This window comes from Haliotis rubra, unplaced genomic scaffold, assembly GCF_003918875.1.
Source record: "Haliotis rubra isolate DU_JTF1 unplaced genomic scaffold, ASM391887v1 Scf254, whole genome shotgun sequence".
Lineage (NCBI taxonomy): Eukaryota > Metazoa > Mollusca > Gastropoda > Lepetellida > Haliotidae > Haliotis > Haliotis rubra.
In genome coordinates this window covers 909,330-981,418 of record NW_025766603.1, presented here as the reverse complement: position 1 = coordinate 981,418, position 72,089 = coordinate 909,330, and the positions used below count along the sequence as shown (strand labels likewise).

At 41.2% G+C, this 72,089-nt stretch overlaps 1 protein-coding gene across 1 annotated transcript; it reads left to right on the top strand.

Annotated features, from left to right (window-relative positions):
* The first annotated feature begins 39,928 nt into the window (after positions 1–39,928).
* On the top strand, positions 39,929–70,669 carry LOC124279641. The gene is made up of 3 exons (XM_046715478.1): positions 39,929–40,142; positions 61,756–61,912; positions 70,234–70,669. The coding sequence occupies exons 1-3, from the start codon at positions 40,014–40,016 to the stop codon at positions 70,308–70,310; spliced, it is 363 nt and encodes a 120-aa protein (XP_046571434.1). The 5' UTR covers positions 39,929–40,013; the 3' UTR covers positions 70,311–70,669.
* Positions 70,670–72,089: the final 1,420 nt, after the last annotated feature.

Genomic DNA, 72,089 nt, shown 5'->3' with positions numbered 1-72,089 from the left:
ACGCTGTGATTGACAGATGGTTGTGATTGAGTGATGAATGGGATTGAGTGATGGTTGTGCATGACAGATGGTTGTGAATGACGGATGGTTGTGATTGACAGATTGGCAGATGAACATGCCAGTTTTAGTAAACAGGTAAACTCAAATTTTCGAGTGTATTCTTTCTTTCGCCCAGAGCATGAACCAGAGCAGGAAACAGGAAGTGATGCTCATTGTCTACCTGTCTATCGATGCACACACAAAACACCGTCTTCCATATCGTGGAATCTCAGTCTCCCGGTTCAAATGTGTAAGTGGCGAAAAACGTCTGCATAGGACCAGTGAAACGCTCCTTGTAGCAACAGTGTCACAACTGAGACAAGGCCCTATTCCAAAAGACTTAATGAATGGTGAATTTGAGACATTCCCTGTCATTTGGAAGACTATCATGCCTATCTTCTTCATGGGTATATTTTAAGCGAGAAGTGAATTGTGTCATAATGGTTTTGGAGCTAGCAATATACTGTATACATGTATATTGAACTTCCTCAAAATAATCAGAGGTGTGATCTAACTGATATGTCATGTTTTAGGGTGTGTTATAGCGTGAATGTCATATACTGCCCCAGCTGTGATCAAACCGATATATATATATATATCATGCTTTAGAGTGTTTTATAGAGTGTGTGCCATATTACCGCCGAGATGTGATCAAACCGATATATGTGTCGCGTTTAGTGTGTGTTGTAGCGTGTATGCCACATACTGCGTCATATACTTCCGTGTTTAGTGAGTGTTAAAGCGTGTATATCATGTATACTTCCGTGTTTAGCGTGTGTTAAAGCGTGTATATCATGTATACTTCCGTGTTTAGTGAGTGTTAAAGCGTGTATATCATGTATACTTCCGTGTTTAGCGTGTGTTAAAGCGTGAACAGAACGTGTGTTCTATACTGTTCTATGGCTATCGCGTATCACGCTACTCTGCATCAGCTGTGCAGATCTACACACAGGCATGTTTAATTGTCTGGTTTAGCTATCGTTCTATCATTCCCAAGGGATGCTGTCGCTGTAAACGACGTCATCGACGGCGCTATCATCACAGTAGTGCACACGGTATGGTTTCGCAGAGGCAGATGCAACTACGATAGAAGACGTTCCCGAAGTAGAGAAGTTGTAGTAGTGGTTGTAAATCTTCACCCGGGCTCAGACGTGGCCTACTTCTTACAACAACAACACCGACTACGACAGCCACGATGTAATCGCGACATTCACAGTCGTGTTTCGCTCGTCTTATTATTATTATATGATATTCATATAGCGCACATATCCAGGCAACTAGTGCTTGCTCAAGGCGCTGGTATTTATGGGGTTCCAATTGTAAGAGGAGGATTTTATCACCTCACTATGATTTAGATAATTTTCATGAATTTAGATTTTAAATATCTTTCATGATAAATTTCGTAACATTGTTGTTTATTAAAGAAGGTATTTGGATGCTAGTGGTTTAATGGAAAGCTAGAAAAGTTTGGCAATTTGTTTGTGTTCGGCTGAAGTAAATTGTGTTTCCATTTACAAAAAGTTACGTAAATATTGTAACATTTTCCTCAATATTTGACTCTAATTATTTGAAAAATAGAATGAAACTAAAACAAACTATTTTAAAGAAAATGGGCTTGGACATTTTAAATCCTAAACATGAAGATAGTAATTATTATGGAATACAATAATGGAAACTTAAAATACAATATATGATGAAACATATAATATTACAGGCTGTCAGTTGTTGTGGTCCAAGGTCCACAAAGCGTTCCTACCATTACGACCTGTCGTACCTCTGTAGTTTACCATATACTTACGAATGTCGTAGCGCTACGAACGCTTTGTGGATCTGGAGCCCGATCCACAAAACGTTCTTAGCACTATGCCATTCGTAAGCCTATGACAAGATATATAGTTACGACTTGTCGTAACTTTACGAACGCTTTGTGGATCGGCACCCAGGACCCCGATTTCCCGATGTTCCGTTACTGGCGATAATGAACGTCTTTTATGTAAAGGCACGTGCCACAATAGAGGGGCCGAATCAATTGTCTGTCAGATACCATTTACCTTACAACGAGTAATTTCAAAACATATGTAACGAGCGACCTCGAGTTGTTTCCAAAATTTTCTAACGAGCGAAAACGCGTTATATACATTTCGAAACAACGAGTTGCCAGATAAATGGTATGTGACCTACACGAGTGCAATAATCTGTTTCTTACACGCCCATAAATTGCACTGTTTTAGTATCCAGTCGACATGTATTTTTGTCTATTCTCATGATCACAATGGCGTATTAATACACAACACAACGGTCATTTGTGACGTCATCCGGTCTACTGCTTACTGCATGTAGTTCTCGCTACATGTTTTAGTAATACCTGTGGGTTATCAAGGGGGGATGATGATGACAACCAACCACCACATACGAACATTTAATACCGTTCTAAAACATAACGTTCGACACATAAGTGAGTTTTCTGCTTTACGAGCAAACGCTTTAACCAACATTCTTCCCCAACGTCCCCAGCGCTATATAGATGGCTCCAGCGCTATACATCGGGAAGATGTACTGGCGCTATGTAGGGAGCCCCCGAGGTAGCGTATAGTTCTACTGGCACTACATAGGGTCTAGACAATTACTTCAACTACTATCGTATCTACGTTCACAACTACCAAATTCACTACTACTACTACAACGTACTACTACTACTACTACAACGTACTACTACTACAACTTACTACTACTACAACGTACTACTACTGCTACTACCACCACTACGACTACTACTACCATTACTACCACTACTACTATTACGACTACTACTACGACTACTACCACTACTACTACCACAACCACTACTACTACCACTACTACTACCACTACTACACCAACTACTACCGCTACTACATCTATTACTACCACTACTACATCTACTACTACCACTACTACTACCACTACTACTACTACCAGTACTACTACCACTACTACTACCACCACCACTACTACTACTACTACTACACCAACTACCACCACTACTACATCTACTACTAATGCTACTACTACCACTACTACACCAACTACTACCACTACTTCTACTACTACCACTACTACTACTACTACTACTACAACTACTACTGAAACTACTACTACCACTACTACTACTACTACCACTACTCCTACCACTACTACAACTACTACTACTACTACTACTACTACTACTACTGACCACTACTACCACTACTACTACCACCACCACTACCACCACTACTACACCACTACTACCACTACTACACCACTACCACCACTACTACTACCACTACTACTACTACCACTACTACTACTACCACCACTACCACCACTACTACACTACCACTACTACAACCTACTACTACCACTACTACTACCACTACTACTACCACCTACTACTACCAACTACTCACTACCACTACTACAACTACTACTACTACTACTACCACTACTACTACCACTACTACTACTACCACTACCACCACTACTACTACTACCACTACCACTACTACTACCACCACTACCACCACCACTACTACCACTACTACTACTACCACCACCACTACTACTACACCACTACTACTACTACTACCACTACTACTACTACTACTACTACTACTACTACTACCACCACTACTACTACCACTACTACTACTACCACTACTACTACAACTACTACTACTACTACTACTACCACTACCACTACTACTACCACTACTACTACTACTACTACCACCACTACTACTACCACTACTACTACCACTACTACTACATCTACTACTACTACCACTACCACTACTACTACTACCACTACTACTACAACTACTACTACTACCACTACTACCACTACTTCTACTGCTGCTGCTGATACTATTCATCTACAATTATTTCAACTACACATACTGCTATGACTCCTGACCTTTAAGAAAGAAAACTCGGTGGAATGCTGATTGAACTCGACAAACAAAATATCAAATTTCATTTGAATATCAACATGCGAAATTGATGCAAAAGCTTAAAAAAGTTAGATCAAAGTATTTTCCAAGTAGAGTTGATATTGCGTGGATTATTTGTTGACAATGTTTTATAAACTAATGGCAGGGTGTTGCAATGGCAGTTTCGTATCTCACAGCATCAGAAACTCGGTTGAATGCAGCGGCGGAAGCTGAAACACGACTGGGTCCGGGGTCAGTAACAGCAAGGAGGTACATACCAAATACCAAACCCAAGGGGTACACGACAAATACCAGACCCAAGGGATTACACGACAAATACCAGACCCAAGGGATTAAACGACAAATACCAGACCCAAGGGATTACACAACACATACCACATTCAAGGGATTACACCACAAATACAAGACTCAAGGGGTACACACCAAATACCAGACCCAAGGGGGTACATGACAAATACCAGACCCAAGGGGTACACGACAAATACTAGACACAAGGGATTACATGAAAAATACCAGACTCAAGGGATTACACGACAAATACCAGACTCAAGGGATTACACGACAAATACCAGACCCAAGGGGTACACACCAAATACCAGACCCAAGGGATTACACGACAAATACCAGACCTAAGGGATTAAACGACAAATACCAGACTCAAGGGGTACACGACAAATACCAGACTCAAGGGATTACACGACAAATACCAGACTCAAAGGATTACACGACAAATACCAGACTCAAGGGATTACACGACAAATACCAGAATCAAGGGATTACACGACAAATACCAGAATCAAGGGATTACACGACAAATACCAGACCCAAGGGATTACACGACAAATACCAGACCTAAGGGATTAAACGACAAATACCAGACTCAAGGGATTACACGACAAATACCAGACTCAAGGGGTACACGACAAATACCAGACTCAAGGGATTACACGACAAATACCAGACCCAAGGGGTACACACCAAATAACTGACCCAAGGTGTACACGACAAATACCAGACCCAAGGGATTACAGGACAAATACCAGAGCCAAGGGGTACATGACGAATACCAGACTCAAGGGGTACACGTCAAATACCAGACTCAAGGGGTACACGACAAATACCAGACACAAGGGGTACACGGCAAATACCAGACTCAATGGGGTACACGACAAATACCAGACTCAAGGGATTACACGACAAATACCCCGCTCACTCACTCAGCCACTCACTCATGGGGGTCACTTGTCGACGAAAGTCAATTTCATTTGTTCGTGACTGATGGCCGCTCTCTTGTCTGGCGCCAGAAAACTTGTTATAAGGTTAGAAATGCATCTTCTAAACAAGAAATGTATACCAAACCCATTACTGAGAATTGCGGTTATTTCGTGATATAATGGATTCTATCACTGCTTGGTAATTAATCAAGGGGTATAGAACATAATAATTGGAGTAGCAGTATCCACAAGACTCTTAAGCGGCGGTCACATCTTACGGACACGCACGTAGTTGACCGTAGTAGGGAATGAACGTAGTAGACCGTAGCAGACCGAATTTGACCTTAGTTAAAGGTAGTTGGACGTATTTAAACGTAGTTGGACGTATTTCAACGTAGTTGGACGTATTTCAACGTAGTTGGACGTATTTAAGCGTAGTTGGACGTATTTAAACGCGTAATTGGACGTTAAACGTTGTTGGACGTATTTCAACGTTGTTGGACGTATTTCAACGTAGTTGGACGTATTTAAACGCGTAATTGGACGTATTTAAACGTTGTTGGACGTATATCAACGTAGTTGGACGTATTTAAACGTTGTTGGACGTATTTAAACGTAGTTGGACGTATTTAAACGTAGTTGGACGTATTTAAACATAGTTGGACGTATTTAAACGTAGTTGGACGTATGTAAACGTAGTTGGACGTATTTAAACGTTGTTTGACATATTTAAACGTAGTTGGGCGTATTTAAACGTAGTTGGACGTATTTAAACGTAGTTGGACATATTTAAACGTTGTTCAACGTAGATCTCCGTAGTTATGACCGTAGTTTGAACTTCAACAAATCCATGAAGTGGCCGTGGTTATGCTAGGGTTACACTATGTTCCCGGCGGCCACGGACACAAGAGGATGGACGTGACACAAAGTGGGGGGACTGAATGAGCAAACGTGACAGTCCGTGATTGCCGTGGATGCCGTGCCAAATTTGTAAACTGTTCAAACATTTGCCACGGCAGTCACGGTACTAATGAGAAACCTAGTATGCCGTAGTAAACTGGGGAAAACGCAACAAAACGTAATAGCATATAATAGGCAGTAATAAAACTTGTAGACGGTTCGTAGTGGGTCCGTTTGTTTGGCGTTTTGTCACGGTTGTTTCACCCTTGCTGCCCGTTATGTCCCGGTTCTCACGGCAAGCTAGGTTGTATGGTAGCCGATTCGTCCCGTTCCATCACGACGCATCCAGGCGTGTGACGGTTTACAGGGCCGGCGAGATACGGCACGTTGCGTTCTCTGGCATTCCTTCTCTACAGCTGATGCTGGCCTTCTTGCTGACGCAAGGACTCGATGTATGTCCCCAGCAAACATACAAACACACAATCTTCTTCATCTTGGGGGTTCATGCTGCTCAGGATACCATGGCTGTTGTTGCTTGGGAGGCCTTAGTTTTATACCGTGGGCACAAAGGTGGTCCAAAGCTGGCCGGCGTTCACGTTTCATCCGTATAAAGTCTTGACAGAACGCGCAAAACGTGTCAAAACCTCAATAAAACGTGATGGAACCCATCTGAACGCGACAGGCCGGGAGGAAACGTTATGGCATCCGTAGTGGACAGCGGGCCGAACCGTAATGTGCCTTTGAGCTTCCGGGACTCAGCAGCCCGTTTTTCCCAACGGCCCATCACGGATACCGTGATAGACCGTGAGAAAACTTAGCAGGACCTAACAAAACTTGAACTTTGGAGGAAAAAATATGGCCAAAATCCCGCGTTGCGCAACGTTTCGGAGAAACGGGGCTGCCGTGGCCGCCGGGAACATAGTGTAACTCTAGCATTAGACCAAAAACTGTTCAAATATCTAAACGGTTAGCTTAAAAGCCAAGACCCTATTGTTACTGTTTTCTGAACGTGGTTGACCCGAGTTCTCCGTAGTAGACCGAAATTTGGGCTACTGCACCGTTGTGTTGACCTTAGTACTCCGTGGTAACATGGCATTACGGTAAAACTACGGATCCTTGATGGGAATTTAGAAGTTACGGTTAACTGCTTCCAACCTACTTCATCCCACTTCATCTAGTTCACCGAAGTGGCTGTACGAGTGAGTGAGTGAGTTTAGTTTTAAGCCGCATTCAGCAATACTCCAGCTACATGGCGGCGGTCTGTAAATAATCGAGTCTGGACCAGACAATCCAGTGATCAACAGCATGAGCAACGATCTACGCAATTGGGAACCGATGATATGTGTCAACCAAGTCAGCGAGCCTGACCAACCGATCCCGTTAGTCGCCTCTTACGACAAGCATGGGTTGCTGAAGGTGCATTCTAACCCGGATCTTCACGGGTGGGATACGATGAACTACGTTCAAATGTGTTACGGTCATCAACGTAAGATGTGACATCGCCTTTAAAGTGTTAGTCAATGGTGAATCACAGATGGGTCGTTTACAGTAATTCTCCCATCACGAGGTACGACATGAGACCATGGAATGATGTAACATTGATATAAGGGCGGAGCAGGCTCGAACACTTTAAAAAGACACCGTCAACACTAGCAAAGAAGTGCGGGTTTCAAAGTCAGCAAGCGTCTCATCGCGATCGTTGCAGTTCCACGTTTGGTAAAGAGCTTACCCTGGCCTGCCCAGTCCGAGTCACCTTGTAATGAAGAGAGGGATTGAGTAAACCTATGTGAGTAGAGAGTGGTGTTGAGTTAATCATTGTACGAAGGTGCGCCAGTACATGAATGTAATATTGTTAGTTAGGAGTCCCGGTCGTCCGGCCCCTCATTCCTTGACCAGAACTCCCTGACGGACCAAGCGAGTGCAGAGCTTGAGCTTACATCTCCCCTGACAATGTGGAACGGTCACATCAACAGGTAAATGTTGTAGGGTCTACTGACGCCCAATCGGCAGTAAAGACACACTGCACATGCACAATGGAATATCTTGGGGCATTTGCCGTATGGCGGGGTTCTTTGGTGGTGATGATTCCCCACATGGGTACAATGTATGAAGCCTATTTCTGGCGCCCCCCGCTGTGATATTGCTCGTAAAACCAAACTCACTCACTCACTCTTTGATGGTGTATGGGTGCCTCTCACTTGACTGTGTGGACAACGTCACCGATATCCTAGACAGGGTGGTTGTACCACATTTCGATGAGCATCCTCTGAACACAAGGCTTCAGGGACGACACTGTTAGGCCGCATCGTGGACCTACCGTTGGTGATTTCTTACGTCAAGAGGCGGTAGCAACTCTACCTTGGCCCACCAGATGTTTGGGACATTATTATGGTGGCTGATTAGGGCCATCGCTTTCTCGCTTCTCGTCTCGTGCTATGGTTTTCTCGTCTCACGTTATCGCTTTCTCGTCACGTGCTATCGCTTTCCCGCGGCCGAATTTTAAGGCGAGAACGCGATGGCCTAATCAGCCACCATACATTATGGGTCGCAGAGTACACCAGAGAGATCCTCCAGTACAAAAGCATGATGCATTGGAAGAAACCCTCTATCATGAATGGAACACGATACCTCTACTTCAAATTTAGTGTCCGATTCGGTTAATGAGGAGAGCCAGGGATGTTATTGTAGTTGGCGGAGGTTACACCAGACATTGGAAGACCTCGGGGGGAACATAATCATAACCCACATTTTGTGATTTTCTGAGATATCTAGTTTTAGTAGGTTGCCAGAGCCTGTGGAATCATCTGAAATCTAGTTACCTCCCCTATCTCTACCAGTTTGTCCATTGTATCATCTCCCTCAGTATCACAATCCACATTCCCAGAGACCAATTTCAGAAAGTAATAACCCACAAAAACATGGCGGAGCACATGTTCACGGATCAGGAGGTTTTAGATCAATTGTGGTCAAACACAGAGGATGACGACAGCACTGCAGATCCAACATTTGTAGAATCTGATAGAGAACATGATGTCAGCACTTCTGATTTGGTGAGTTTTAATTTCTTTGTGATTGTGACATTTTTTTATGTCTTTTGTGGGTTATCATGTTGTTTCCCAAACACCTATTACACAAGCCCTCACAACCCTCATGTTGTATAGCGTGGAAACAGTCTAATACTGACAGACTATTTTAATGAGAAATGTAATTGGTCTAAATAATAATCCATATTTTAAGTGTATGGTTTGTTTTCCAAAAGAGTAGGCCATAGAAAAAGATATCAATAGGGTTATCACATTCTTTGTGAAATAAAAAATAAAGGCATGCTGTGGGTTACGATGCATCGGAATATCAATGGAAATTTTAAATTAAAGGTACTGAATGAGGTTTTTAATGTTGACATTTGTTTCCCTTTTATAGATAACCCTGATAAATCTGCCTGAAGAAATAATAGTCTGGATCTTGGAATATGTTGAACTGGAGGACTTAATAACATCATCACCCTTGTCTGCAAAACACTTTACAATATTGTTCATGGAAACAGTATTCTCTGGAGCAAGATAGAAGAATTTTCCGTCGATTTTTTCCATTTCAAAATGGACCACCTACAAAACATTATGAGTCATTCAGCATGTTTTAGATACTTTGAGGTACCATATGCTGAGTATCTGTTTTCATCCACCTATGCAAGTGATTTGTTGTGTGAACAACTGTTAACATCAACTAGACTTCACACATTAAACCTTACTCATGCACCGTCACGGTCTTTAGAATTTCCGACTCACATGAAAAAATTGAAAATTCTGAACATCAGTGAATGTAGTGATTTACCAGGGACTGACATTGAGTACCTAAGTCACTGTCCAGACCTTGATTTTCTGTATGTGAGTTTCACAAATGTCAAGGCGGATCAACTTTGTTCTGTACTTCCCGCAGGTTTACTCTATCTAGATGCAGCAGGTGTCGAGTTCTCATCAGCACAAGTAATGCAAGTTATTTCAATATCGTATGCATCTCCAATGTCAATGTTGTTGTCACTTGCTCCAAACTGTCCACATGAAGAAATCAGGATGATAGAGAGAGTTTATTTCGACTTTGAAATAAATATATACTCGTAATTTCAGGAGATCACTGAGGCTGAAAAACTAAAGACATCTAGAAAACGCAAGAGAAACAAATCAAAAAGGGCTATGAACAAGGAACAAAAGAACAGAGGAGATTCTTATGTGTCATCTAGAGGGAAGAGAGTTTATGCAGCTTCTATTGGGCCTGCATGCTCCTGCTCTAGACAGTGTATAGAAAAAAATGGATGAAGACAGAGTGAAACTTATTTTTGATGGGTTTTGGAAATTATCAGACAGACAGAATTCATACCTATTTGGATGTCTTGAAGTTACGTCAGTGAAGAGACGATACAGTGATCAGCCAGCCAATATACGCAATGTCTCTGTGGTGTACTCTTTGCAAAGTAATGCCTCCTTGTCCATTCATATGGCCTACAGAACCACATGGGTCGAGTAAACAACGTGGTGAAGTTAATCAGAGTTGGGTATTCATCACCCCCGTTGGATAGGCGTGGAAAACACTCTAGTCGACCTCATGCTTACACCAAAACACGTGTTGACACAGTAAGAGATCACATTCGCGGCCTCCCTGCCTATACAAGTCATTACAGCAGGAAGAAGAATGCGAACAGATCTTACATGAGTTTTGAATATTCCATTCCTTCTGTTTCAAGAATTACAAGGATGTATTTTGTGCTGAACATAACTATGATCCTGTCTCACATGATAAGTATCGTCGAGTGTTTGTGGAAGATTTTAATATCAGTTTTAAGTCCCCAAAGAGTGACACTTGCAAAGTGTGTGATAAATGTCAGATTGACCTCCAGCAAGCTAAACTGCAAAATGATGAAACCCGGATCTCAGAGATCGTACATGAGCAAGAACTACACCAAATAAAGGCAGAGGCTGGCCAGGAAAACATCCAACTGAAGTCGGAGCTTTCCAAATCTCCAGAAGACCCCTATCACGTTGTCACATTTGATTTGCAACAAGCGTTGCCAACACCTAAATTGTCAACAGGCCCTGCTTTCTATAAAAGGAAACTCTGTACATACAATCTGAATGTCCACGATTGTCGTGACGAGAAAGGCTATTGCTACGTATGGGATGAATCAGTTGCAAGTCGTGGGTCAGAGGAAATTGGTAGTTGCACCAAGAAGTATATTGAAGATCGTGACATCAAAGGTGGTACTCTGGTTGCTATATCAGACATCTGTGCAGGGCTGAATAAGAACCATCCTCGATAATCTCCAGGGTATACGTTACGATCACTCTCCACTATACCCTGGATGCATCCACGGCTTGGCCCGATGATTATATTACCTCCCTTTGCTGGCTCCGCATTCTCACAGTAGCCAATCAGCTAAGCCGCCGTTACATCCGAGCTTGCCAGTGTCAACAAAGATAGCGGTCGCAGTCGCGAAGGTTTGTTCGCAGTGCCACTCAGATTGTTGAGGAAATAATACAGCCAAATTGACAGATTTGAAGCTTCAAAAAATATATAAAAGAACTCCTTCTACCTCTTTCAGAGTACCTCTGCATAAATTGTCTTGCCAAGTTTAAATGGTTAGATAATTTAAGAAGCGAAAGTGAGTTGTAATTGGTTCGCTCAACTTCCCAGCGTAGACACCTGATTGGATAAAAGCCAGCCAAGGGAGGTAATATAATTATGGGTCCAAGCCGTGGATGCATCCAGGGTATAGTGGAGAGTGATCGTAACGTATACCCTGGAGATTATCGAGGATGAATAAGAACTGGACCATACAGTTTTTGTGGCAATACTTCCTAGCAAGTGGACGATTCCAGAAGATCAAACATCACTTCCCTCTCAGCGGTCACAGCATGTTGCCATTAGACAGGGACTTTGCATTAATTGAAAACCATGCCCGTCATCATGTCGAGTTTGTTTACTCTCCTGAACACTGGAGAGAAGTCATCAGACAGTCATCCCCAAAGCTTCAGGTGAATTAGATGTCATCAAAAGAGTTCTACAGACTGAGTGACCTCAGAGAAATATTCACTGTGAGAACAAAAGCAGCAGACGGGTCCCATTTGAGGTTCAAGGATGTAGTTCGGTTCCAAATGGAGTGTGGTGAGAACGTCGGTATGATTCAGACCAGCACCTCCTTCAACTCTGATGTGTGGACTGCCATATCCGTCAAAAAAACGTGGAGCACAAAAGGACATCAGTGCATTTCAATTCAAAAACAAATATTTGGCTCCAAGGAAACTTGACAAAGCAAAACATGCTGATGTGATGTCCTTGCTGCCCTACATACCCCCAGTCCAGCACCTGTTCTACATGTCTCTGAAGGAAGCCTCAAAGGATCAAGACACTGAGGACGTTCTCTATGCATAGAATGAAGAGTTCATCTATTCTTACAATCATGGGTTATTTTGAAATGGGGGGATTTAATTAAGTATGCCACCCCTGTCTGTGAAAGACTTTACAGTATTGTTCATGTTGCTGAGTTTGAAGAGTTTCAACTTCAAATGAAAGAGTTTCAACTATAAATCAAAGATTGATTTTCACAATGCTAAGTACAAGTTTACTGGGTTTGGAATGTTGAAGTGTTGAAAATTGTTGACTTTTAATCTTGAAGGTTTGATTCTCTAGCAAAATTGACAGTAAAGGATTATTTTTTTGGGCAGTAAACTGATTCCACTGTGCATATGGTATGTGTGAGATGAAACTGAATCACAAACACTTCAAGGTATGAGCTTGGATAGTCTGGCATTTCTATACATCATTTCGTTGAAGGGAAAATTGTTTGAATTTATTTGTTCTATGAATTTTGAACAAATATAAATATATTTTTAATTCTGTCAACCGTGTTTTCTTGTTTCTAGTAGGCATGTGATCAAGTAAATATGATTATGACAATGACAATGACAATGACAATGACAACACTATTTCAGAAAAAACGTAATAATCCACACAGTGGTCAGAGGTGGTGTAATTTCAAATGTCTACAAAACAACTTACTGTGGTTACATATGGCCAAATATTTGTCATTTGGAAAGAACATGGATAAACTACCAAGTAAATACCAATTTGTGCGATAATAATAACTTAGGGATTTGTCAACTGAATTAAAAAAATCAAATGCGTTTTTCTCAAAATAACAGTAGTGTGGGTTATGATTATGTTTTCCCGGGGTCTTCACTGATATTTATGTGATTGCTTGGGAATTTATGCCAGAATCTTGAAAATGGAGGCACTCGCTAACAATCGCAGTTATCAACATTACAAAATGAATAAACTACAGTCTTACCGTTTAGATCTGTCATTTAATTATCCCGTGAGGGTCATTTTATCTACATGGTAAGTAAAATTGAGGTTTGGATAAGATCTCTTGCTATGGTTAATGGTAACGTATTGAAACTATGGGTGTTGCGATATTTTTTCCCATGTGTATATGTATTATGTTTTGCGGCTGTACACAGTTTACACACGAAGCACATACACCGTTTAGTTATAATCCCTCTCTGTTTGAAGCTGATCGTCACAAAAAGTGTGACTTGGTCGTACGAGACATATAGCAGCAAATGGACAAATGAAAAAAATGAAGTTGCAAAACGAAACGAAATACGACAGTGTCTATTTCTCAAACAACCGCCCTGTTCATACTCACTATTTGAAAATAGTTGAAATGGTATACTGACTTTGACCTCTTATCAACGCGTTTCCTGAATATCTTGATCAACCTTCATATAAATGTATTCCCCCCCTGAACCCAAGGGGAACTACTGACCAGTGGACCAGTGGAGAATTCCACAAGGTAGTGCTGACCAGGTGCCGGTGGGCTCTCTGCCACCTGCGTGATCGCTAATTGGCTGCGGACATAGCAGTAAACAAGCCCACAACGCGCCAGTTGGATCGTACGTCACATATTACCACACCTGATGACCGGCTATTTACAAGGGGGATTGATAAATTCTGAGCCCCACAAAGAACAACACTTGATCTAAAGGCACTAAAACGCTATCTAATTAATCACGAACTTGTCCCACATCGATGTCCTTTTACCAGCAATGTCAGAGATATTTCATCCAAATTTTGCTGGAGTCGTTTTCTTGGCTGTCCAAAATGGTTTCCATAACTGTTATGAGCTGTTCAAGTCGAAATGGATACCGGGTACAGCTTTCTTCATGCTTGAGAACAAATGGAAATATGACAGGGACAGATGGGGAGAGTGAGGGTGTTGAAGGAGTTAATGGATGCTTCAATGACAATGATGGTGGAACACACCTTTTCATACCTCCCCACACTTTTTAATTTCAACCAGCAGTTGTCTCAAAAGTGTAGCATAGTGTACCCTCTTTATTTCCGCCTATTTTGGAGTCCACGATTATAGCTACCTCGGCCTTTCAGAAGATGTCTTCCACAGTCTTTCCAGCTGATCCAGACTCTGTCATCTTTAGTTGTGGTAATTGCTGTTGAGACTCGCCCGGAAGTGGTGAACACAGGCTCCATCCAGTGTCTCCAACCGTGTCTAAAAGAATCTTTCTGGTTCAGCTTCAAACAGAGAAGGAAACATGTAGTGTGTGCCTGGTGCGTTTTAATTAGATGTCAGAAGCTTTAAAACCGTGACGAATGTGTGAAAGGTCGCCGACCTCTTTCTTTTGTGCTGACTTGTTACCAGTGTGTGAGTCTATACCGGTTTCAAATCGTGTAGTAGTAAAGTCAGTAAGCAATTCTTCTATGTCAATATCAGAACTCATTGAAAACTCGTAATTATTTCTATTGCTGCTACTATTACTACTACTACTACTATTACTACTACTACTACTATCGCTCTTGCTACTACTTGTACTTCCATTTCCATTACTGTTGCTGTTAGTACTACAACTTCTACTACTTCTACTACTACTGCTACTACTACTGCTGACGACTTCTACCAGAACTATCGCCGCTTATGTCTGTTTTATCTGCTGTAGTCGTGATATGTTGACTGCAATAAAAACTGCATGTGACGCAATAGCCTCAACAGCCATGACAGTCATATTCTAAACATTCAGCCGAACAATATTTCTCTTTTTGCATGTAGCAGATGAGACGTGAACCGATTACTGAAAAGATACCGTGGAAATAAGGCATATTGTTGACGTTGAAAACAAACGCATTTGGCAAACAGAGAAACTGTTTCTGCAAGCTTTAACAATAAAACACAATATACGACCGAAGAAAGTGTTCAGTGTTTTACTTCTGGTTTTTGTGTATTTACTCGCGTGTTGCTGCAGTTGTTTAGCTGTCAACACAACATCTGTTTATGGGTCATTTACCACATTGGGCAAACAAAGGGAAGTACAGAACTAGGCTGGACAACAGAACGTTATCAGCTCAGTGAGAGGATGTCAGGCGGGAATCGACTTCAAAGCGCAACAGGACAAATTAAAGTAATAAATCAACGTTTATTCCAACCTTATGATCAGCTCACTGTTTGGAAAATAGCATAATAATAAAGGATTAACCGTCTCGTGTGTGTCGTTGGTTATATTCAGACGATAAAACCCAGAGTATCTATTCTTTAAGGCGTCGACCCCTACCGAGGGTTAACAGGGCCAATGCTCGATGTTAAGGGGCCAAATACTTCCTATTGGCATGCTACATAGGCTATGTTGAATTTATAACATCCTGACGAGGACAACAACCCCATTTTAACATCGACAGCAGCACGCACCTACACCATCCTAACATGCGACATCAACAACACACATCTACACCATCCTAACATGCGACAGCAACAACGCACGTCTACACCATCCTAACATGCGACAGCAACAACGCACGTCTACACCATCCTAACATGCGACAGCAACAACACACGTCTACACCATCCTAACATGCGACATCAACAACACACGTCTACACCATCCTAACATGCGACAGCAACAACACACATCTACACCATCCTAACATGCGACATCAACAACACACGTCTACACCATCCTAACATGCGACAGCAACAACGCACGTCTACACCATCCTAACATGCGACATCAACAACGCACGTCTACACCATCCTAACATGCGACATCAACAACACACGTCTACACCATCCTAACATGCGACATCAACAACACACGTCTACACCATCCTAACATGCGACAGCAACAACACACATCTACACCATCCTAACATGCGACATAAACAACGCACGTCTACACCATCCTAACATGCGACATCAACAACACATATCTACAGCATCCTTACATGCGACATCAACAACACACATCTCCACCATCCTAACATGCGACATCAACAACGCACATCTCCACCATCCTAACATGCGACATCGACAACACACATCCAAACATGCTACATCAACAACAGCACACATCTCCAGCATCCTAACAAGCGACATCAACAAGAAGTCATTTATCTCCACCATCCTAACATACGACATCGACAACACTACACCAGCGACGTGAGCGTCAATGACAGATGAATATATTTCAGTTCTCGGGGGGCGAGGTTTCACATTCTGGGAAATACGAGGATATAATTACTGCTTGTGGGCTCAGGCATTCCAGATGCAACGTTAGATAATAGGACAGAAAACTACTTGTAAGATCTTGATCTCTTAGATTAGCTTCTTACGTTGATTAGTCACCGTAGAAACAACATAGTCAATGTATCCGCCAAAGTCTAAATACAGGCGAAGAAGAGATGAAAAGACCTTTTCTGAATATTCAGGCAATACAAATGAAAAATAATTAGCATCATCCAATGCTTACATACAGTAAAATAGCCCCTACATACAGTGACTGAGGTCCTACATACAGTGACGGAGTTCCTACATACAGTGATAGAGCTCCTAGATGGAGCAACTACATACAGTGATGGAGCTACTAGATGGAGCCACTACATATAGTGGTGGAGCTCCTACATACAGTGATGGAGCGCCTACATACAGTGATGGAGGTCCTACATACAGTGATTGAGGTCCTACATACAGTGACGGAGTTCCTACATACAGTGATGGAGCTCCTAAATACAGTGATGGAGCTACTACATACAGTGATGGAGCATCTACAGACAGTGATGGAGCCCCTACAGACAGTGATGGATCTCCTTCATACAGTGATGGAGCTCCTACATACAGTGATGGAGCATCTACAGACAGTGATGGAGCCCCTACAGACAGTGATGGATCTCCTTCATACAGTGATGGAGCTCCTACATACAGTGATGGAGCTTCTACAGACAGTGATGGAGCACCTACAGACAGCGATGGAGCACCTACAGACAGTGATGGAGCTCCTACATACAGTGATGGAGCTCCTTCATACAGTGATGGAGCTCCTACATACAGTGATGGAGCTTCTACAGACAGTGATGGAGCTCCTACATACAGTGATGGAGCTCCTACAGACAGTGATGGAGCATCTACAGACAGTGATGGAGCTCCTACATACAGTGATGGAGCTTCTACAGACAGTGATGGAGCTCCTACATACAGTGATGGAGCTCCTACAGACAGTGATGGAGCACCTACAGACAGTGATGGAGCTCCTACATACAGTGATGGAGCTCCTTCATACAGTGATGGAGCTCCTACATACAGTGATGGAGCTTCTACAGACAGTGATGGAGCTCCTACATACAGTGATGGAGCTCCTACATACAGTGATGGAGCATCTACAGACAGTGATGGAGCTCCTACAGATAGTGATGGAGCTCCTACAGACAGCGATGGAGCTCCTATATAGAGCCACTACATACAGTGATGGAGCACCTACAGACAGTGATGGAGCACCTACAGACAGTGATGAAGCACCTACATACAGTGATAGAGCTCCTACATACAGTGATGGAGCTCCTACATAACGTGATGGAGCTCCTATATAGAGCCACTACATACAGTGATAGAGCTCCTACAGATAGTGATGGAGCTCCTAGAAGGAATTTCTACATACAGTGATTGAGCTCCTACGTACAGTGACGGAGGTCCTTCATACAGTGACGGAGCTCCTAGAAGGAGCTCCTACATATGGTGATGGAGTTCCTACATACAGTGATGTAGCTCCGAGATGGAGCCCCTACATACAGTGACGGCGTCCCAATATTCAGTCAGGAATCATCACGTGTAGGGAACTGTACCACGGACGCCCCTGGAATTCCCTCACCAAAGTTTGCTCCATCTGTGCTCAAAGTTCCACCTCAAGACAGGATATGAGAATTGTCTCCTTGTTCAATTAACACCAGACATTCACCTACAGACATATTTCAGTGACGTCTGCCTTGGTTGTATCACGGTTTTATCTGTGCTCTCTTCCGGCGGGAAACTGCTTCAATGGCAGTCTACCATGGCACCGATGGTGTTTGAATGGCGACATTGTAGTGGCGGTCGTTACCGTTCTGCAACACAAGTGACCTGACCACTTGATCCCACCCTAAGTGGACACCGCTCCGGCCACTTCAGCTGTGGTGTGACTCAATGTTCCAGGATACAGTTCATCATTATTCATTCCAGACGTCAGAACAAATATGATTTTCAGATATAATAAAAGTGCATTTCTATGACGTATTTCCAAACATAGGGATCGCACAATAAACATGATGGACATTATTACCCCAGATAACCCAAGTTGGCCGTGAAGCGCTTGAAGGTCAATAGTCAGGTTATCCCACCGGGTACCCATTTTCTACTGGGTGAACAGAGGCAATTTTAAACAAACAAACTCACTTGCCTAAGGTGTGACTACATGTGTGCTTCGTTGTGGGGCAGGACAGAAGTCCTAGGAACTTTATAGAAAGTGGGATATTGATGTCGGCGTTAACCCAAATCTGTCAATCACTCGCTTAACTGTTTTTCACTTAAATATCCGCTAACAGCTGCAAAATTTCTGATGCGGCGTTAAGCAATATTCACCCCCATACAAACTTAAAAAGCAAAACTTACATAGCAATTATGTAATACATCACTAAAGGTTAAAAACCTACACCTCCCATGGTGTCTGATATATGTTTTTGCCAGTTGCTTAACATGTTTTCTTTTTGCGTTTGCTCATTTTCAGCAACACTAAAGTTCACCCAGAACTCATTAAAAACCTGACAGTGATAAAATTCCATTGAAAGTGACTGACAAGATAAAGAACATTTCGTATTTAGCACAACCAACAACGTGGATCTCGGCTACTTGACTGCCTTTGAAACAGATCGACATGAGTTACGATTGCTCTCGGTAAAGTGATAATTCTGGTCTATTAAAAACCTTATTGGAGAGTGTTATGAAATTGATAAAGAGTCTGTTTTGAAGGTTAAATAGTTCCATTAATATATGATGCGAATCACAGATGCTATAGTTTCAAAGCAGCTCTCTGTTGACAGGCGCGATTATCATTTTGATTATCACCATTGCCCTCGTTGACGTCGGCTGGAACTAACAGTTACAAGATGGCGTCCAGTGCCAGCCATGTTTTATTTCCAAGGCGACGTTGCCGATGTATGTTGCTACGTATAGCCTGGTACATGGATTCTTACTAAACACTAAACAGTCGATAAAAGGACTTGGGTCGTATCCACCAGATAGTGAATGAATGAGTGAGTGAGTGAGTAAGTAAGTACAGTTTTACGCCGCTTTTAACAATATTCCTGCAATATCACGGCGGGGGACACCTGAAATGGACTTCACACATTGTATACATATGGGGAATCGAGCCCGGGTCTCTGAAGGCGACGAGCGAACGCTTGAACCACTAGGCTATCCCACCGCCCCTCCACCAGATAGGAACATCTTACATGTACATGTAATCATACGGTAATTATGAATGTTCTGTTTGACACACTTCCTATATTACATGATGACAATTCAGGTTCGTCAAATATTTTTATAGACATGTACATGAACCAGACAAGTAAGTTTCATTCTCTGATAATTAAACTCTAATGGACTCTGGTCTGCAGCCATAAGGCTTGCCGGAAACATCCGGGAATGGACGAGGTTTACTGGATGTTATCAAGCTGCTTCTCGCCGTGCTTGGGAATCTCGGGTCTATTTCTGATTCTTACATTCCCAACTTTTACGTTTCGGAAGGGAATGAGATTTTCAAAGAAATCGATTTAAAATCGTAACTTGAAGTTTAACCTGTTCTCTTAGTTTAAACATGTAGGGATTTGTAATTTGATCGGACAAGAACCTGGCCTTTTTCAGATTCGTCAAATATTTTTATCTAAGAAGAATAACTTGATTATTTTCGGACCGCTTTACAATGGGCGGTCGCAGATCTCGTATCCTGCAGTGTACGGATTGTGTAGTGTGTGGTGGTGAGAGTATAGTGTGTCCTGCAGTGTACGGATTGTGTAGTGTGTGGTGGTGATAGTATAGTATGTCCTGCAGTGTACGGATTGTGTAGTGTGTGGTGGTGATAGTATAGTATGTCCTGCAGTGTATGGTATGTGTGGTGGTGATGGTATAGTATGTCCTGCAGTGTACGTGTGGTGGTGATTGTGTAGTGTGTTGTGGTGTGTGGTGATGGTATAGTATGTCCTGCAGTGTACGGATTGTGTAGTGTGTGGTGGTGATAGTATAGTATGTCCTGCAGTGTACGGATTGTGTAGTGTGTGGTGGTGATGGTATAGTATGTCCTGCAGTGTACGGATTGTGTAGTGTGTGGTGGTGATGGTATAGTATGTCCTGCAGTGTACGGATTGTGTAGTGTGTGGTGGTGATGGTATAGTATGTCCTGCAGTGTACGTGTAGTGTGGTGGTGATGGTGTGTGGTGGTGATGGTATAGCAGTGTACGGATTGTGTAGTGTGTGGTGGTGATGGTATAGTGTGTCCTGCAGTGTACGGATTGTGTAGTGTGTGGTGTGATAGTATAGGTGGTGATAGTGTGTGGTGGTGATAGTGTGTCCTGCAGTGTACGGATTGTGTAGTGTGTGTGGTGGTGATAGTATAGTATGTCCTGCAGTGTACGGATTGTGTAGTGTGTGGTGGTGATAGTATAGTATGTCCTGCAGTGTACGGATTGTGTAGTGTGTGGTGGTGATAGTATAGTGTGTCCTGCAGTGTACGGATTGTGTAGTGTGTGGTGGTGATAGTATAGTGTGTCCTGCAGTGCAGTTGTGTACGTATAGATTGTGTAGTGTGTGTGTGGTGATAGTATAGTAGTGTCCTGCAGTGTACGGATTGTGTAGTGTGTGGTGTGTGATAGTATAGTGTGTCCTGCAGTGTACGTGGTGGTGATGGTATAGTATGTCCTGCAGAGTACGTTGTGTAGTGTGTGTGTGATAGTATAGTGTGTCCTGCAGTGTACGGATTGTGTAGTGTGTGGTGGTGATAGTATAGTGTGTCCTGCAGTGTACGGATTGTGTAGTGTGTGGTGGTGATAGTATAGTGTGTCCTGCAGTGTACGGATTGTGTAGATTGGTGTGATAGTGTGTGTCCTACAGTGTACGGATTGTGTAGTGTGATGTATGTCCCGCATAGTGTGTGGTCAGTCCTGCAGTGTACGGATTGTGTAGTGTGTGGTGGTGATGGTATAGTATGTCCTGCAGTGTACAGTGTGTGTAGTGTTGGTGTGGTGGTGATAGTATAGTGTGTCCTGCAGTGTGAGGATTGTGTAGTGTGTGGTGGTGATGGTATAGTGTGTCCTACAGTGTACGGATTGTGTAGTGTGTGGTGGTGATGGTATAGTATGTCCTGCAGTGTACGAATTGTGTAGTGTGTGGTGGTGATGGTATAGTGTGTCCTGCAGTGTACGGATTGTGTAGTGTGTGGTCGTGATAGTATAGTGTGTCCTACAGTGTACGGATTGTGTAGTGTGTGGTGGTGATAGTATAGTATGTCCTGCAGTGTACGGATTGTGTAGTGTGTGGAGGTGATGGTGTAGTGTCTCCTGCAGTGTACGGATTGTGTAGTGTGTGGTGGTGATGGTATAGTATGTCCTGCAGTGTACGGATTGTGTAGTGTGTGGTGGTGATGGTATAGTATGTCCTGCAGTGTACGGATTGTGTAGTGTGTGGTGGTGACAGTATAGTGTGTGCTGCAGTGTACGGATTGTGTAGTGTGTGGTGGTGACAGTATAGTGTGTCCTGCAGTGTAAGGATTGTGTAGTGTGTGGTGGTGATGGTATAGTATGTCCTGCAGTGTACGGATTGTGTAGTGTGTGGTGGTGATGGTATAGTGTGTCCTGCAGTGTACGGATTGTGTAGTGTGTGGTGGTCATGGTATAGTGTGTCCTGCAGTGTACGGATTGTGTAGTGTGTGGTGGTGATAGTATAGTGTGTCCTGCAGTGTACGGATTGTGTAGTGTGTGGTGGTGATGGTATAGTATGTCCTGCAGTGTACGGATTGTGTAGTGTGTGGTGGTGATGGTATAGTATGTCCTGCAGTGTACGGATTGTGTAGTGTGTGGTGGTGATAGTATAGTGTGTCCTGCAGTGTACGGATTGTGTAGTGTGTGGTGGTGATAGTATAGTGTGTCCTACAGTGTACGGATTGTGTAGTGTGTGGTGGTGACAGTATAGTGTGTCCTGCAGTGTAAGGATTGTGTAGTGTGTGGTCGTGATAGTATAGTGTGGTATATCAAGAAGTTGGTATGGCGTGAGGAATTGAGGGAGGTATAAAACTTGTCGATGTAGTGTCAGATGGCGTATACTGGTACAGTGCTATATAGATAGTTTTGTGAATATGGTAGTGTGACTGAGTGAGTTTAGGTTTACGCCGCTTATAGCATTATTCCAGCAATATCACGACGGAGGACCCCAGAAATGTTCTTCACACATTGTACCCGGGAATTAAACCCGGGTCTTCGGGGAGACGAGCGAACCCTTTAACCACTAGGCTACTCTACCGCCCCTGTTACTGTGTAGGGTGGTAAGGCGGACTAACGTCTAATCTCTGAAATGAACAGATTTTACAGAAAAAAACACCAAAACAGTTCCTGAATTATAATGATAAATTAATATAATGAAGAGGAGTCCAGAGACTTTCTTCATTTTGTTGAAACTGTGGAAATCTAGATTTGCCACATATTCAAGACCTCAATAAATTTATTTTAGGGTCTGTGTGATAGACTAGGGGGTAAGGCTCAGTGTTGATATAGTGTTTGAGGGTATATCTTGGAACCGATGGAACTATAGCTTGGGTTCGGTATAGCGTGGGGTGGTATTACATGCAGTCGGTACGACATTCGGTGATACAACTCGAGGTCGATATAACGTGTGGGAGGTTTTACGGAGTATTGTAGCGTGGCCCGGCCTCACACAATAGTGCTCTTGGGTCCCGCTGGCCCGCGGACGGGGGACGACTATGTTTAGTCCAATATATGAATGCGTGATGGATACGTACCGGAACACCATTCCCAGCGTCTAACTCAATCATACCAATATGTCATCATTCAGCATATGGCCAGCCAGCCATGACGGCAAATCGCGGACATTTCCGACTCTGCATTCGGCAACCCGGGCAGAGTATAGCTCCACCGGGGGAATATCCAATTAGTTATCTTCCATCAACCCGACAAGAACCACCGCAGTTGCCTCCCCTGTGACACAACGTCACGCGGCTAATGCTACATCCGGAAAAGCCTACTTCCTGCGTGGCGAAGGCGAGCGCAGAGCGTGCATATTTACATCGACATCACATCTGCCAACACAGAGAGAGTTCAAGTCATAATTTGTTTAGTGCCAGTAAAACAGAGACCTATTCTTTTTAATTTCCCTGCTCACATGTCGGTAGTGGAGACCTTTGATCCGCGAGTTAGTGCAAGTCATCAATTGACTCCAAACTATTAATCTCTCCCGCGTCAAGTGGCGACAGGATTTATTTCTTAAGATTCCGAACATAGAATTGCAGTGTTTGGCATTCTGGCTCACTGACATCTTTGCATATTTGATTTGGACTACAATAAATATTTAATTCAACTTACAAGGTTGTGTTGTAATATTTGCAGAGCAATAATTGGCAGTTAGATCAATTTGCCATTAGCACGTCGGGCTTGAGTCGGTAGAGTGGTAATGTTATACCCGGTGCAGTATCCTCGCTATTCATCAGTATGTGTGAGGTATGGGGTTTTAAATCGCTTTGAAGATTGCAACACTTATAAAAGACGCATGTTCAGGCGCCTTTCGTCGGTGTGCCCTTGCTACTAACACGGCTCTTGGACGTGGGTCTGCTGTCACACAAGCTGTTTTATTGAAGTTATTAAAATGGGGACTGAATCAGATGTATTAGAGAGTGCTGTCCAGTGTTGAAAGTGTTATTGTTTTTATGAAACTGTTATAATGAAAATGTTTTTATGAAGTTTATTGTTATCTGAAACTGTTATTGTAAGTATGAAATTGTTATTGTTACCATGAAATTGTTATTATGAAATTATTGTTATTATGAAACTGTCCAGTGTTGAAAGTGTTATTGTTATTATGAAACTGTTACTGTTATCATGAAACTGTCCAGTGTTGAAACTGTTATCATTGTGAAACTATTATTGTTATTATGAAACCTTTAAAATAAAACTCATTTGGACCTTGGGCTTAAAATGTTTGTGAATGCAGACTTGATCTCGTCACTATATGGCTGGAATAATGCCGATGTGACGTAAAGCCCAACTCAACTCAACTCAAATATTATGAACATGGTATTGTGAAACTGTTACTGTTATCATTGTTCACGTGTGTAAAATGACGTCTCGAGATGCAGAGTCGCAGTGGTTGCTGGCACATCCAAACCGCGTAGACCAACGTCAGCCATTAACCCCGACAAGTACCGTTACACGTCCAAAGACCCCAACGTTAGATCACGCTTTCCCCCAACGACCCTAACATGAGCGAATGGATGGTAAAAGACATAATTATTCTGTTCGGGCGAGCTCTGTGAGTAGAGCGCATAAACTTAAATCCCTTGAGTATGATTCTCTTTTGAATAGACATGACAAGATGTGTGAGTGACATCAAATTACTTCACCAATATACTTCATCGCAAGACCCTTGATGCATATATGCTGTCGTTTTCAGAATCGTCACCTATTCTAAATTGAAGAAACACAAATTAGTCGTGATTATCTTTTGTTTGTTGTTTAACGCCAAGCTTTGTATGACACCAATTTTCCGAGTCGCCGAACCCGGCCATCAGGTCATTCTATGCGTGTTTAACGACCAGCAGAGGTTGCCTGGGAACTATTCTGACCCGAATCCACACAGGTTCATGGTTATCCAGATAAACATTTAGTAGACTGTTTATTGATAAATGAGGTCTTTGAATGGCATTTAGAAGTGATACACATAAGGAAGAGAGTTTTATGGATGTCGACTTCTATATTAAGAGGAACACAATAATTATATATTTCGGAGTATGGCCTTACGCTTTCATTTGCCCTATGCCAATCACTCATGAACGCCAGTTAACTGTTGGCTTACGTTGTTTAACATGCATCTGTGTTGTCTAAGTTGTCTTATTACTATTACTCCTGCTGAAGGAGTAAGGATATACTCCAAAACGTGTTCCTCATAATAAAGAAGTTGACATCCATAAACACGTCCTTGTGTTTATTGATAATTGTAGTAAGGAACAGAGATGAATCATCTGTCCTTGACAGACTCGCGCATTCGATGATATCTCAGTTCAAAATGGGAAGCTAACCTAGACCTCTTTTTCTATTGTTTCCGTGTTTTCGCTAGCTACGACAAATATTGCTAGACAAGATGCCAGTTGATGTCGATGGCTACGACAAATATTGCTAGACAAGATACCAGTTGATGTCGATGGCCAGTGTGAAGGAAACGTCCCTGAAACTATACCGTTGTTTTACGCTGTGCCATAGTGGATGTCATCGGGGATCTGAAGAGCGCGTTTTGCAACTGGCCAAACAGCCAGAACTAAAAGTTGTTATTGTTATTTTTCACAAAGAAAATTAAGAAAAAATACATAGCACATTAACCTCTCTTCAACTGATACACTGTTTATATCCCTTGTGATATATGTGTGAAGCTATTTTCCACACAACTTGACTCCACAGAACAGTAAAATATCACGATTATTGATTAAAGAAGATATCTGATTGGTTTAAATACAAGTAAAAATCGGACTCTGAAAATTGCAACGTTTGCTTTTCAAGAAACATCTATTTTTGTAGCGATGAGACATCGCCGCTGAGTTTTGATCACAAAAATAGTTGTCATCAGGGAAAATGTTTGAATCAATAACACGAAAAACAAAAACAACAACACAAAAACCATAACCGAACAAAAAAAACCAAGGAAAACCTGGTCTGATGTTTAAAGCGTTACTGAAATAATACTGGGAAATGCGATATGTGTGTTGGCTGGACATTTCTGAGCCTAACGATGAAAGATGTAGCCCGCCCCTAACAGTTTCCATGTGTTTAACACAATACTGTCCATGAATCCGCTGTCCAGAAACACATGGTCCAATTGGGAGATTATACTGAAAAGGTGTGACAAACCAACCCCACCAACGCAGTCGATCATAGTTAGGCTCAGAACTTTTCAGTCACCCCCCAAAATCTGTTCTGTGGCAGGGTCCCGAACTTCTAAACACAAATACACTTTCATGTCGCGATTGTGTCATTACAGTTATTGTCTTGACGTATCATTGTGATGTGGGGATTGCTCGTTACGCTGTGGAGCTTTTGCCTGGTAATATCTTCCCAAAAGAGATTCAAAAGAGTATACCTGAAATTGATCTATCTGAAATTGATATTGAAGGCAAATTATTATCAACATGACGTATGTCTGGGCATCAGCTATTGCAAATCAGATACATTTTACAAAATGATTATTTAACTAAATATATCCCATCGGTATAAAGATATGTATTATGTATGAAACTCATTTTTATGACATAAATAGGCAATCCAGGCAGTAACACCAAGTGATATCATAAAAAAAACTTTTAAAGTAAAAGAAGAAGAGCACATCAATAATTGATAGAAAATCTCCAAACCCGAGACGTTTTGTACTACCATGGTCGGATCCAGGAATTTTGAAAGGAGGGGGTTCAGGGGGTTGGAACCCCCTGAACCACCCATTGGCTCCACCATCGCAAAAAAAATCTTCAATGTGATCTTAAGTCATTTTCAAAAGGGGGCCGGGGGGGTCAAACCCCCTGAAACCCCCTCTGGATCCGCCACTGACTACGAGTGTTGAGACATCAGAATATCACCCTCGGTTGTCCAGGGTAAAATATCTCAATGAGTGAGTGAGTTAGTTTTACGTCGCGCTCAGCAATATTCCAGGTATATGGCGGTGGTGTGTAAATTATCGAGTCTGTACCAGACAGTCTCTGACAATGATCTTTAAGTTCCATTTGCTACCGCAGATTTGTGTAGAAAGCGACGTCATCACTTGAACAACTTCTTCGGATTTGTTACGTTTTGTCGGAATCATAGTTTGAATCTAACATATAACGAATATTTTGTAATGAGTTATAACTGTACAACCACTACTGACTTCCCCCAGATCCTCCTAGCAAACTGCTACTGGTCAATAACTTTAGGTGAACCATTGCTTGCTTACACCTTCAGGTCAACCACTTCAGGTCACTCACTGACCAGCAACTTCATGGCAACAACTTCAGGTCAACCACTTCAAGTCAACCACTAGCAGCTCAACCAGTACTGACTAACAATTTCAGGTCACAACTACAGGCCATTGCAGCCAATCACTTTAGGGCAACCACTTCCGGTCAGACATTAATGGTTTACCATTTCAGTCGACCACGACAGGCCAAAGACGACAACAAGCCAAGCGCTTCTGGCCAACCATTTCTGGTGAACCAGTACATAGCGACCACAACAGGTCAACCACTGCAGGCCAACAGGCAAAGGTGAGCACAAGCAACGTTGGTCACGGAGAGTCATTGGATGGGTGATCGTGTTTGGCAGCTTGATTAGAGTTTTTAGGACTTCTGTCCTTCCCCACAACGAAACATATGTGACACATATGGTCCTACCTTAAGCAAGTGTGTTTGTTAACAAATGCCTGTTCACCAAGCAGAAAATGGGTACCCTGTGGGATAAGTCATATGACTATTAGCCTTCTAGTGCCTAACAGGCAGCTTGGGTCATCCGGGGTAATAATGACCATCATGTTGCATGCGCTTAGAGCATGCCCGTTCGGCAGTTCAGTACTGCATAAGTGGCCTTATTATTTTAACAGGCTACAGTAGCGAGATGGAGACAGATATGGGGATCTGGGAATGAAACATCACTGGGAAGCATGGAATTGACCAGGTTTTCCGCTTTCTTCCTCTACCGACCTTGCAACAGAATCCCCGAATACCGTTTCAGAAAGTTAACACAGGCCCATACAGCTTAAAGATGTATCCAGGTAGAATTGCGTTGAATTTCATTTGTCCAAATCGTGGACACAGTGCCATCATGTTGTTCTTATTCACGACGGTAATTGCTTTGATGTTTTTATACCATTACAGGTATTGGCCCAGTTCTGTTTTTGGAATAAACAGTGCTATTTGGTAACGTTTCCTTGGCTGATCGTTGTGATTATTGTAATATACTATTTACGCTTATATATATACTAGTTAAACATCGTTTGTCGAAGTCGAAGGGACCTGCTGTATATTACCGTAGGGCGTGGGGTAGCCTAGTGGTTAAAGCGTTGGCTCGTCATGCGGAAGACCCGGGTTCGAATCCCCTCATGGGCACATTGTGTGAAGCCCATTTCTGGTGTACCCCGCCGTGATATTGCTGGAATATTGCTAAAAGCGGCGTAAAACCATACTCACTCACTATATTACCGTAGATAAGCTGATCTCATAGTTAGCCGAGGTGCTAACTTTACCCTTAAAATCAGTATCAAAATGGTAAGTCCCGTACATAAGCCGAACCACAACCTCCGTACGTGAATACTTCGAGTTACCCGAGGTTCGACACAAACGAAGGAACACGAAGGTTTTACTTCGGGAAGTTCGACACATCACAATTCGACACAACTGTATGTTTATAATATATTTGTCCAAGTTGGGATGAATTATGCTGAATGGGTACTTTACATCACAGTCAACAGTTGGTTTCTTATCGTCATTTAAATGATTTAGCAATAGCACTACACGATAAAGCCATAGCACTAAACGATAACGCGATAGCACTAGACGATAAAGCGATAGACTGCGTACCGAGAAATCGATGGAGCAAGAGATCGATATGACAAGACGAGAAAGCGATAGCACGGGACGATACAGCAAAAGTACGGGACGATAAAGCGATAGTACTGGATGATAAAGCGATAGCAGTAGACGATACAGCGATAGTACGGGACGATAAAGCGATAGTACTGGACGATAAAGCGATAATACGGGACGATACAACGATAGCACGAGACGATAAAGCGATAGTACGGGACGATAAAACGATAGCACGGGACGATAAACGATAGCACTAGACGATAAAGCGATAGCACTAGACGAGGAAGCGATAATACGGGACGATAAAGCGATAGTATGGGACGATAAAGCGATAGCACGGGACGATAAAGCGATAATACGGGTCGATAAAACAAGAGCGCGAGACCATAAAACGATAGCACGAGACGATAAAGCGATGGTACGGGACGATAAAACGATAGCACGAGACGATAAAACGACAGACTGCGAACCGACTCGTGCCAATAATATTCGTACGATTCAACATGGTTGCCGTTTGTTTACATTTCCACCCGATTTATAAAAGTGCTAACTATCAATGATTTGTAAGATGCCCGTTTATAACCAGAACTTTACCTAACTATGACAACAGATTCTCGATTACGATCAAATCAGGAAACAGTGCTGCACTTTGTTCGTATCAGCAAGTAATTGTTTGGAGATACTGGCTCTGTGAACTGGCGCATTGTTATCTTGAAAGACATATTGATTGTCTGAAATGTCTGGCTAAAACAGGCAACAAATTATTGTCAATGATATCTATATATTGTTAAGCAGTATTATCACCATCAACACGAACAAAAGTACCAACCAATGGAAATTGATGTCACCCTGGACCACCACACTAAACTTCCGGGTTTGAGGACACACGCATTCGGGTCTTTGTCTTTGTTCTTCTTGCGCAATATGAACACTATTGCCAATTACCAACATACTCTCATCATTAAATATCACTTTTTCCAGAAAGTATTTACAGTTCTTTTCCTCATTTGCGACTCGACTACGCCTTAATTTCTGTTCACCATTCTTTTTCTTGTCCTCGTAATGGGCCAATGAAATCCATCGCGGTGTAAATCCATTTGAATTGTCGCCTCTGAGACAGACTGGTCCCTCCAAGAATTGAATTCATAAAGTGTATCTTTCAGAGGCTTTTTTCAGTAGGCCCTACTATCCTGGTCTGTGGACGATTTTCGTCTGACATGTCTCGGGACGCTTTCGAGCAAACACAAAATTTATTGAAAATGTTACTTTTGACTTTTATTTAGTAACTTTCCCCTTCTCCTTGTAATTCCTCCAGTTTATCTGTCACATTATTCCTGAGTTGGTTAGATTTCCTTCCGATGATGCAATACGCTGTCGTTTGATATCAATGGACGAGCAGACGACCATTTCGATGACATCACGTGACATTCACGTGACGTTATGTAAAATACGAAACGGTGACATGCCATATTTCCACTGGGCGTGAAATATTACACTTACATTGACTGTTGAGAATATAATTAGCACGACTCTGTAACGAGGCGAGACCGGATAAAGCGATAAAGCGACAGAGCGACAAAACCAAAGCGACCTACCAAGAAAGACGACAGAGGTGAAATTTCCCATATGGTCGTACATTAAAGGAGCTTTTGCTGAGTTTCAGTGATCAATTCCTGTTATATTCACTGCTACTTTGCCATTTATACTGATACATTTTTAACATTTTGTAACAGGAACATTTCTTAAAATTTCTTATTTTTACTGATGCAGAAATCCATCACGTTTGCTTTTTTGTTGTGTCGTAAATTGGCAAGATCCACATGCACTTCTACACAAAGCCCTTTTACTATCGTTCATGTAAAACTCCACAGAAAGTCTGATGATTACTTGTGTTTTTTGCGAAACTAAGCTGACCCATTTTTGTTATTTACTAGTTTAATGGTCTCGGGCGTCAGGAAGATTTATCCCTTCATGTTTAAACATGGTTTTGGATGCCTGTGAAGATTTATGCCCTATTTATGTTTACAGCACTATCCCATTCTTGCTTGAATCTTAAAACTGAAACTTTAAGAGATAGAGTGAACAGGATCAAATAATCATGAGATATTCATGATCCATTCACAAGGAATTATCGTTCTTACCAGCCACTGTTTGTATTGTTCGCAGTGCCAGTTATCATTCAGATTTGGACTTGAAAGCGAACATGTGCTTGTCACATTTACGAATGTCACTTATGATGATGACGATGATGATGATGAATGTATATTTTGCAGACAAATATTACACATATTAACTTAAATATTTCAGATTAGATGTATGCCGTCACCTTAAAGTCACATCAGACTTCTAAGAGCTTCGTTAATTCTTGGACAATAGGAGTGGAATGCTTTGCAAAATATCATTAAAAACTAATTTGTTGTAACTCTTTTCGATCGAACTGTCTTTAGAAATGAAAATCAATGCTAACATGCTTGTAAAATAGAGTTAATCTGACCTCAAGTCAGTTGAGGCAAGACATAAGTTGGACGGGTCATAATATAGGGTCTTTGTTCAGGCAGGAATGTACCGTTATGTAGTAATTCTGTGTCGGTTATACTGTCCTGTTGTTATAGATTCTGCGCTCTCATGTGGGATATGTAAATACCTACCCAGGATATAGACAGACACTAAGACATATACACATACACACACACGCACACACACACGCACGTACACACTACTGACATCCACACTCACTCATTTACACAGATATGATTACGTTACACACATACACAGTAATGCATTTCCGGGTTAGAACTGGTCTTCAGCAGCCCATGTTTGTCGTATTACTCGACTAACGGGATCGGGTGGTCAGGCTCGCTGACTTAGCTGACACATGTCATCGTATCCCAACTGCGTAGATCGATGCTAATGATGTCTTCACTGGATTGTCTGGTCCAGAATCGATTATTTACAGACCGCCGTCACATAGCTGGAATATTAAGGCGTTCAGTAACAAAACACATTCAAATTGTTTTGAGTAGAATATATTTCGATGTGAAGCTGGTTAGTTTACAGAGCGTAGCCTGGCCCGTCCCGAGCTAACGTCTTGATTGTATCACGAACATACGTACCATGCCAAGAAAAACAATCATTTAGTTTTCGCTGAAATCCTTGGAATATTACCCGCATTTAAACAGTAAAATGTTAAAGTGAATAGTAAAAAAATGAAAAAGTTCCACAACAGACACAATTTGAAATATGATTGGAAAACATCCCGGCTCTCTCTTTAAAGGAGACAACCACCCACCATGACAACCACCAACCATGACAACCACCCACCATGATAACCACCAACCTTGACAACCACCCACCATCCCTATATCCCCAGCCTATTATCCAGCACAAACCACATATTAAATGGTCCGCCCCTGAATTATGGTGTGGTTGAACAGTACAAGTCATTACCGTTGTGTTACGTAATATGAATAGTGGAATGAATACCCCATAGTGGCCGGGAGGGGGTTAGCAAGCGAGATAAAGAGATAAAAAGAGACGAGAACGCGATGACGCGAGACGAGAAACCGATATCCCATATCGCTTTCTCGCCTGAAACTACTTAGCTAAACACGAGACGAGCTAGCATCTAGCATCGGGCTAGAAAGCGATATTGTATATCGGTTTGTCGTCTCGCGTAATCGCGTTCTAGTCTGGTGTTATCGCTTTTGTGCGGCCGTGATTGAAGGGAATAAAACAATGCCAACCCCCCCCCCCCCCTCTCTGACACCAGAGAAGGCGGCTGACGTCACATGGTCAGTCACCTTCAGATTCAAACATTAATTCCTTGAAAACACGAAGAGGGTAAAAAAAGTCGTTTTTGGAAGTAAACCCGAAGAAATGTAACCTGTTGATCTAGTACGAGCGAAAAACTGACAGGCGAGCGAGCCCACAGTGTACTGTTTCAATCCATCTTGGCCTTCGGCTCCGACAATCGATACGTTATGGTAGAACCAGTCTGCTGATGTGGGCGTGGCTGAATTTTATTTCATTTGGAAATGGATGCAATAATGCATAACCAATTCAGCTTTTCAGAATGCAGGAACAACACCGGACAGAACGAAATATGATTATTGAATGTTTACTAGAAATGCATTAATGTCCGCTAGCTGAAAATACTTTGCTGTGAATTAGGTATGTACATATTACTCCGGGTTTACTTTTACAGTTTACTTGAGGTTAACTTGACATACCTTTCTGCACGTTAACTTGATATGCTCCGTTCTACGTTAGCTTGACAGACGGCGCGTTAACTAGTCATCCTTTACTTGGGTTTACCAGACAGGTTTACACTGAACATACATTTGACATACTAGGTTTACATAAACTACATATCATCAGATAACTAGATTGACTTGACCGAAGTTAGACATAAGTTACGGCAAGTTAACTTGACATACTTTACTGAACATTAACTAAACATACTTTACTGAACGTTAACTAAACATACTTTACTGAACGTTAACTAAACATACTTTACTGAACGTTAACTAAACATACTTTACTGAACGTTAACTAAACATACTTTACTGCACGTTAACTAAACATAAACATACTTTACTGAACGTTAACTAAAACATACTTTACTGAACTTACTTTACTTAACTAAACATACTTTGCTGAACGTTAACTAAACATACTTTACTGAACGTTAATTAGACATACTTTACTGACATACATTTACTGAACGTTAACTAAACATACTTTACTAAACGTTAACTAGACATACTTTACTGAACGTTAACTAAACATACTTTGCTGAACGTTAACTAAACATACTTTACTGCACGTTAACGTTAAACATACTTTGACTGCACGTTAACTAAACATACTTTTGCTGAACGTTAACATGACATACTTTACTGAACGTTAACTAAACATACTTTTACTGAACGTTAACTAAACATACTTTTACTGAACGTTAACTAAACATACTTTTGCTGACATAAACTTTACTGACGCTTAACTTTTACTCAACGTTAACTAAACATACTTTTACTCAACGTTAACTAAACATACTTTACTGCAACGTTAACTAGACACGTTAACTAAACATACTTTACTGAACGTTAACTAGACATAACTTTTACTGAACGTTAACTTAAAAACATACTTTTACTGAACGTTAACTAGACACGTTAACTAAACATACTTTACTGAACGTTAACTAAACATACTTTACTGAACGTTAACTAGACATACTTTACTGAACGTTAACTAAACATACTTTACTGAACGTTAACTAAACATACTTTACTGAACGTTAACTAAACATACTTTACTGAACGTTAACTAAACATACTTTACTGAACGTTAACTAAACGTTAACTAAACATACTTTACTGAACGTTAACTAGACATACTTTACTGAACGTTAACTAAACATACTTTACTGAACGTTAACTAAACATACTTTGCTGAACGTTAACTAAACATACTTTACTGAACGTTAACTAAACATACTTTACTGAACGTTAACTAGACATACTTTACTGAACGTTAACTAAACACATACTTTTTACTGAACGTTAACTACAACTTTACTGAATAACTTTTACTGAACGTTAACTAAACATACTTTACTTTACTGAACGTTAACTAAACATACTTTACTGAACGTTAACTAAACATACTTTACTGAACGTTAACTAAACATACTTTACTGAACGTTAACTAGACATACTTTACTGAACGTTAACTAAACATACTTTACTGAACGTTAACTAAACATACTTTACTGAACGTTAACTAAACATACTTTACTTAAAACATACTTTACTGACGTTAACTAAACATGCTTTGCTTTAACTAAACATACTTTGCTGAACGTTAACTAAACATACTTTACTGAACGTTAACTAAACATACTTTACTGAACGTTAACTAGACATACTTTACTGAACGTTAACTAAACATACTTTACTCAACGTTAACTAAACATACTTTGCTGAACGTTAACTAGACATACTTTACTGAACGTTAACTAAACATACTTTACTGAACATTAACTAAACATACTTTACTGAACGTTAACTAAACATACTTTACTGAACGTTAACTAGACATACTTTACTCAACGTTAACTAAACATACTTTACTGAACGTTAACTAAACATACTTTACTGAACGTTAACTAAACATACTTTGCTGAACGTTAACTAAACATACTTTACTGAACATTAACTAAACATACTTTGCTGAACGTTAACTAAACATACTTTACTGAACGTTAACTAAACATACTTTGCTGAACGTTAACTAAACATACTTTGCTGAACGTTAACTAGACATACTTTACTGAACATTAACTAAACATACTTTACTCAACGTTAACTAGACATACTTTACTGCACGTTAACTAAATATAGTTAACTCAACGTTAATGTACGTTTGCTAAATATGTTTTACTCAAGGTGAAGTAGATATGCTTTACTGCAGGTTAAATAGACATACTTTACTTTACCTCATCGTAACAACCAATAATTTACTGAATGCCCCGTTTCACGTTAAAAGGCATGCCGTACTTGCCTTTTTTAACCATCTATCATACGTTAACAAATAAAAAAACGTCTTGGAAACAAAATCGCAATTAAAATCGGCCTATAAAAGTAACTGCTTACCATCAGAAACAGCTTGATTGATCAACGTGTCATAAGTTTATACGAGAACGCTCTTGTGCTCCTGAATATGAGAGGAATATAACATCGACTCTCCTTTGAAACAGTAGACAGTGATTGACGTTACTACTGAAGATACATTCAACGTGTCATGTTTAAAAATACACTCAGAAGAAAACAATTCCATGAATTGAGTTCAGTTCTACAGAGACCTATTTCTTAGCCCAATTGAATACAATACACCACGGAATTGAGATGCATGTACGTTTTATATTCTGCTGTGTCATTGATAGTTGAAGTAAGCTTGTTTGAGAAATCGTAACCAGTGTTTCTCTCTCTCGCCTATTTAGGAATGTTGCATTAAAATGTCACAGCATCCGCCGGTGGTAGATAAGAACCTTTGAGTGTGATGAGCTGCTTGCGTTGTTTCACTTATTATCGATATTCTCGGTTTGTTTAAACTGGTGGTAACAGGCTGAAAATGACGGCAAATGAGATTGTTTATTATAATACCATCTCGTACAGCAAAGCCGATAATTACATCAGGACAAAAGGCCGGAGAAATAACAAAGGATGGCACGAACTTTCGATCTGTTGATTGTGGAGAGATACAAAAGTGGCTGGTGCCCAAGCTCGTGCATAGATTGACATTGTCTCTCAGAAGATGGCGACATTCACTAGTCAAACCTGTACATATAATCTTATAATATATTCAAACTTGTGCATTTAATATGTACGATGTATTAAAATATGTACATTTAATATGTACGATATATTCAAATATCTACATTTAATATGAACGATATGTTCCAATATGTCCATTTAATCTGTACGATATATTGAAATATGTACATTTAATATGTACGATATATCAGAATAGCCGCATTTAATATGTACGATATATTGTAATACGTACATTTATTATCAACGGTATGTTCAAATATGTACATTAAATATGTACGATATTTTCAAATTTTTACATTAAATCTGTACGATATGTCCAAATGTGTACGTATAATCTGTACGATATGTTCAAATGTATACATATAATCTGTACGATATGTTCAAATGTGTACGTATAATCTGTACGATATGTTCAAATGTGTACGTATAATCTGTACGATATGTTCAAATGTGTTCGTATAATCTGTACGATATGTTCGAATATCTACCAGGTTTATGTTAATGCACGCTTAACTTAATGGGAGTCCTCGTCATTTAAGCTATAAGAATAAAATAACAAGCTATGTTGCAGGAGACGCCGTCCCTGTACGCGGAGAACTGTCCCCCAACTCTGCTAATTGAACATGTAAATTTGAAAACAAAATATAGAAAATGCGCGTAAAAGACATGATGAAAACATTTTCAGTTGTCGGGCACTTTTGTAAATCTGACAGTGTGATATCCCAAAATGGAAGGATATCGGCAAACGGTTGGGGATAGGTTTAGGTTGATTGGGGGAAGCTACAAAGATTACTCAACATGAACAACTCATTACTTTGAGTAATGTCTGAGGGGCAACTTCAGGGCTGCACAAGGAATCCGACATTCGACGTCAATAATAAGAAACAGGTTGAAGACTGGGGTCTGAAATCAAGATATCTTTCCTGGGGACTGTGTCTGACTATGGCACACAGGCGACTCAGCCAAAGCGAACCACAGCTGTTTAGACGTCGTCAACAGCTGCACTGGCGATCACCACATGCACAGATGAATCATGTTTCAAGTTGGTCTTTAACGATGGTAGACAACGAGAGAGGGGTACTATCTGGCAGCAGCCAAAGGAACAATGGTGGGTACCTCTGGCAGCAGCCCAAGAACATGATGGGTACCTCTGGCAGCAGCCCAAGAACATGGTGGGTACGGTGGCAGCAGCCCAAGAACATGGTGGGTACGTACGGTGGCAGCAGCCCAAGAACATGGTGGGTACGGTGGCAGCAGCCCAAGAACATGGATGGTACGTACGGTGGCAGCAGCCCAAGAACATGGTGGGTACGTACGGTGGCAGCAGCCCAAGAACATGGTGGGTACGGTGACAGCAGCATTACGTCTCTGGTTGCAGCGCCTACTACAACAGGACGGATCTGATGATCGTACAAGGGGAACATGACCGGTCAACGTTATGTGGACCAAAGCGTACGTCCAGTAGTCATACCAATAGCCAAGTGCGCAGCTCATAACCTTGAGTCCAAGGGTAACACCGCACGACTCATCGGGCACGTTGAAGTCGACTGCTGAGAAGTCTTCACAACATCGCCAGATCTCCAGTCATGTGAGCGAGTGAATACCTTGAGATGTCCAGGGGAAAGGGGTTGACAATAGAAGTCAGTATTCCCAACATCTACAACAGCTTGAACAAACCTTTCAAGAAAGATAACACGGAAGACATCCCGGTGTTTTCATATTCAGAACGCTCAGAAGATGCCTGCATCTAGGCTTACAGGACATTGACCAATTACTACGAAGATATAATTCCACAACGTCATTTCTTATATATCATTTCGGAAAAAGTCTATAATATTGTAGCTATACATTAATATACCGACTTTTGAGAGGTTGTGTGTGTATTGAACTGTCTACCGGGTCGTTATCTGTGACATATGTATATATCTACCAGATCATGTGGCTCGACGATATATCAAATATCCTCCAGGTCGTGTCGTAAAATATGATTAAAAATTTACCCCACAGTGCAGCAGTATGACATATCCACATTACTGTCAGTTTGTGTACGTGACGACCCGTGAAGATCCGAGTCAGAATTGATCTTCAGCAGCCAATTCGTTTATACAAGGCGACTAACGGGATCGGGTGGTTGGGCTCGCTCACTTCACTGTCGCGGTATCCTAGAAGCGTAGATCAATGCTACACACGTTGACTGTTGTAGAGCCAGTAGGGGCAGAAGAGTAGAACGTCCACACCTGTATTCGCCTCCAAGCTATTACTCACAGACATTAATTCTCCTGAATATAATACTGATGATCATAAAGCCCAATTAAGACCTACCTTGAGACAGAACAGTTCGATCATCTCAAGTCAATACATCTCATGACAATAGCAACCATTGTGGTCTAAGCTTTAATTAAAATTTTAAAAATCTCTAAATGAATTACTATCGTAAGAAAACATGTCTAAAGGGAATAAATGGTTTAACTGTGTTGTTCAAATTGTACGTATTCAATTAATACAGCAATCTTTAAGAAGAAATTGGATAGCATATGAACACAAAAAGGATTAAATGTTATCATTCGCATACTAGGAGCTATAAGAGCAATAGAGCATCTGGATGCATTCTGTGTTACTGAAGATAATTTGATTACTATTTCTATTCGTATTTCTTATCGGTTATCGGATGACGCTTGGGGACATCCATGTTCTATAGACATGTCCAGCTTGATTCAGGAATAGTGGGGCCACTAATACAATTTACGTTTAAGTCGGGTATTTTTGTCGGTGATTGTGTCAGTTAAGAGTGTACATCGATATCTGACTTGCCTAATCTTGGACAAGCATCCTGGACGGTTCCTGGTTGGTTAAAACAAACGCCCATGCCTTTCAGTCGCCCTTGATCGATACCGGACAGAACTCTCCGGCGTGGGAGGGAACAAAGACCACGCACCTGGCAGAGCCGAGCGCTGATTGGCTGCATCCCCCCACTTCTCGCTCCGTCAATCACAGCTTTCGCAAATTAACGCAATTATATTTTCTAAAAGACATTTCGCAATGACAGCTTATAACAGTACTAAATTATGTGCTGTTTCTATAGCTACATACGCATATGGTACTTAAATATAGTCCAATTAATCGCTAATGTGACCCCTCTGTCAAAGTGAAAACATTACGCAGGTATGAAACTGTGAATAGTTGATAGTTCCACACCTCGCTGCTACGGCCCAACCAAATCACTTACAATCTGACGCCGGAAGTTTGGAGGTCTATGGTTGGCCAATATAAACGTCGGGCGGCGCAAGCAACTGCCTTAGTTCCATCGCCGGCGTTGTCGCACCAGACGAAGCTCAGCCTCAGGATCAGGATCTTTCGCTTATATACCCAGCCAGGATGGTGCGTCAATCTAACACCGTGCATGTACTTTGCAGTGTGTCCCTCATCCTCCTCATCTTGTTACAAGGGCTGTCGTCTGCTGCACCCATTGACGACTTCACGGACGATGACGAGGAGGCCATTAAGGTAAGAAAAACTTTTAACAACTTTTACAATTATGTTTTTTGGGTTGAGATTTATGGCTTTGAACCAAGTCTTTATAGCCTTTTTAATACTTGTTGCGGGATTAAGTTAATCTGAACGAAAATTAAAAGGCGGTAAAACTGTACTGGATGCCGTGAAACGTGTGAAATGCTTCAAGGAATGGTGTGTTTTTTGCCCCGGCGACAAAACATTGTGTCTTTTTAATTATTTTTTTAACCTATTGCAACTTAGTTCAATCAAGTTATGATAAGGGAAAAACAACATCAAATAGTTAATCCTTATGGACTGTGTCAGGTAAGCTTAATTAAAATTTGCCTTCATTAAGTGTTTTGGCTACAAGTCAGGTTGGTGAACAAATTTTACAGTGACGAAAGCCTGCTACTTGAAATATTTCAGTGAGGTCAAGAGATATGTCTTAAATATCATTAAAGCAAAGTTATCAGAGCAGAGGTGAAATTTTAGCTATAACGGAAGCAGCTGAGTAAATTTTGTAAGATATACAGAGATATATACTCAAATTTCAGTTATATCTCTAGTTAAGGTTCTCTCCCCCTCTCTCTCCCTCTCTCTCTCCCCCCCCTCTCTCTCTAGTTTAATGCAATCAGTTAGACGAGAAGATAGATATATACTGTGATAACAGATCTATCGTCTGTTAAAGTTTATAATGTAGGCAAGCAAGTCTCAATGTCTAGTTAGACTGGGAGACAGATATATCGCCGGATCATCGCTCTATCTCCAGGTAAAGGTTGAAAATTTGATAGGAAGATTGATAGGTCATAAAACAAACCCTTTCCTGTGTAGTTTATCTAGCAACGCAGTCCAGCAACATACCTTGATCTTTACCATTGATTGGAAAAGTCTGGCTATGTGAGTGTTTCCGACTGCCGCAGCAATACTGTGATTAGGTTTCTTTTCGTTATCTGTTCGCTTTTGTCCTAAACGCCATTTCATAATCGACGTGTCATATCAAACAGACAGCATCTTTATGGGATTGGGAATAATTGAGAATCACACAGACATCAAGAAAATATTAAAGCCATTCCATAAATAGGTAAAAAAGAACTTTAAGAACTTCTGAATTGTCAACCGCGCTTCGATGTAAACAGTTCCGAAAGATCCTGGGTTCACGGTGGAATTTTACCAATATGGGGGTTGTGGGGTGTGGGGGGTGTTATATGTTTTTTCCGACATGGGTGGTGGGTGGGTGGGGTGTTTCAGTTCTTGTTGCATCATATGTATCCGTCATCTGTGCCTAAATCTGGGATAATAAATTCTGAAAGGCATATTCCAGAGTGTCAGATTATGTAGAACGAAATATGAGAATACGTATCCAGTTTAAAAGAAAACACAAGTCAAGCTTTTTTAGTATCAATGTGCAATCGTATATGTTTGTACGTCACGCGATACTTGGTAATATAGCTTAATAAATTGGAAATCTAAAATTTCAATGAAAGGTATCACGAACACGTGCTACCCTCTCCAGCTGACATGAACTTCTAGATTTCAAATCACATCCTTGCGGAACACTATGACCAATATTGCCAGCGACACTATGGCACATCATACAGATCTACGGTGAGGGTATATCAACTTGGTTTCATGGGGTCAACCCACAGATGTTTGGTGAAACTGGTAGTTCTCTTGGATGATATCAGGGAAGTGGTAGATTGAATGATGTAAAACATCTTATGGATGATATCAGAGAAGTGGTAGATTGAGTGATTTAAACACCCGTCAGTGTTTGGTCTCACACCGCTATAAGAGAGACAAATCACCTGTAACACTACTTGCATGAATTATGTCTCTCTCCTATAGATGAGACTGACGACACTACCTGCCAGAATTATGTCTCACTCTCCTATAGATGAGACTGACGACACTACCTGCCAGAATTATGTCTCTCTCCTATAGATGAGACTGACGACACTACCTGCCAGAATTATGTCTCTCTCCTATAGATGAGACTGACGACACTACCTGCCAGAATTATGTCTCTCTCCTATAGATGAGACTGACGACACTACCTGTCAGAATTATGTCTCACTCCTATAGATGAGACTGCACTACCTGCCCGAGGTTTGCCTCATCCGGGTGGAACAATGAATTAAAACACTACCGGCAAACGTTTCTTCAAACCCAAGTTCACTCAGATTTAAAATCTAGTTATACGCTATTAAATTTTCATTAAAACAATATGTGATGTTAAAGTTTTTGTGTGATACTTTGCTGCAAGTAATATACTCATGCTAATATGGTTGTCACCCCTCCCCACCCCAACCCCCACACACCTCACACCCCCACCCCACACCCCTCTCCAGTTAAAATAATTGAAGGGGGTGACAACCATTATTGGCATGAGAAAATATGCCATCTGACACTTTATAATCCGTGACATTTAAGATTTTCCGGAATCTGTGTTGACCAGTCTGTACTTTGAGCAGCTATTAACTGACTGGATTCAACGAAATATATAATGTTGTTCCACTGTTACCCGCCCCGGGCATGAAGACATGTTACCAAACACGGAATCTGTATGTGTCAACCACAAGTTCACTTGTCGTAAAAGTGGCAATTAAAAGCCATTCCAACAATGGTCACTACTTGAAGACCAGCCTTCGCTGGATGTACAGCAATACATCTGTGTCTGTATCAACACACCCTGACTCTGTAAATGATCTCTTTTAATGCCTGGTCAATTGATTGGTCCGTGATGGAACAATTAATGGTGGCCGTCCCTAGTTGTAGACAAGAGCGGCATCTTGCCATGTATGCTCTGCTCTCTTGATCCAGGCGTACATCACTCGCAGTAAATAACACACTTTGAAATATCCAAAGAGGTTTTGAAAGGTATTAAAGATTTAAGATTGTATCTTTTTAACTGCCGTCTAACCTTGGTCCCAGTTCAGTCAGGTCATTTCAGGTGATATCCACTCTGCGCCATGATGTATGGCTTTACAGAAGCGTTTAATTGACCCCCAGGGACGGCAAAAGCAGAACATAGTGGCAGAGATTGCCACGTAGTTGTAGTTTCTTGGCAGCGTGGAATGAGAAGAAACCTTGATTTGTCGTTCTGTGTGTGACATGCATTTAAACTGCACGATGGTTGCGTTTGAACAATCTATGTACACACGTTTAAGTGTCTCATAAGTCGATGAAACTCCCGTTAAAACTGCTGTTGACGGTGTATGAGGCCATTTTGCTTCCTATTGTAACTATAATTCTGTAGCAATAGGATTGTATGTATCAGGCAGTATTTCTAAGTAGCATGGGCAATGTGCTGTGACGTTAACATCGGCACCATCACACAGCGACGCCATCCTAACACGCTCTGTATACTCAGACCATGTGGTACTACCATCATACATACACCCCGTCATACACTCTCTGTCGTACATACTCTGTCGTACATACACTTTGTCATACACTGTGTCATACACACTCTCCATCGTACGCGACTAATGGGATCGGGTGGTCAGGCTCGCTGGTTTGGTTGACACATGTCATCGGTTCCCAATTGCGCAGATCGATGCTCATGCTGTTGATCACTGGATTGTCTGGTCCAGACTCGATTATTTACAGACCGCCGCCATATAGCTGGAATATTGTTGAGTGCGGCGTAAAACTAAACTCACTCACTCACTCCACCGTACGTTCTCTGTCGTGCAAACTCTGTCAGGCATGGGTCACGTCACACACACCTGCATACTCTCTGTCATACAGACTCCGTCGTACACACCTGCATACTCTCTGTCATACAGATTCCGGCATACACACCTGCGTACTATCTGTCATACAGACTCCGTCATACACACCTGCATACTCTCTGTCATACAGACTCCGTCATACACACCTGCATACTATCTGTCATACAGACTCCGTCATACATACCTGCATACTCTCTGTCATACAGACTCCGTCATACACACCTGCATACTCTCTGTCATACAGACTCCGTCGTACACACTTGCATACTCTCTGTCATACAGACTCCGTCATACACACCTGCATACTCTCTGTCATACAGACTCAGTCATACACACCTGCATACTCTCTGTCATACAGACTCAGTCATACACACCTGCGTACTCTCTGTCATACATACAACCCGTCATACACATCATATATATGCTCCATCAACAAAAGACGCTCCTTTGAATATTATATATCATTTGCCAATGGAAGGTTTCACGGGCAAACGTTTTCTTGTAAACAAGAACGTTATGCAAATAACCACCATTCACTGAAACTAAACTCAAACTATACCAAGTATTCATCAGAGGTTGATGGGTCTAAGCACTTCTGTTTGTTAAAAACATACATTCACTTATATTCCAGTTTAAAAACGTTCTAATCTGTATACTTCCGCCAAAACATTAAACAAAGTAAATTGTTGCAGACGTATTTCCTCAATTCCCGTCAACCTGATAAAGCACCAGCACTCCCCATGTTTAACTGCACAGTATAAGCTAACTACAGCGGCTCTGTTACAATCACGCATTACCGATCTTATTCATTACCAAACGGTTCCTGGTCCAGTATCCACCTTATGGTCTTATTGGTGGAGGTGATATAAACACAGATCACTTTGTTGGCTCTAGCCGCGGTGATCAGGTCGTTAGCAATTTCCTGAGTGTTGAAACCAGACCGTGTAGCTGTAAGATACGACACATCATACGGGCAAAGTCTTCAAACTTTAGTTTGACTAATCCACTGGCGATAGATTACACCTCAACTTAACACCTAAACTTAATACTGCAGCGACATATTCGTCATTCCAGGCTTAAAATGTCCGTAAGTTCTAAATTACAGGATTTATTGCTGTCGAGTTCCACGAATAAAAAAGAATTGATTCTAACATTATGTCGTCAGTCGTTCAGTCTTCATGCTTCTTTTCTTGCAATGCTTCAGAGAACTATACTTGTTTGAGAATAATTGGTGAAAACCTGTCAGTTGGTCTGTCATGCCATTCACAAGGTGGTGGACAGACCGTTAGTTGTACTGGTGTATATTACGCCGCCTTTTGCAATATTCCCGCAATATACCAGGGTACAACAGAAAGGGGCTTCACACATTGTACCCATGTGGGGAATCGAACCTGGGCCTTCAGCGTGAAGCATTAATCACAAGGCTACCCCACTGCCCCATATATTACAGATGGTGACGCATAATCTTGGAGTTGTATTGTTATATATTATACATGGGGGTGAATAATCTTGGAGTTGTATTGCTATGTATTGTACATGGTGGCGAATAATCTTCTACTTGTATTTAAGACATACAGTTCGCTCTACCACCATGTATAGTGTAATAAAACACACTTTCGCCCTGAACTATTATAGTTAAAGTACGAGGACGCTTGCGTCCGAGTGCTTTAACGTTAAAATAGTTCAGGGCGAAAGTGTGCTTTATTACACTATACATGGTGGTAGAGCGAACTGTATTTCTTTTCTAAGATGCCAAATTTAATACTTTCTAAGGATAATTACGATTAATTTAAGGCAGAAAACAAACGACGGTGTCGGTGACCTAAATGAAGAATCCTTGCACAGGGCTAACTGGCGCGCTGTTCTATTGATGTGTCTGACCCCCTACGTTAAGACGAACGTTACATGAAAAAAAACCCCAACAGTTTGATGACGGTTTACGTTCGGATTAAATATCTTCTCTGAATTATTTTAATTACATCTGTGATTAACGTAAACCATATGGGGCAATATGAACGTCGCATTTCTACTACCAACGTAAGTTTAGATCAGTACATCCAGATGAAGCTGAGTAGTCAAGCGACATTCCACGATTGCATTGTGGGAATGTAAACATTGCGAACGTTACCGTGTCGCAGGAAACTTGTGAGTCGAATTGACACATTTTAACCGTCGTAAAACATAAACGTAATGTTTCCACCAGTGATGTTAGCCGCGTGAAGCAACTGCAAACCAAGAAACGGCATGCAACGGAGTAGTTTACTGTAGGAGGCCGTACGAGGCGATGACAATTGACATGCATCGTGACGTCGCTTACATTGTGACGTAATGTAAAATTGTTCGATTAGGAGGGGGCACACTAGAATGGCGCAGTGACGGGATAACGTCATTCAATTGTTACGTCATCAAAAATCTATATCTTTATTGTCTGATAATGTTGTTTTTTCGATTGTTCTAACTGTTATATATCATATATGGAGGCGAATAATCTTCTAGTTGTACTGTTATATATCATATATGGTGGCGAATAATCTTCTGGTTGTATTGCTATATGTTATTATGGGGCGAATAATCTTCTAGTTGTATGTTATATATTATATATGGTGCGAATAATTATTCTAGTTGTATTGTTGTATATTATATATGGAGGCGAATAATCTTCTAGTTGTACTGTTATATATCATATATGGTGGCGAATAATCTTCTAGTTGTACTGTTATATATTATGTATGGTGCGAATAATTATTCTAGTTGTATTGTTGTATATTATATATGGAGGCGAATAATCTTCTAGTTGTACTGTTATATATCATATATGGTGGCGAATAATCTTCTAGTTGTATTGTTGTATATTATATATGGAGGCGAATAATCTTCTAGTTGTACTGTTATATATCATATATGGTGGTGAATAATCTTCTGGTTGTATTGTTATATGTTATTATGGGGCGAATAATCTTCTAGTTGTATTGTTATACAACTATGTGTGTGTGTGTGTGTGTGTGTGTGTAGGAGGGGGTAACAGTTAGTTGATTATACCCGATGACTGATGTCCTATCGGCAGGCTCGTATCTACCATTTTTTGAATGAACCAATTCCCGATATGACAGGATTAGAATAGGAACTACCTTGCGTGAAAGTGATCATTAAAATGATGTCAGCTTAACTACAGAAGCTCAAATATCATGTTTCAATCTAATCACGAGTTGACTGCATCCCTTTACGGCACCATTTGTGTCGGCTACGCCTACTACGTCTACTGCTACTCCGCAACAGCGCTTCTCGAACACCTCATCGGGGTAAAGTGAGAATTAATTTCGAGCGTATGACAGCATTTAACCGCACAATAAATTGATACTGATAGATAAAGCTTGTTGGGATGTGAAAAGTATTATGTTTCCAGATTCAATTGTTCCAATTGTATACATTTCAACACTGGGCGTAATCACTGAATTGGTATCGATTCTTGGCCATTACTTGATGACTTCTGATATATCTGGGCTGTTTCCTCACCAGAACACATCTGTGATGCACAGGTAACGCAATACCAAGTTACAGGGAACAAATGATTTAATAGTTATGAAGGTTGCACGATCAATGAAGCGATATATGATATCTCTTCATTTTCCCGCCAACGCAATCCAACATTTCAATCTGCACGTGAAGATCCGGGTCAGCATCGGACTTCAGTAACCCATGCATGGCGCAAGAGGCGACTAACGGGATCGGGTGGTCACGTTTTATACATGTCCCTGTATCCAAATTACGAAAATACATGCTATTGATATCCATCACTAGATTGTTTGACCCAGAGTCGATTATTTACAGATCACCGTTATATAGTTAGGATATTGATGTTTGCGGCGTTAAACAACAAACAAAACAGTCCCCTCCCCCCCAAAAAAAAGAAAAAAAAGAAGAAGAAAATATAACAAAACCAACAAAAAACAGACAACAAACAAAAAAACCACCCCAAAAACCAAAAACCAAAACAAAACAAAACAACAATGAAAGATCCAAACCAAACAAAAAAAAACAACCCCAAATAAAAAACAAACAAATCCCAACAACTAAAAAATCAAAACAAAACAGAACAAAAAAACAACCAAAAAAACGCAAACAAACCCAAAACAACAAAAGGAAAAACAGAAAAAGAAGAAGAAACATAAGCCCAACAAACAAACAACAAACACAAAAAACCCCATCCACAACAAATCAACAGCAAACAGAACTCCAACCCCCAAGGTACTACTTTTAATGCTTCAATACCACTGTTAATCATGCGCACATTACTTCCCAGCCAATCATTAAGGCCACGTCTGTATATACTCATACAGTTTATATTCAACAGTATAGATATATAACAATCGCATTGTTTCTATGTCGAAGTTTAAATGCAACATTTCACGCACATTACGTCAGAAAAGTCGTGTCTACAGATATTCATTTCTGAATTCAAATGTACAGGTAGTAAATCAAACGTTATATCCGAGGTTTTTATGAGTAAAAGTACGAGTAGCTTGTTCCTGCTAGAAACATTATCCCTGAATAACGACAAATATGATTTAACTAATCTAAATTTGTTGAATGTCCACTTTGATTAGCTCATTTTTATAGGATGCTGAACTAATTTTTATGAAAGATAATCTAGCCTTAATGTCTCATCATTATGGAAATATTTTAAATGATTCTACACCCTGTGGAGTTGGATACAAGTTACAAGTGAGAATTCGCGATGTTAAAAATACCGAACAATTGTGAATCTATTAGTCAATAACTTAATAACACGAATATATTTCAGATAATAATACAAATTTAAACAAAAACCATTGAAATAATTTAACTTTATTTCTCGATTTATGGTCTGACTGTAGAAGTGTATTATCGTTGGTGTCGATCAATAGCAGAGTGATGCTCCAGCTGGGCGTTTAAATATTAGATTATTTGCGAGAACCCGCTAATGCTCTCAGGACGTGCCAAATGACTGTCGCCGAACTGTTGTACCATCAGTCATTAGCGTTCATTACCGTAACGCGGGACGGATCCTGTTTTGCGACACATATGTTCGTTTAGTGTAGTTTAACGCCGCAATTAAACATAATCCCAGCTATGTTGATTATACTAAACACTCTACTCTCTCACACTGAATTAACGAAGTGTATTTGTAATGGTGATTTTTAAATGAAATATTTGCATCAAATCGTGTTGTTATAAGTGCAAATGAAACTTTACCAACCAAACATTCTGATCCCGTCGTGTATAATGTGTGTATATGTTAGACTATGTGTTTGACGTAACTCGGATCTTTAGGCATGGATCTAAATGAAACAAATTAGTCGGTTTCACTTGTATTTCTAGTACGGGTATAAATGGATATAAGATCATTATTAAACGATATCTAATCATGTGCACATCTGAATTTTCTCCAAAGTAATTGTCTAGTTTCCGTGTTTTGATTTTGCCATGTCGAGCAGAAACTCTGCAGAACTTTCAGTTTATCTAGTTTCATATATTACTTGTTCGGAGGAGTAAAGCAGTTGAATGGAATTGGCGATTTGATCATTATTGGGCGATATCAGTTCAACGATATCAATATGTTTACTGGGTCGTTTATAGGTGTCGTTTATTGGGGTATGTTTGTAGGGCGTTGTTTATTAGGGATGTACAATGTAGATGTTTATTGAGGTCTGTTTATAGGGCGTTGTTTATTGGGGATGTACAATGTAGATGTTTATTGAGGTCTGTTTATAGGGCGTTGTTTATTAGGGATGTACAATGGAGATGTTCATTGGGGTCAGTTTATAGGGCGTTATTTAATGGTGGTTATACACACGGAGTTGTTGATTTGGGTTTCTCTATAATGTTTTGTTTAACTGGGTTACACACTCTCGGGATTTATTGAGGTCTGTTTATAGGATGAAACTGATACATCGTTGGAGGCGATCCAAACTTTCATACACGGAATTGAAGGCGACCCTTCAGCCTGAAGAAACACGAAGGCATGTCTTTGAACTTTTTCCTTTTTCATACAAGGAAATGATTAATTTCTATAAAACCCTTGAGCTAATTTGCTGACATTTATTAAAATTAAAATTGTTTCATTAGACTGTTCCCCTCTTTAGTTCTCAATAGGTTCTATTCGTGTCGCCTTGGAAGAAAATTGTTGCTAGATCATATCTGACATCGACATCAAGAGTATACAACTGCATCAGGCGTCAGGCATCGGTTAGATAAGCTGTATAGCATGAGGCGTCAGGCATCGGTTAGATAAGCTGTATAGCATCAGGCGTCAGGCATCGGTTAGATAAGCTGTATAGCATGAGGCGTCAGGCATCGGTTAGATAAGCTGTATAACATCAGGCGTCAGGCATCGGTTAGATAAGCTGTATAACATCAGGCGTCAGGCATCGGTTAGATAAGCTGTATAACATCAGGCGTCAGGCATCGGTTAGATAAGCTGTATAACATCAGGCGTCAGGCATCGGTTAGATAAGCTGTATAACATCAGGCGTCAGGCATCGGTTAGATAAGCTGTATAACATCAGGCGTCAGGCATCGGTTAGATAAGCTGTATAACATCAGGCGTCAGGCATCGGTTAGATAAGCTGTATAACATCAGGCGTCAGGCATCGGTTAGATAAGCTGTATAACATCAGGCGTCAGGCATCGGTTAGATAAGCTGTATAACATCAGGCGTCAGGCATCGGTTAGATAAGCTGCATAGCATCAGGCGTCAGGCATCGGTTAGATAAGCTGTATAACATCAGGCGTCAGGCATCGGTTAGATAAGCTGTATAGCATGAGGCGTCAGGCATCGGTTAGATAAGCTGTATAGCATGAGGCGTCAGGTATCGGTTAGATAAGCTGTATAGCATCAGGCGTCAGGTATCGGTTAGATAAGCTGTATAGCATCAGGCATCAGGCATCGGTTAGATAAGCTGTATAGCATCAGGCGTCAGGCATCGGTTAGATAAGCTGTATAACATCAGGCGTCAGGCATCGGTTAGATAAGCTGTATAGCATGAGGCGTCAGGCATCGGTTAGATAAGCTGTATAACATCAGGCGTCAGGCATCGGTTAGATAAGCTGTATAGCATCAGGCATCAGGCATCGGTTAGATAAGCTGTATAGCATCAGGCATCAGGCATCGGTTAGATAAGCTGTATAGCATCAGGCGTCAGGCATCGGTTAGATAAGCTGTATAACATCAGGCGTCAGGCATCGGTTAGATAAGCTGTATAGCATGAGGCGTCAGGCATCGGTTAGATAAGCTGTATAACATCAGGCGTCAGGCATCGGTTAGATAAGCTGTATAGCATGAGGCGTCAGGCATCGGTTAGATAAGCTGTATAGCATCAGGCGTCAGGCGTCAGGCATCGGTTAGATAAGCTGTATAACATCAGGCGTCAGGCATCGGTTAGATAAGCTGTATAACATCAGGCGTCAGGCATCGGTTAGATAAGCTGTATAACATCAGGCGTCAGGCATCGGTTAGATAAGCTGTATAACATCAGGCGTCAGGCATCGGTTAGATAAGCTGTATAACATCAGGCGTCAGGCATCGGTTAGATAAGCTGTATAACATCAGGCGTCAGGCATCGGTTAGATAAGCTGTATAGCATCAGGCGTCAGGCATCGGTTAGATAAGCTGTATAGCATCAGGCGTCAGGCATCGGTTAGATAAGCTGCATAGCATCAGGCGTCAGGCATCGGTTAGATAAGCTGTATAACATCAGGCGTCAGGCATCGGTTAGATAAGCTGTATAGCATGAGGCGTCAGGCATCGGTTAGATAAGCTGTATAGCATGAGGCGTCAGGTATCGGTTAGATAAGCTGTATAGCATCAGGCGTCAGGTATCGGTTAGATAAGCTGTATAGCATCAGGCATCAGGCATCGGTTAGATAAGCTGTATAGCATCAGGCGTCAGGCATCGGTTAGATAAGCTGTATAACATCAGGCGTCAGGCATCGGTTAGATAAGCTGTATAGCATGAGGCGTCAGGCATCGGTTAGATAAGCTGTATAACATCAGGCGTCAGGCATCGGTTAGATAAGCTGTATAGCATCAGGCATCAGGCATCGGTTAGATAAGCTGTATAGCATCAGGCATCAGGCATCGGTTAGATAAGCTGTATAGCATCAGGCGTCAGGCATCGGTTAGATAAGCTGTATAACATCAGGCGTCAGGCATCGGTTAGATAAGCTGTATAGCATGAGGCGTCAGGCATCGGTTAGATAAGCTGTATAACATCAGGCGTCAGGCATCGGTTAGATAAGCTGTATAGCATCAGGCATCAGGCATCGGTTAGATAAGCTGTATAGCATCAGGCGTCAGGTATCGGTTAGATAAGCTGTATAGCATCAGGCATCAGGCATCGGTTAGATAAGCTGTATAGCATCAGGCGTCAGGCATCGATTAGATAAGCTGTATAACATCAGGCGTCAGGCATCGGTTAGATAAGCTGTATAACGCATGATACATCGGTAAGATACAACTGTGCAACACATCAGACATCAGTAAGATACAGCTGTGCAAGACATCAGACATCAGTAAGATACAGCTGTGCAAGACATCAGACATCAGTAAGATACAACTGTGCAACACATCAGACATCAGTAAGATACAGCTGTGCAAGACATCAGACATCAGTAAGATACATCTGTGCAAGATATCAGACATCAGTAAGATACAGTTGTGCAAGACAACAGACATCAGTAAGATACAACTGTGCAAGACATCAGACATCAGTAAGATACAACTGTGCAAGACATCAGACATCATTACGATACAACTCCACAACAATCATTTACGATATAGCTGCCGATATTACTGCTTCCTTCTATCCACAGCTGTGAGAACTATTTCAGCAACGACAGGAAATGATTCCTCCGTACCAGGAACAACAGTAATATAAAATATTTCCATATAAATAACACTAATTTCCTCTTGATGTTTTATTGTGATAGCAGAGCGATAGCGGATATATTCACAGCGCGATGGCCCCCTCCTCTCGCACCGGTCTGTGAACTCAACGAGATTACCCATCATGCATCTTTGTTTTGTTCACATACAAGACCTTCGAGTAACATTACAACTCTGTTGATCCTTTTCCAAATCTTATTCAATTTAAAATAATGATAGGACACCATTACTTTGATCCAATAACAAAGATATGCAAATTTTTAAATTGCAGTTTTGAATATGGTGGATTATTTTTTGAAAGCAGACCAATATTGTATATCAGATCGAAAAAAGGTGCTGTTCCTTGATTTTCATAAACGTTTCTTGGCGAAAACACCATCCATATTTGGTCCGATTTAATCTTCAACCTGGCTTTGTGAGATACATAGGCATCGACATCAGATGAAGCTCAACTTCTAAGATATGATTTTAGCTAAAGTCTGAACAGTTCACAGAGCCAAGGCACCCACACAGAAACAGCATCAGAATAACAGCTTTGAATAACCTTGCTTGTCAGCGGGACTTGACAATTGCTTTACACCAGTGGGGTCGGATTTCACACAAAACCTCTGAATATTGGCATTGAAGCTTCCCCTCTGAATTCTTCTTCTCCTATCTCTTCTTCGGTTCAGAAAGTTCTTGTTTGTGGATGCTGATAAGTGCCATCATTATGGTCAACATATTAGAGGAATTTTCCATAAGCGAATTAAGTGTCAGCTTAGAAGATGGGTGGCAACATTTTAAAATATTTCTGTGCTTGTAAAGAGTTATCTTGTCCGTCTTGAATTTGTTCCTGTTTAAAATACTACCGGAAGTTATTCGAAACTGGGTTAGTCTGTGTTGGGGCAGGATTTTATTATTTGTGTTTCTCATCGCCCGCCTGACCTTCTAATTTTATTGCCGTCTCGTCATATAAAATGTTTATCTATCTAACATGTTTTAATCAGTCGCTGCCACAAGTCCAAAAAACGCAAGAAATTGTAATAAGGATTAGAATAAATGAGAATCAAGAACATTATTCGGATAATTTTGTCTTTATTATTTTTTTTAGTTTTTTATATTTTCCCCGGCCGACCGAACCATGTTCAGAATTTGATGGCTACGTGAAACACATAAAAATATGATGTCCTTTGTGTGTGAGGGAAGGTTGTGTGTTTGTGTGATAGATAGATAGATAGATAGATAGATAGATATGTAGATAGATAGATAGATAGATATATAGATATATATATAGATAGATAGATAGATAGATAGATAGATAGACTTAATTTCTTCATGACAACATTGAATGCATAATATATACTTCACTATTTCACTACAGACAGACAGACAGATTTATTCAATAAAGAGGCCTTGGGCCTTGGTGATATCATATAATAAATGAGTGAGAATAAAGCTGCAGCTATTTCACTACATATTTAACCAGTTCACCAAATACATTTCAGTATAAATTTATATACCCCTCAGTATTCAGTTTATTTGAAACCTATCAAGCAGTACCATCACAGCGGAGAAGTTATTCAACAACGCTTCCTCATTTGCATCTGAATTAGATGCAGTCAATGACGTCTTCAGAAACAACACAATGAGTTACACTGCTGGAGAATTAGATGACGAAAACAGAACACAATCACTATTATTATCCTTGGCAACATAAATATGACAATTTTAATCAAACCTTCTAGACAGATGCTAATACTCTAAATTGTAAATTCGAACATCACACAGTCGGCAACAAACCAAATGAGACCAGTTACCTTTTGGCATTATAACTGATGAATATACTCACAACTTCGGCATAGATGATGACATGAATACCTCCCTCAGGCCTCGGGACAGGTAACGTGATAGGTGTACATTTCATTGCTAGAAAAGATTCTCATTAATTTGTTTTACCTCAAATTAAATCTTCAAAGGGTTTCTCATATCGATGAGTCTCGGCAAGGAGCAATTCTATTATTTTGCTGATCATAAGAACCGTTATACACGGAAGTCTAGTTGTGACCGGTTCAGTACTGTTGAGCATATGAAGCTCTTGTCGTCATTTGTTGGTAGTCTCCTTTGATGTTGATATTGTGAACAATTAAAATAACACTTAACAGTCTGAAACTAGCAATTAATTACTAACATCCAATAGATGGAGACTTCCTACCTGTCCAACAGCTGGTCAGGGGATAATCCCCATAGAGATAATCCCCATCGAGATAGGGGTCATGGCGAAACTGTAAGCGGGTGCTTATATGACAAAGACAACGATTTGGGACACAAAAAATCCACAAAAGATATATTTTTCTTTCTTAAATTTACACAGCTCACCAGAAAGTTAAGGACCATTGTGGTAACCGTCGTTTCTGAGGATGAAGAAAAATGCGTCTTCATCCCCTTGGGCACTGTCCACGTAACGATACTTTTTACTCTTGGGTTGCTTCAAACTAACTTAATTGTGGTCGCAGTATTATTCAAACTAACTTAATTGTGGTCGCTGTATTATCTTGCTCAATATCACAGTGTCTCAATGAATGTGTACAAATGTGGGCTTCATTCCCCAGGGATGAATTGCTAGCGTTGATCCAGTACTGACTGACATATTGCTGTGCTTCGTGACAATGTCATATTTGATGTTAATGGTGTTTGGACATCCTGTTTCGGAGCATTTCCAGTGAAAGGAAGTTCACTGGCCTTAATCATGAAGTTGTATCCGGAAAAAACAAAGAGCCGGACCCTCTTGGAATTGGGACGAAAATGTAAATCAACCTGCACATTTGCATCAGTGGAACACTGTTTCTTGTCTCCAATACCTTTCATTGCCCCAGCCATGTTAAATACTAAAATATTTCACTCACTCATTGGTATACATTTAAGGTATTCAATTAGTACCCGTTATTTGTGTCCTTATATACTGGACAAAAATAGTTAGGGATATATGAAAATTTTTAAATTATGAATAATGATCTATTTATTGATTGACACACTGATAAAATATCAATCATAAAAATACCAATATCCCTAACTTATTTTGTCCTGTATATTTTGCGATATACCCGATCGTTGAAATTAAGCAGCGGCTGGGGGACACCAGAAATGGGGTTCACACAGTGTACCCACATGGGGAGTTGAACCTAGGTCTTGGGCGTGACGAACGAACGCTTTAACCACTAGGCCACCCCCAGTAGAAAAGAGTCGTTACTTTTTGACATAACAGTTAATTAAAAAAATGAATGATTCATATTAGCCTACCTCAGGAAAATGTGTGTATAATGCTTGGTCCGAGTTACGTGAACAAATAGATGTGGATGTTGGGAGCCAAATATAGAACTTGTCGATGGTCTTGCCGTCCCAATGGCGGTTTTTACGTGATCGTTTGCAGTCGCCAACAGTGAGCCTGGTATGTTCCGTGTCCTTATGGAGAAATTTAATTGGAGCTAGTTTGGTTGTCGAGAAATGCCTGTCTGCCTAGTTGGGGCAACTATCAAATAAGCTGAAAGCATTCGTTAGCCAGCTTTTCCAAAAAACGCAGGTCGCTTGCCCCCAACCGCTTTACTCCGTACAAAACTGAGCTTGATCCTTCCACCACTGGTTGTCTCCCTTGGCTACAGATAGTCCAGGAAGAGAACAAAGCGAGAGTCGTACGCGGGCCACTGTTAGCAGTGAAGGGGCGGAAGTGCGTAATTACTTGCAGAGATCGTGTGATATTTTGTTAAGTTGTATTCCATTCTTTCAACACATGGAGGAAAAAATGGATAAAAGTGAACAATCGGGATGGATTCACTGAAAGAATCAGTCGTTTTTTAGGCAATTAGTTCGGGCAGTATTTAACCTTTCATTATGTTGCCACGCACCGTGTGTAATGACAACCCACTAACTTCCGGTGCGGGTTCTGAAACGAGGCTGATGGACTCTCCCGGAAGTCAAATTGATTCTATTTGTCAGGGAGAACGTTGATCAGTCATCTGGCCCGTGGAGTGCGGATAACAGGTACAATCCAAAAGAGTAGCTTGTAAAAACTAAAATCGATTAAGATGTGAAAGATAACGAATGATTGTTCACGAAGCGAGTGATAGCGCCACTGCACATTGTTGCATTTCTGTATAATTCGTGCAGTCCGTGAAACACGCGTGGATCTGGGAGAATATGTTATGTTCGTGAATATGGCTTAATGTTCACGATTACGCTTTAACGTTCATGGATATGCTTTAATTTTTATGAATATGCCATGATATTCATTGATATGCCTTAATGTTCATGAACAGGAACTAACTTCCTTGCTTATTCCCTGCTTTCCATTCAGTCGGGACCGGCGCCATATGGCTGAAATATTGCGTGGCGTTAAACTAACAGACAAACAAACAAACAAACAAACAAACAAACAAACAAACATTCAGCAGGAATCTTATTATAGAATATGACTTTAACAGGGTGCTCAGTGGGTGGGTGGTCAATTATTGTAGCTTTTGTTCGCGGTTTTGTGACCGAATGTTTTGTTCAGTTTCCAACTAAAATTATATTGTTTATTGTATTTTAATGAGTGTTTTGCAATAAAATTGTTTATTAATTTTATAATATCTCATTATCCAGCGCATTGGTCCAAAGGGGGAAGGCTGTAATTCTAGAAGTTTTCAAGTGTTTTTGTTTGTGACAGAGTGTGAACGTTTGAGACGGTCCCTTATTAAGCATCATACCAGTATCATATTCATGTTTTCATTAGATTTGGTATGCCAAACAATCCCGAGGGACGTAATACGTGTTTAGTGGAACAATGAAACACATTTCAGAAGTTGACGTTTAGTATTGGTAGTTGCTGCGCGGTGAAGTGATCGGTTTAACACTTACAAGCCCCCTTTTAGAATTTAGAAACACCCGTCTCATGCACACAACAACATGGACTTAATATCTATCATTTCTATGAAATATATCACAATTTTCTTTTAATAATACATCCGAGAATGGACAAATATTAAATTTTGATTCATTTAAAATGTCATTTTCTCAGATGTGCGTGTAATATCAGACACGGAGACCGTGTTCCTATAGATTAACGCTTTGAAATGGCAATGTTGTCGACAACGTGAAATAGCCATTTGCAGGTGTCGGGCTCGTGCCGTTGGGAATATTGTGACCTAGAATTAATACCTTGGCTATGAAATTTTATGAAATTGTGAAGAAATTAGGGAGAGAACCACACCGAATTTGCCAGCAAGAATGGTTAATTTGAATAATTGCTACTTACTTTCTTGTCTCTGACGGATCGATGTGACGGTGTTGATGCTAAACCGCCTCTCGTAAACTTTTGATGTATTTCTCCTAGCACGATTAAACGACACGAATCCGTTTTTTTCCTAAAAAAATCTGTAAGTGATATTTCATCTAAGTGAAATAAATGGATGGGCGTCTTCCAGTCTCCTCTCACTTCCCTGTCAATGTAGGCCATTCTTCTACACTTTTCATGACGATATTGTTTTCAGCCCTTGTCGAAACACTTACCAAAATGTACCACAATTCTTTTTTCCTTCTCAGTGTCGAGTGAATTCGAACAAAGATATAAAAAATACAAATGTTTTTTTTAATATACACAAAGAACTTAAGCATCCCCTGTATTTTTGCCATGATAGGTTTTCAACACGTACATAAAACTTCTCGTGGTGACCACGATGGAAAAACCCGTATGATCCTTTGACTCATAAAACGACAAAATGACTGGAGCCCATGTTGATTTTATGATGATGGTTGCTCATGAAAAACACCCACTGATTTTCATACAAAACCATGACTGTACAAGTATGGCCCTAGAATGTTCAATATTGATTTTATTGGTGAATGTGAACATTCAAATGCCATTTTGCGTGTCTTACACGATTCAAAGTCAATACCGACCGACAGCCAGCACTCTCCTCCTCATACCCCCTGTCAGCCTCCTGATGCTCTAAAGGGACAGTCTACGCCATTCCTCGTGAAAAGCAGCTTCCAATTGGGCCAGGTTCTGTACAGGAGGATCCCTTTGTTGCAAACGACGACCAGTCATGTCGCAGATATGCGCCAAAAGGTTAAGATCGGGGCTCATTCAATCGTGAGATATGCCAGGCGGTGTTTAACTAAGTTCTTTGTATATATTTCGTGAATTGAATACTTGTATAATATATTCCCGAGTGCTTGTTCTTCTGATGCCTGTGTCTGGGGGTGGTGGGTGGGGTGGGGTGCCAGTGATGGGGGCGGGCAGGATACTCTCACGATTTCTATACACGTCATTCCTGTACAGATTTGGTAAGCAGCGTACAAAGACTTTGCAGTTTTTAACAATTAATGAGTTTGGTGTGTCGCTTGAATTTACCAACATCTGTCTTGTAACATCAACAATTTGTCCTTATCTATTACTATTCATAATCATAATCATAATTACCAGAGTTTTTATATTAAAAATGAAAGTTGATTATTACGATGAGGCCAACAGTTTTTTACTGCAGAAGAAAAAAGTTTAGTTGATTTTTACAATGACTGTACAATACGTCCATGACGGTAGCAAGTTAGATATTCCATATTTTAAAAATATATTTGATGGAAATTACGAATGGCTACGCTGTTAATGTCAGTAAGACTCGGCTTGACGGTTTGTGAGTGAGTAAGTGAGTATAGTTTACGCCCTTCAGCAAGATTCCAGCAATATCACGATAGCAGGGAAGGACGTCAGTAATTGCTTTTACCCATGTTGGAAATCAAACCCAGGTCCATGTTGTGACGAGTGAACTCTTTAATCACTAGGCTACCCCATCGTCACCACGCAGCGAGTGAGTGAGTGAGTGAGTGAGTTTGGGTTTACGCCGCTTTTATCAATATTCCAGTAATATCACGGCGGGGGACACCAGAAATGGGCTCCACACATTGTACCCATGTGGGGAATCAAACCCGGGTCTTCAGCGTGACGAGCGAATGCTCTAACCACTAGGCTACTCTACTACGCGGCTAGTTTACAATACTGAGTATGATACTATAGTATGATACTGTAGCCAGATGTTTCTTGTCCATGAACACCGACTTGGTGGTTTTATGAATGGTAGTTGGTCGGAGAGCGGAAGGTTTGGGTTCGATTCCCGGTTGCGTTAAACCTAAAGACGTTAAAATATGGTACTTGTTGTTGTCCTGCCCGGAGATCGACATTAGCAAGATCAAACAAGGACCGGTTAACTCGAGGTCTCACTGGGATATCCATGTTTGCTGGCATGGCTTCTCACCCAGGGGGTTAGTCGCTAAAACCGGTTCAGACTCGTTCAAGAAGCCACACACGCACACACACACCCGCGCACGAGCATATGTTATACATTAATCTCGAATGCGGCGATATATATTATTTCACTTCACCTCTGTTACTGTGGAAAGATCGTTTCACCCGTGAAGATCACGGTCCAAATGACCTTCACCAACCCATCTATGGATCGGATTTAAATGATGTGTCGTATCACAAATGCCTAGGTCTATGTTCATTATATCAATCATTGAATTGTCTGGTCCAGACTATAGTTCTTACAGAAAGCTGTCATATAACTTGATGATTGCCAATTACGGCGTCAAACAAAGAAACAGAGAAACATCTTCGCGTGGTCCACATGCAGTCGCCAAGAAAAAAGATGAATGAATCATCAAAACAGAATCAACGTTTCCTTGAAAACAGATAAACATCTATCCCAAATGAAAACGACAAAACGGATCCGTTTACTCGTAGGCGTCATTTGACCGCCAGTTTGGTTAGAATATAGGTTTGCACGTGCAATATGAGCAGAAGCAATACTTGCCTCCAGGGACACTGCTATGTTGGCAAGGAAACTCGACCTTATTTGCGAGTTAATTACGAACACATACACGTGTACGTCGTAATTAGCGAGTTTAAATTCATACTTTTTTACAAACATAGCCTTTAAAAGGAATATTTTGTTCACGAGCCTGTTATGCAAATATATCAAGAAATAATGACCTGTTCATAAATCCTTTTTCATGACTTTGCTCTGAGGGAACCAATGAAGCGAAAGCTCACATACGGAGAACGTACTTCAAATGGACGTGTGTTTAGAATATCGGCGTACTAGTAAACACTTTTCACAGATGAAATGTTCTGCTAATATTAATGATAATATTTCATCCTTCGTAGGTTAACATTAGACTGTACAGGGAAATTCAGCCACGCAACGACTTTGTCAATCTAGGTCAATTTACGAGTTGATAACTGGAAAAGTAGTCCCCAGATAACGCCCCCAAAACACTGTTTCCACTTAGCTGTCGTTGTACCGACAATTCATGTAAGCTGTTAAAATACACCCCTGTTGTAGGAGCCTCTTTTTTGCTTTAACGGCCTTTTCTGTTGGCTGTTAAAGTAAACCCTTTGGCAATGGCCTCTTCCGTGTATTGCTAAAATACACCTTTGGTTTAGCGGCCTTTCGGTTGGGTGTTAAAAGAAACCCTCTATTTATTGCCGTCTTCTGAAAGCTATTAAACTATATATTAGATTTAATGCCCCATTCTAAAAGCTGTTAAAATGGACCTTTGTCGTAACGGCTTCTTTCGTCAGCTATATAAATAGACCCTTCTTGTCACGTTTTTTCTATGGGGTTTTGAAATAGATCCCAGCTATAACGAACTTTCCTGGCAACTGTTAAAATAGAAACTAATTGTAACGAACTGTTCTGTAAGCTGTTAAAATAGACATTAAGTGGAACTTACTGTTCTGTAAGCTGTTAAAAAAACCTTAGTTGTAACGAACTACTCTGTAATCTGTTAACATAGATCGTAGTTGTAACGAACTTTTCTGTAAAACTGTTAAAATAGATCGTAGTTGTAACGAAATGTTCTGTAAAGCTGTTAAAATAGATCGTAGTTGTAAGGAACTGTTCTGTAAAGCTGTTAAAATAGATAGTAATTGTAACGTCGCCGTCTGTTTCGTCCACAGAGGTCAATGATGCTGTCCAGGTTGATGGCTGTCACCAACAGACTCAACTTCAACAGACCGCTGCTTGGAGGCGCCGGACTCCCTGACCTCGCACCGCCCGCACCTTTCGCCAACAACGAGGAAAAAAGATTCAGAGCACCTTTACAAGGCCGATCAGGTAAATAGACCTCAGTCATCTTCATCAGAATCTTTGACATCGTTTGGAGTTTGAACGTGGGTGTACATGTGACGATTCGCTAGGGAGATAGTATATCTTTGTCAGGAGTGGAATCCATGTGCTGGACAAGTGACAGTATGGCAGGAACACTGTATACGCATGTCTTTCCTGTGGATAAGAAAAGGGTTTTGTTTCGTTGTTGAAGTGTTATCTATGAGTAAGTTTGTCGGGAAGACAGTATCTGTGTACATGTATGTGGTGGTACCTGGACAGGGGTTTGTGACGCTTCGTCAGGAAGACAGTATCTCTGTGTCTGTAGTGATATCTGGCGAGGGTGGTGAATATGTGACTGTTCGTCAGGAAGACAGTATCTCTGTGTCTGTAGTGATATCTGGTGAGAGTGGTGAATATGTGACGCTTCGTCAGGAAGACAGTATCTCTGTGTCTGTAGTGATATCTGGTGAGAGTGGTGAATATGACTGTTCGTCAGGAAGACAGTATCTCTGTGTCTGTAGTGATATCTGGTGAGAGTGGTGAATATGTGACTGTTCGTGAGGAAGACAGTATCTCTGTGTCTGTAGTGATATCTGGTGAGAGTGGTGAATATGTGACGCTTCGTCAGGAAGACAGTATCTCTGTGTCTGTAGTGATATCTGGTGAGAGTGGTGAATATGACTGTTCGTGAGGAAGACAGTATCTCTGTGTCTGTAGTGATATCTGGTGAGAGTGGTGAATATGACTGTTCGTGAAGAAAACACTATCTCTGTGTCTGTAGTGATATCTGGTGAGAGTGGTGAATATGACTGTTTGTCAGGAAGACACTATCTCTGTGTCTGTAGTGATATCTGGTGAGAGTGGTGAATATGTGACTGTTTGTCAGGAAGACAGTATCTCTGTGTCTGTAGTGATATCTGGTGAGAGTGGTGAATATGACTGTTCGTGAGGAAGACAGTATCTCTGTGTCTAGTGATATCTGGCGAGGGTGGTGAATATGTGACTGTTTGTCAGGAAGACAGTATCTCTGTGTCTGTAGTGATATCTGGTGAGAGTGGTGAATATGACTGTTCGTGAGGAAGACAGTATCTCTGTGTCTGTAGTGATATCTGGTGAGAGTGGTGAATATGACTGTTCGTGAGGAAGACAGTATATCTGTGTCTGTAGTGATATCTGGTGAGAGTGGTGAATATGACTGTTCGTGAGGAAGACACTATCTCTGTGTCTGTAGTGATATCTGGCGAGGGTGAAGAACATGTGACTCTATCGTCCGCTTCCACACTGCGATCTGAGATGAACTGATAGTGATCTCCCCATGATGTTTTTTTTACTTCTGATATAAAAAAACCGGGAGCAGCAGTGTTCAGGAAACGCAAGTCTAGGGTACAGGAGATGTGTTTGTGTGCTCTACGTTCACGTCGATTCGGAAATGTCCAGTGACTTCAACACACGAATCGTTTGATCCAGGCTGAGAGCAGGATATTGGCAAATGTTTCTTTTTGTTAAACCCTCGCAGGTTAATTATGGAAGTCAGACTAAGTAGAAAAACACAAGAAACAGAGAAGCCTTGTAACAGCAAGGCACCAGCACTTTAACATCATAGCAACCAGGTAATAGCACTGTAGCATCACAGCAGCAAGGTAATAACATGGTAACATCACAGCAACAAGGTAATAACATGGTAGCATCACAGCAACAAGGTAATAACATGGTAGCATCACAGCAACAAGGTAATAACATGGTAACACCACAGCAACATGGAATAACACTGAAACACCACAGCAACACAGCAGCAAGGTAATAACACTGAAACATCAGCAACAAGATAATAACATTGTAGCATCACAGCAACAAGAAAATTACATAACATCACAGCAACATGGAATAACACTGAAATACCACAGCAATGGGAAGAGGGGAATCGAACCCGGGTCTTCAGCGTGGCGTGCGAACGCTTAACCACTAGGCTATTCCTCTCCATCGCCATAAAACCAATGTCCACAACCAAATCTAACGCCATCTATTCCTGGGAAAACAGACTGATCTAGCTGGTATATTACTGCAATCCAAACCCAATGCAATATTTGACGGAGTGTGATTCATCTCTTCACAAGGTGAACGCGCGGGTTGTTCTAAATCGTTATCGGCAATGGCAAAAAAACACTGATTACCGTTCATAACACGCTGCCATCAACTACATTTTTTCCCTTTGTCCATGACGGGGAGTGGTTTGGACAAATGAAATTGTCGGTGTCGCACCTCTTTAAGAATGTTCCCTGACGATACTCTGGCGTCGCGCTACTTGTAACAAAATCGGCCTCAACGCAACTCTGGGACTGAATAGGTTTAGTGATGAATTCCTAAGATAACGATATCAAATCACCCATACAAATACACTTTCAGTTTTCCCCAGTGGGTCACCGGGACTTTAAGTGTTAATAAACACAGTTTCGAAAAAGTTGAGTCAAACGCTGCTGAGAAAGTGGAAACCACGTTCTACCTCCATTAATCACGCCTTCTGACGAGACCTGGACTCGGGCCACAAATAGTTCAATAATATTTTCCTACTCACTAATCCAGAATGCTTAGTACTGAGAACGAACCAAGTATCGTATTTTTATGCGGTGTTATAAAAGGTTGTTGAATCGTGCTGTTGAAAGGTAATACATTGTACGGGAACGTTCAGCGATAAAAGACAATTACAGCTCGGAGAAGGGTCACGTGACTATCCGGATGATCAGACGATACGATCGAGGTGGGTGGGTTAATAACACGCATTATTGCTAGTTGACAGGTTAATATCATGCCACGTCATATCTACAGCCGTTTGAACGTGTCAGTGCACGATACCATCATCATCTATGCACTTCCTTGAATATTTATAACGTGACATGGGCTTACAGCGTTCGCATGCCCTCTAAACCAAGTGTTATTTTGGCCATTATTAAGTCATTAGATTTGTTGTTCCAAATCTAGTGACGCTGAAACACAATTCTGGGCTGAGGTGTAAGGATGGAGACAATGAAGAGATACTGGAACGCCGTAAAACGTCACGAACGACGGTATAACGATAACGCTATTTGTCGGGGTATTATCATGTCAGCTGCCCGAAGTCGTCCATTAACTACCCGACGGAGTGCAGTTAACAGACCGAGGGTTTCTGCAAATGATAATGTTTTGAATATAGCCCCATCGTTATTGTAATTGAAATGGAGGGAATTTGTCCTTGACATGACAATATTCTGAACCAACGCAGGATGAGAAGAGAACGGTGTGACGTTGTCTTAGAAAGACGTCATCAATGGTGATCTCCGCGTGACGTCATAGCAGAGAAACAGTTTTGTGAACAAATCGGAAATATTTTTAGATTCTGGTGAACATTGCTATGGAAACAGTTGCCATGATACGTGGACATGCAAGTAACTCCTTATAATGCTGCCTGCTCATTGTATTGTCGTTGTGTTAGCATTACCCTCCATCTGTAATCTGCCGCTTGTTTAATCGTCTAAGTCGCTACTGTTTGCGCGCGACATCATCGACCCATATATCATCACGTGATCAGTTCCGATAGAATCCGACGCCCAGTTGTGGAATCGTGGCATGCACAACGTATGGCGTCACGTGGCGACGTGAGTTATGGTATTCTGTCGTTAGGCACCATGAAGACAGTATCCCTTACATTAGCCTGCATTGACTTTAGGGTGTTTCACGATGAATCTGGGGCGGGGAGAGTAGCCTTGTGGTTAAAGTGTTCACTTATCATGCCGAAGCGCCCGGTTCGATTCCCCACATGGATGAAGCCCATTTCCGGAGTCCCCCGCCGTGATGTTGCCGGAATATTGCTAAAAGCGGCGTAAAACTACACTCACTCAGTCATCCACGATGAACCTATCCATATAGCCTACCATTATTGGTAACGTACAAAATATAAGGCTAATGAGTACGGACAGCAATGGTTGATCTCAGGGCGAGGCTGTTGCATGTTTGGCTTCGTCATTGCTGAAAGGTTGTAAGATAGAGATATGATGTATCAAATAAATTCGAAAAACGAACTTTGTGCGCAACACCAGTCGATCTGTAAGTCGTAAATTTAGTCTTTCGTCTTAAATTTCTAAATGTTCTGTGAGATGCGGCGAGGCGAACTTTGACATAGTGGCATAAACAGGAGTGATGATGACGGCGATGATGATGACAATGATGACGACGATGATGATGATGATGATGATGATGATGATGATGATGATGGTGATGATGATGATGATGACGATGTAAACTGATTTGAATAATGGTATCAAAAGTAATAATGGAGAAGTAGCAGTAAGGGAAGTAGTAGAAGGCAAACTGATCTAAACGATAAGGAAGGTCAACAAGAGTCTTGATGTTGTTGACGACTCCTGGCATCGAGGAACCCCTGGCACGAAGGGAATATTGGCATCTTGCCCACCAAAGACACCTCGGCCTCTCCAAGACATGAAACAATTGTGAGGCACGTGCTCAATGAAATCACAATTTGTAAAATGTGTTTCTTTCAAAATACCTTCAAAATGTCTCTTGTTGGCTGCGATCGTCGTTCGAATGATTTTTATTACTACTCAATCCAGATGTGACACCCAGAAGTTCATGTCATTCAAAACAAAAACCTGAGTCTATCGCAGCCTGATTGAGCCATTACTGGTATTCAGTGGAGAGCGAGACCAGCCGCCATTTTTGGTGTATTTCTGGGGGCAGTATATGTGACGTTGCTTGCGGCCGTGGTTGTGCCGGAGTAGCAAACAAAGCCCACGTGGACGTCACGCGCTGCTCGCGGGCTTCGGGTATTAGCTTCATTGTGGGGTGATTGTTTGCGGTGGGGCACCGAGAGGTTTGATCTTGCACCATCTCCCGGGAGGATGACCTCCCCTGGCCCGATGCCTCCTCATACTTGCGTCATTAGACACACATGATACACTCTCATAGCGTCTCACGCCAAGTCTCGCGAGACCCCCAGGCTTCCCGCGGTGTAATTAGGCCTCTCAGTGTATTAACCCGGAGTTATCTGCCCCTTTTCCTTAGCGGTTGAACTTTTGGAGCGTGCTTTCTTACAAAAGCTGTCGTTCATCAATCTCTACATTCCATAACAAGACCACCTTTGTTTAATTCGGTTAGCAGTTGCCATGTGCCCACATCGAACACAATATCCGCTGACACGATATCAGATTCAATGGAATTAAAAATCGTAATATCTCGAAAAAACGACAACAAAGAAACATCATGTGAATTTTGCGAAAGTGCGTTGTAGCATTTATTTGTTGTTGTCTAAACTTGTCATCTGTGGAAGAACACTTGCTAACAATATAACTTCATTTGTCGATTGTGAATTAGGTTATTTGAAGGCATCTTGACTATCTTCCCATGTGCTAAAGACCGTCATTGAAAATAAAATGAATCTTCTGACGAACTTCAAAGTACTGTTTTATAGGGCAAACGTCACTTGGAGAAATTATTTTGTTTTCAAACCTTTGGGAGCTATTTCCTTCATTTTGAAAAAAAATACTGTATTTACATCAAACACAATTTGAAAGCAAAGTTTCAATAAGAGAATTTGATCCCCGCGTGCGTCTAATCCATGCTAACTTAACAGCTTGACATATATTGATGACAGTACTTGTTATCTTTGACGGTTTTTGTACATTTGCATGGATATAATTCATTGTTGAATTGAAGTGACATTGTCTTCCGCCGAACGTTTCTTGGTGCAGAAACTTCAACAACTATAAACACAAAATAACTAAGATGGCCATAGCAACTTCAACAGTGTCTCTGACACACGTACCTCCTGAAAGATGTGTCTTGGATCCTGAAAACAAATCCGGGTTAGAATTCGTCTTCAGCTTGTTCAGCAACCAGGGAATGTTGTCAAAAGAGACAAATGGGATCAGGTTGTCAGGTTCGCTGGCTTGGTTGAGCATGATATTGTATCCAAATTGCATGGTTGATGCTTGGGTATTTTCAGAAGTTGCAGCAGCATTGCTAGCTTCATCGAGTGGATTGGGTATTGTTTACGCAATGGTATACGGTATTTCAGCTATAGTAAGGCGTGTCAGCTTGATGTGGGGTCTTTGATTCCCAACCTACAATATATGTTTCTTGAACGGCTGGACCCGTGAAGATCCTGGTTAGAATTGGTCGTTAGTAACCCATGCTTGTAAGAGGCGACTAACGGGATCGGGTGGTAAGGCTCGCTGACTTGGTTGACACATGTCATCGTATCCCAGTTGCGTAGAACGATGCAATCACTGGATTGTCTGGTCCAGACTCGATTATTTACAGACCGACGGCATATTGCTGGAATATTGCTGAGTGCGGCATTATTACTTGCAGTAGTGGTAGTTGTGGTAGAAGGCACTAGTAGTAGTAGCCGTAGTTGTTGTAGCTGTAGTAGTAGTAGTAGTAATGTTTGTAATATCAGTAGTAGTGATACTATTTGTAGTACTAGGAATGTAGTAGTAGTAGTAGTAGTAGTAGTAGTAGTAGTAGTAGTAGTAGTAGTAGTAGTAGTAGTAGTAGTAGTAGTAGCAGCAGCAGGGCGAAGTGGGGGCGCGACTACCGTATGCCGTCAGTGTTGGTGGTTAATGTGTGTGGGCACACCTAATCTCAGCTGCAATGATGCCGTGATCTGTATCAACTAACCCCCTTGTACCTACCTTATTAACCACCATTAACAAACAAAGGCCCGCGACAGTAGACTGTGATGACACGGAAGCCAACAGTTATACCTTTCCGGCAACTCGTTTGTGCCGAACACGGACCAAAATATTTCCCAAACTATTTCCGTAGAATAACATGTCATCACCTGATATGAAAGGCGTAGCGTGATACTGCGAGACTTCCGGTGGGACATGTAAGCGGAAGTGGGCGTGTGGAGGCTATAGAGGAATTAGTTACTCTCCCGCGCGAGGTGATGAACAACCGAACTAAATGAGAACAAGTATGCACGTGCTTCAGTAACTTCATGTACACTCTGATTGCCAGACACCGACAGCGCCACCTGACGGCTGAAGGAATAACTACATTCTAACCCCACATTATTTCAACATTTCCTATTGCTTCTCAGAAAGGCCAGATCAATTGAATTCTTATTGCCCTTTTCAAGGAGCAAATATAATGACAGGATTAGAAGACACTGCAGCCAGTCAACCGAAGAAGGCAGTGGAATCGTTGTGCCAAGTTTACAATAAAGAAAAAGCTACTTTGGCATCTTACTGCAGTGAAAATAAGTATGACTGATTGAATGTGATTGGTGCGTGATCACGGTACTGCAGGGAAATCGATCAAGTCTAACATGCATGCACCATAAAACCCTGTGTACAAATATATGTTAAAGAGCATGACTATTGTGAAGACTATTTATGTGAACAAGCCGTCTTTTTTCATACCTCCTTTGATTTGAAAGGATTTATTGATTGTTATTATAATAACAATGTTATTAAGCTAGCCCGGCTCTTGAAATTCGACTAGTCTTTCCGGGACCAATGAAGTATACCACGATAGACTGAAGGACTTCAGCAAAGCCCTGGCTTGTCGTGGAATTTCTAAACAATATGTGGAAAGATGGGATGCCACATTTCTGGTGTTACAGTTGATGAGATTTCTTTGATGTTTACTGACAGCGAATACAAGTGAAAGTTTTGAACGAATCATTAATGAACTGCTTGTGTGTATGTTACAAGGGCATGCGTTGTATGAAAATAGAATCAAATCAATTTTCATAAGCAATAACTGCTGAAAGGACTGTCTTTATCAAATAGTGATGATGTAAGTTGTCCACGACAACATCAGCGTATCTTGCCCCATATCTTGGCCTCCGTCACAAACACGTGCAAAGGCTAGTTAAGTGTTTGCCTAGAAAAACAAATACAACCTCCCCATCCCCCCACCCCAAAAATAATATATATATATATATATATATACAAAAAAAAACAATAAAATGAAATAATAACTGATAAAATAAAATAGAAAAGAAAAATTACACTTATGATATTTAGAGTACAATTAAACGTAATCGGACATCATTTGTGACACCATCTGCTTCCCTTGTCTACAGCAAAACGTTTTGAAAGCTTTCTTTACTAAGGCATTGGATATCGTGACCCATGTCAACTTTTATCAAGAATAGTACGACGTTCTTTGCAAGTTCCGTCTGAGAACTTCTCGATTTTTCCTCAAAACTTATCAAATGTAGACACTAAGCCGGAGCTGCGGGGAGAACAACATCTTCTTCCTTTTGCTTTCTAAAACTTTGTAAATATGCACACCTGTATGCTAAAGTTGGAATCTGTTTGTTGCAGGTGGCATGTCACTCTGTCTCTGGAAGGTCTGCCCCGCCGCACCTTGGCTCGTGTCGAAGAAAAGCGTCGGAAAATGAGCACCACGTGACCTACTGGAGACATCGTCGTGCACCCACGTCACACTGACGTCACAATGACGTGGCACATCATCCCTCAATCACGGTACAGAATGGCTGACTGGAGAAATTGGACTACAGCTTAGCATCAGGAAAATACTGTCTGTTGTTTCGGCTGATGTTTTGGAACTATATAAGATACTATTTTCCTATCCTGTCTCAAGACTTTGTGCGAGATCGTCTCTCGCCCTTATGGCCTTATAAATAAATCTCTGATTCCATTATTTCCTTCCTGGTCTCAACATGCGTGCGTGCGTGCGTGCGTGTATGCGTGAGCGGCTATTTGGCTAGAGAGAAATAAAGTGTGATACATATTTTAAGTAGCCTTTACTTATTCATCCAGATTTGGGAAGAGTGCGCAGCTCATACACCAAAGAGGAAAGAAAGGTATACTGATGATCATTAGTTACGCAACAACCATTCAGTAAACGAATACAGTCAAGCATCTGTCCTAACCAATGTCTTGATGCGACATGTTGACACTGGGGTAATGATGAATATTTTAAAATGTGACCATCTGTCATCAATTAATAATAATCATTAAGATGACTCTGTGACGGTTGCGTAACTTATATCTTCAGTATATTCTTATAAAGATTTTATCAGTGTTCGCCGCACACTGACGATCCTTAATGTGTTTGCTTCGGAGGGAGATATTCACTCACAAACAGTGCATGGGATGAACCCCTGTGTGAAGCTGTGAACCGATTCTGCCACTCACCGAGTAAACCGATTAAACTAACAGGCATGTTAGTCATTGCGGAGGTATTCACTGGATCATGACGATGCATGGTCTTCACACTAGGTGGTCACTCGAATCAATCAGCAGCCATGTTTTTTTGCTGAAATGACTTCATTAAAGGTACACGATTTCACAATCGTCAGTCAACACAAACAAGATCGTGCTCACCTACTGTGTAGGACGGACATCCAGTTGTGCCATTGTAACACCATGCATGGACAGACAATTGTTCTACACTAACATTATACCAGCATCCATTGAGGAACACCTGTTCTACACTTCTGTTTTACCACCATCCACCGACGGACACACATCCCAATGACCGCCTCCGTGGTGTGGTGGTTAGAGCGTCCGCCCGGAGAGCGGACTGTCGCGGGTTCGATCCCCGACCGCGTCATACCAAAAGACGTTAAAGTATGGTACTTGTTGGTCTCTGCCTGGCGCTCGGCATTAATGGGTACAACAAGTTAACATTTTAACCCCACATATTGAAGGACACCTGTTCTATGCGACCATTTTACCACCACACATTGACGAACACTTGTTCTACGTACACCTTACTACATGATACAGATACGTGGATACATACGCGTTTTAATACGTGACTAGATGACAGACAACGGAGCAACGGATTCGTGGATAGGATGAGGCTGGGCGAATTGGAATTAAACCAGAATGTTGCTCTTACAAGACCGCTCGTCATCACATTTTTCCTCCATTGACACCCTCCTGCCAAGTCTTTCCTCTACATATACTCAATTTGTAGCGAATTCATTCCTTCATTCATTCATTCATCGTCCGTCCGTCCGTCCGTCCATTCATCCATCCATCCATCCATCCATCCATCTATTCATTCATTGACAATGATGACAACTCCTCCACGCCAGTACAATATAACAGCATGGGGTCTCAATAAAAGGATGGATATAAGGCAGTTCTTATTGCCAACATGACACTCCTTACTTGTCTCTGTCAACGAATTTGAAATACAAACCCTG

What these genes read in the sequence shown, in the direction of transcription:
- LOC124279641 (XM_046715478.1), top strand. Translation starts at nt 40,014, where the DNA reads ATGGTGCGTCAATCTAACACCGTGCATGTACTTTGCAGTGTGTCCCTC. An exon ending in ATGACGAGGAGGCCATTAAG is followed by an intron (nt 40,143 to 61,755) that starts GTAAGAAAAACT and finishes TTTCGTCCACAG; the next exon opens with AGGTCAATGATGCTGTCCAG. An exon ending in ACCTTTACAAGGCCGATCAG is followed by an intron (nt 61,913 to 70,233) that starts GTAAATAGACCT and finishes TGTTTGTTGCAG; the next exon opens with GTGGCATGTCACTCTGTCTC.